The following is a 72089-nucleotide window of genomic DNA, read 5'->3' on the forward strand; positions in this document are numbered from 1 at the left end:
ATCCCACCTCCCTCCCACCACTGCTTACCTCTCACCTCTCCTGCAGCTTTTTCTCCAGCTGCTTGAACACTGTGACCACGAGGTCAGGTGAAGTAACGCGACCCCGATACATTCTTGTCTCCCCACACAGGATCAAAATAGTTTAGAAAGGGCCTTACCGACCTGTACTGGTGGTGTCACACAGGTGATGCCCCTAAAGGCATCAGCCCCGTCGCAGGTGTTCCCCCTGTAGTTACGCCACTGACGGCAGCATGGCTTAGGTTTGCAAAGTTGCATCTGAACAAACCACAAGACTTCTGGAACAATGTCCTTTGGACAGATGAGACTATGGTAGAGATGTTTCGCCATAATGCACAGCGCCACAGTTGGCGAAAATCAAACACAGCATATCAGCACAAACACCTCATACCAACTGCAGTCATTGAGTCGACCATGAAGTCCTCTGTATACCAAAGTATTCTAGTGCCAAATGTGAGGCCATCTGTCAGACAGCTAAAGCTTGTGTGAAACTGGGTCCTGCAACAGGACAATGATCCCAAGCACACCAGGAAATCTACAACAGAATGGCCGGAAAAGAACAGAATTCAGGTGTTGCAATGACCCAGTCTAAATCCAGACCTTAACCAGATTAAAATTCTGTGAGAGGACAATTCTACCCTAATACAAGCTGTTCACTCTTCCTCGCAATTCTTGATGAATAGCAGTTAAACATTTGAATGGCTTGGTTGTCACATTAAGGACTCATGCAGGTCATTCTTCCAATTCCTCCATACACCTACTTGCTGGTTAATGTAGAAACACCAGTATAGCCCTTGAAGTGGCTAGTGATCCAGTTCCCTATCAGGTCAGTTTTAACACACACTGAATATCTTTGATTTACATTTTTATAATAACATGCCAGCATGGTGTACTTTTTTTCCTGCAATTAAAAGCGAAATAAGAAAATAAAAATAATAATAAAAATGTTATGTCATGCAGTTCCCTCCCCAGGTAGCTGCTGGAAACACTCATTTTCTAAGCAGTCCTTTGAATAATGCTCTAGGGTTTTGCATAATTACATAGTAGCATAAACATCCTGTATCAAAGACACAAGGTTGAATTAAAATTCATAAATATTGACAATGCTGAAAAACACAGTCATTTGAAATCTCTCCTGTGCTTTTTTTTTTTTTTTAGAGCGCTACCCAGGCAGTGAATTCATCATAATGAGAATCTTTCTTATTTCCGCTCTGTATTACCTTCTGCTGACTGGATACCTGAAACATAAAACATAAAACATAAGGATGTAGGCTAATGTTATACGCCTGGCTGGAGTTTAGGGCATAGTCTACACCTTTTAAACTCCACAAGGTGAGTATTACCACTCTATAATGTATGATGAAGGGGTTCATTGATAATGAACTAAGTGTTCTGTATTCTAGTAATGAGTGTGTACAAATCATGAACTAACAAGCCTAATATGCACTCTTATTTAAATCACATTTATAATTCTGATCCGTAATTATAGGATTATTGCTCAAATGGCTAATCCAGTCACACCACCACTAGCTTTATAGCAGTAGCCCCCTCTCTGTTAGCTACTGCAGGTGGGCACCCAGTGTTTCCACTGTACTGTCATGGCAGATCTTGACCTTTGGTAGGAGGACAGGATACATGCCTAAGAGGTATGATTTGTTTTTTGTTCGTATGCATGTATGCATGTATGTATGTATGTATGTGTGTTAACTGCCTATTCTCTGAAAGCAGCACTTTAGGTAGCAAATGTCCATCATTTTTTCCAGGTGACCATACCCATAACACCAGTTAATATTGGTTATTTCTGAATGTGTTTTATATAATATGAAGCCCCCTTTCGGCTCATCTAAATTAGTTATCTCATATAAGATAATATATTCTACATTAGACTGTTAAAGTGTGCATTTTTCTGCTCTCGGTTGGCTATGTCTCTGATATAATTGTCTACCTTTTTATTTGATTATGCCTAAAATGCCCTTTTGAACCGCTTTTAACATATTTTGTTTCTAGTAAATGCGCTTTGACTATGAAACAGGAAGCAGGGAGACATGCAAGAGCCATGGACTGAATTTAATCTTGTATTGCAAGGGTTTTTATTTTACCACTGCATACATTTCCATAGAGAATTATATATGCATGGAAGGTGTGTCAGCCTGGTAGAGGTCTTGTTTGCTTTAAGGTGAAGTGGATGTCTATATTGAGCATGTTGTAGTTTTTAATATGCAACATATGATGTGCCAGTGGTTGTCCAACTAGTCTTATATGTCTCTTCCACGCATACCATTTATACCTCTTCTTGCCCATCTATTTCAGATTTTCCTATATGTGACTCCTGAAATGTGAAGAGTAAACTAAAGATGGACATACAGAAAAGAAAGTGATTATGTACACATTTTACATGAACATCAGCTATAAAAATCTAACTATACATCTATGTCAGGCATCATTACGAAAAAGAGCAAACCAGTGAAGCAAAAGCTGGTCTCTCGTGTCTGTTGAATAGCAGAAATAGCTGTGGGCTTGAAAGCTTTTGTTAACCCCATTCCCAACCGCAAATGAATAGGAATATAGCAAAACATTTTATTCCAAACACAGTTAAAATTGCCTCTGAGAATCAATGTGTGGGATAAAATGCTGTTGAGTTTTATGACTACTATTTTAATTTGGAAAAGTAAATCTTTTGGGTGGATTTCTTGGATGGCACATGTCAGACTGAGGATTTTTTTCTGCTAAGGCTATACCAGGATGAAAGTTTGTGGCTAACATAGAAGTGTCCTGGGATTACAACATAGTTTTACTTGTTTAATGAATGTATTTTATAAGCCTATTTTTCCATCCAAAGTCATCAAACTCCCACTCCTTCCACAAAGTCCATCAATGTGAAACAGAAAATGTGGATGACTGGGACTCATTGAGCACCATGTCAATCTGTTGAAGCAGCAAACCCATAAAGTGCTGGTGTTGGTGGAACCAATTACACATTGGTTCACAATGGCTCCAAATGCAACTGGCTGTTTGATTATATTGGTTATTATTTAACTCTTCAAATGACAATAAACAGGTAGATGCAGAGTTTGACACTTACACATAAACTTTTTCCTCTAAATTTAAAAATATTAGGTGGGTGGACACCCGGTGCTTTGAATAGCATGGGTGCATTGGGTGGGGAGCAAAGCATGAGGGGTTAAGTCTGTGCCAGCTGAGTCTAACTACCTTCTCCGTCGACCTCTTTCTCCAATTGGGGGAAAGGCTGTGCATGTAATGTGTGGAGGCTCCGTCCTCATGAGGAAGCTCTGATCAATGGAGCTGATACCAGGGAGAAGCAAATAAAGAAGGGAGGTATATATATAGAGAGAGAGAGAGAGAAAGTGAGTGAGAGAGTGGAAATGTGTGCTTAAGAATGTGAGGGTTTGTGACAGAGCATGATAGAGTGAGAGTGCATGTGTAAGAGCGAGTGATGGTGTATGAATAAGGGCTAGTGAGCAAAAGCACGAGTGAGAGAGCGTGAGTAAGAGAGGGCGAAAGTGAAAATGCAAACGAAAATGATGGCAAAGATGAAGCCTTGTTAGGTATGTTAAACAGACTTTTACACATATAAATTAGGCAGGTGGCTGGCAGTTATACTATGTTTCAATAAACTGTCAATTTAAACATATGTATAATGTTAAAGCTTTTTATGGGGTGGAAAAAAGAGGGATATGGGGGAGAACCATGTCAACATAATGACAAATCCATCTATAAAAACAGATTTACCAGTGAACTAAGCTAAACAGTTTTTGGGGAGGTTATCCATCTATGGTTGTGTGGTTTTTTTCTACAACTTAGAAAAAGATACAAGTAAGGAATAAGTACGGTTCAAATCACTGTTTGGGCTACTACTGTTCTTCAGGATTCACTGATATATTCAGCGCTTTACGAGACCTGAGTAGGGTCATGCAATATTGGCTCCATCCTTTTGTGGCTCCACCCCTGAATCACAACTATGGCTGGTATTTTTTTTAACAAAAAGTGGCAACCCTAGCTGTAGCAAATGTAAGACATTACTTTTTTATTGTCTATGAATAGGTTTGTAGATCTATTAAATGGTCTTCCAGCTATAGTAATAGAGGATCTACAATACTGGAAATTCTGTAGCTGTAGCAGATTTAAAGTTAGCCCAAATGACAGCTTAGGCAGTCTTGGTAACCCAAGAGTCATAAGCAAAACCAAAAGCTACATCTTCTGATCTCTGATGAGGGTCAGGGTTGGGCACAATGAAACAGACTAAGCAGCAGGTCTGTTTCCACATTCACAAAATGTAATTTCGCACTTTCCAAATCAACAGCAAGACCATGCGTCATAGAGAGGGATTAGTGGTGCTATTCGGAAAACACGCTGAACTGTACAGAAACAACATTTCTCCTGGGAGATACATTACAAGAACAGTGCCCATAAATTAACATTGCGTGTCAAATTCCCTAACTCAGAGAGCAACCAGAGCTTTAGGTTTCTGCCTGAATGAAGCAAAATAAAATAATAGCTGGTTTCTAGGTTATTAATACAGCTCGACAAAAATGCCATGGTTTCATCTGACAAAATGTCAGTTTGATCATGCACTAGTGTGTTTGTAATATATATGTTTATGCTTCAAGATGAATAGATTTGACTCATCCCTGGTAATATACTTTGAATGTGTACACAAGATATCATCCTTTCTGTAATACTTTCCACAGCTGCTGGATCATTCTAACAATTGTTACAGGGGCACACCCGGGGAGGATCCTGTATGTGGCGCATCCCCCACCCCGCAACTTTAAAATGTAAAATCACCCACAAAAAAATGAATGTTGGCAAAAATATTTCACAAATTTGTAAACTGTGTGTTAACTGGAGAAAATAAGGAATCTGAAAAAAAAATGATTAACTTATAAATAAGTTTAAATGAATGATATTTACTGAACAGATATGGTACAGCATAACCCCCATCACTATGTGTAACCACCATCACTATATACTGAGCCAGACATTGATAGTGGTACAGAAAAACTCACACCGCTTTACACTGAGCCAGACATTGATGGCAGTGCAGCATAACCCCCATCACTAAGCCAGAGATTGACGTGGTAGGCCTCTGCCCCTGAAGCAGCCGGCCTGTGCCCCCTCCGCCCCCTTAACAGCCTGCCTGTCCCATTTCTGCCCCTAAACACTCATAACATTCACTCACTCATTCCACAACACTTACAGTACTGGGTACTTGTTAGACGAATGCTTCATCCTTGGGGTACTTGCTTTAGACACGCTAACCTATAATACAGCCTACAGTACAGTATACTCACCTCCCAACATCCTACTGAAAAGCAATTGGACATCAAGGCACATTGCCTTCAGCTTATACATTCATACTGAGCACAAGCTATATTTACAACTTCTGCATAGATCTCACAAAAAGCCGTTTGAGCTGCTTGATTTTCTGTGGCCATTGTTCAGTGATTGAACACATTCAGTGCCTCTCTGCAGTCTGATCTTTCTATGCTCATTATCAAGACTGCAGAATGTTCTATCTATTTGAGTCGGATTCTTTAACACTGCTGTATCAAGCAATACCTCTGAGTGCCTTGCACTTTGAGTCTGCTGGTAAATGTTTCCTTTTGATAAAAATGAACCTTTTGAAAGCATTCTTCTTATTCTGTTAGGTCTTCTGTGGACTATGCGGTGTTGGAATTTGGTGTAACAAGTCCTAGAGGTATTATTAAATTGTGTCCACCATTAGTCCAATTGATTAGAATATCCTACAGATTCAATTCAGACTTTTTGGAGGGTATGGTAATACCAATTGATTTCTATTTTAGTTTTGCAAAAGATTAAAGACACAAAGGAATCCATTACTACATGATTAATGTTACTAGAGACATTTTTGACTTCTTGGTAACTTTATCTTGATGGGAACACATGTTCTATAACAAAGTATCTCACACTTGGTATGAATGGAAGAGAACATAGAGACAGGAGATATAGTTTTCCAGGATACCCTATAACACAATATATAACAACTTGAGAAGTATTTCACATGTGTGTTATATCAGTTCCATGTGCTCCTAATTTTATTACGAGTTTAGTGTTCCATTATTTAATATAGATTCATAAAGTTATTAACAAATGATCATGCTCCAATAAGATAAAAATAAAAAAAATAAAAAAGTCTTACCTGAGGTAGAGGCTACAGCTACAGAGCAGTCCTATTCCGTGGTGGCAGGAAACCTCTCCCACTGAAAGGAATGGGAGCGGTGTCTGCAAATGGACAAAGGGGTTCCCCGTTTGCCATGTTTAGCAAGCAAACACTAGAGCTGACGGTAAGTATATCACAAACACATGGAGATATGTTAGGCACAGCTGTGGGAGCAAGGAAGGGGCAAATGCATACAGGATGATTCTGCAGACTCAACCCATACAGTACATTTGTACGGGGACACCATAAATATGTAAGGGGACCTCTCAGCCATCATACTTGTGTTAATGCATATGTCCCTTTAACATACTAGTAGAAAACACTGCCCTCCTACATGACCAGGGTTGAAATCACCTGGGCTTATGATTGATAACCAGGCATGGTCTGCGGGTGTCCCAACCTTTTTTCTGACATGGGTGTTTAGTCCATTAGTCTTACACAGTGCTTTCCCTAATGATAAAATATGATGTCAGTCATAATCTGGCACCCTCAAAGTGTTAGGTAAGAGAGTTTTGCCTAAGATCTTTACCAGTGGTGAGCAATAGTACAGTTTTTATACAATAGCCAAAATTTGTGATCAGACCTCAATTTTACATTACAGGTGTACCTGGACAAAAAGAGCCCAGGCACCCACTACCTTCATAGAAAAGATGTAGAAAAAGGGCACGTAAGAAAAACGGGTATGTCATTTTAATGTATATGCATAAGCTTACACCCTACATATACAAAATGATGATGCCATACTATTGTGAGGGTTTGGCTGGTTGAGGGATTTTTATGTATTGGTTGATATAACATTTACAGCATAGGGAATATAACGTTTTGGTTTTGTTTTTTTACACAGAAACATGCAAGTTGAAGACTAAATAATCATACAGAAATGAACATCTAATATGGATAACAGTTAGCTAAAATATGGTGATAAATAGCCATAGTTCTGAAAAACTATTTTAAGAATGTTATCTTCTTACACAACAAAAACTTGTCTGAATTCATCCTGTAGATCATTCATGCTTTAGATCCATCAGTAAATCATAACACATAACACAGAGATTTACTGACAATATATGGCAGGGTATATTAATGATATATATAATATCAAAGAGATGGATATGAATAACGATTGCTTGTGACTATTAGGTGACAATGAAAACCAAGCATTTTTGATTGATGACTGCATGAATCACAACAAAAATATAGGCAAACTTATAATATATTGTCAGGCTCCATAACACATGAAGAAAATATTGGCATGCAATACATGCAATATATTGTCCTGCTAACATTATTATGGACAGCTGCAGTATTCTAATCAACAGTGACATATTTTATACATCTGGATACATAGATCAATAAACTGTGCAGACACAGGGATAGCTCATCTTTCCAAATGGGTTAAAATATGAATTATGCTGTGTATTTTAGACTGAGGCCAAATGTATAACCTATTTAAATCTGTTTGAAAAATTGTAACAAATGTATTTTGTAGCAATTGTTGTGCATATTTTCTTGTTATTGATCATTTTTTAATAAAACATAAGAAAAAGGTCAATAAAAAGAATATTGTATACCCCTGTGGATTTAGGAGAACTGAATACATCCTGTTATAATTTATTGTACACAGCCTTTTCTAAATGTCATATTGATTTAAGACATCTGATAAAAAAAAGACACAAGTAGTAAGTATATGAGTCTTATATGAGTCTTTATTTAAAAATCCAGTATATCATCTCTCTTTATTTATAGGTACATAGACAGATCATGAAGTTGCCTATGCATGATCCACATGGTCTTTTCCTTAAAACTGACCATGCGTAATATTGTAAGTGACCTACCTCTTCTATCATTAGTGTCAGAATGAAAGAACTCTGTTGCCAAAACACAAGCTTACTATGACTTTTATGATGTGTGGACTTTTTTCACTATACAGCTTTATGATTCCGTTATTCTCACAATGTGTGCCGTTATTATTCCTAACTACACCCTATGATACTGTTATTTATTATTATTTACACAGCACCAACTACTGTATATCACATGGGAGGTACAGTAAACACAGGTATTAGGATTAATGTGGGAGGATGTTCATGCTCTGTGTACATTGTTAAGCATACTTCTATTTAAAATTCTTCAGCACTTATGGTATGGCACTTTGTCACATCTTATCCTTCTGGATACTAATTGTATTCTTTTTTTAACTACAAAATACAAAATAAATGTTATTTTATATGTTAAGAGAAACCCATTGTACTCTAGATACTACTTCCCAATGGAAAAAACACTATCACTGAAGACTACCACTAATGGCATCATTTTGCTATGTCCAGGGTACATTGTTTACATGTTTTAATGGCAGAAAACAAACTGGTGTCCTAGTGTTTTCTAGAAAGAGAAAGTTGAAGAGCAGCCCCTAGTGGTGGAATATTAGGAGGACATATCCCAGTCTTGTAAGACAGATGGTTACATCAATATGATATGAATTCCTTTTATCAAATCTTATTTCCATAGCTGTTACACTGGGTATTTTGTTTTCCCATTTCACATCAAATAGCACAAATAAGAGGAAATTGTGACTGCAGGGCTAAGTATATTATTTGCAGAACAACCAATACGAAACAGCTGCATCAAATATGCTTCTTCTGTTTATGTCAGGAAATGCATTAATGTAAATTATACACACACACACACACATATATATATATATATATATATAATATGTCTATGTATAGTTTTATTGGTAGATTACAATTGTGTTTTAAAGAAGGCTATATCTGGCAATCATAATTCAAAACTGGGGACTATGGAGCAAAGTAATACAATGAGATTATGTATATATTCCAATAATTCATAAACTGACAGTCATGTATGTGTAATATATATATATATATATATATTTGAATTGATACATTATTTTCCACAAAGGGCTCATCTTTCTTTTCAGCCTAATCCCTAGTGTCAAGACTGATTAAATGATTAGTTCGCTGTCCTGTTCAGCACTTATATTTTCCTCCATATTTTATACTGTTGCCATACCCATCTCATATTTTAAATCTGGAATACCAGCAGTGGATATTTTAATAAATGTATATCTATCACTAAAAAATACCATTCAGTGTAATATTTGTGAACATTGGGTGCCTTGTCTGTGGGTGTTAATCTAGAACCATTCCTGTGAGTACTTTAATATGCATTCTTTAAAGCAAAAAAAAATAAATAAACACAACCCCAAGCCAACTGGAGAAGCAGCAGAGAAAGGAGAAACAGTAGGCTATTTAGAGTAAGCTAACTAGACATAGAGACCTGAGTGGAGCAAAAACGCTTTCATTTAATTCTGCACTCACCCTGCTGTCAGAGTGGTTTGGTTTGCTTTCTTCCTCTCCCTCCAGCTGATCTCCTCCCCTTTACTCTGGCAGCTGCTCCTTCACAGACACAGAGTCCTCCTCTGGACACAAACACAGTTTGCATGCTGCAGACACAAGTTTATTTCAAACATACATTGCAAGTAGAGTTAGTTAATACTCCAGCTGCTGAAACTTAATTTCCCATGACTCTCAGCCAGTCTGGTATGTTAAGCATCAAGTGTATCCCATGATTCTCAGCCATCCATTTTGTTGACTGAACAGCACGTCTACTGCCAAAAGTGTCCTATGTTGCTCCAGGCCTTTATACCCATTTGAACTACCCTTAGAATGTTTGCTGTGTGTCACAGAGCTGCACAACATTAACTTTTTTGACTGCAACTCCCATGATGTTGAGAAAGCAGTTTATTACTGCTGGAAACTGTAGATTGGGGAGTGCACTAAGTCTACAGTAGAAACACTAACATTTCTTGACTGTATCTACAATAATATTCAGCCAGCCATATTGCTGTCTGAATTTCATGGGAATTGTAATTGTAGACTGGGGTTGTGGTGGCCTCAACTACACACTAACTTTTTGTTGTTGACTACAGCTCCCCTGATATGCAGTCAGCCATTACTGTCTGAACACTATGGGGTATTTGTGGCTAAAATGTACCGCCCTAGCTACCGTATACTAAATCTCTTATCTTGCGCAGGTCCATGATGGTCTGTTAGCTACTACTACCGTTGTCATTTTTCCTATTAATGGGTAACTAACATTTGCCATAAAACCCCTCTCCTGAAACAACAAATTTATGCAATGGGGTTGAGTTAAGCGGTGGGGAGAGGGAAAGTTAAGGATTACATTTTGCCCCCCCTGAAAAAAATCCTGCAGCCACCCATGCTTGCCTAAGGCACTGTTAGCATTAAAGAAAGTCATGGGAATAGTGCCAGCCGTGCCAGTCATATTATAACCAGCACAATAACCTAACAAAGGACAAAAGAGGGGAGGTGTGGAGGAACTGGGTCCTGGTCCTTTCAATCTTGCAGTTGTGTACTTTTCTGGCATGAAATGTTAATGACATCCCATAGCTTCATGAGTAGATATATACATAAAGGCATTCAACAAAGTATGGAATGGAATCATATTTCTAAGGAAGAGAAACGTAAGGACAAGAGGTCATAGTTTAAGGCTAGCGGATGAGAGGCTTAGCTGGAAGCGAAACAGCTTCCCAGCAGAAGCTGTAGAGGTTAATGCAGTAAGGGAATTAAACATGCATGGGATAGGTGTATGGCTATCCTGACCAAGGGTCAAATGAACAAAATGGACCACAATGGAACATCAGGAACAAAATGGACAGACTAGATGTCAGATTCTGTCTTATGATGTTCTAAAACACTTGTAAGTGTAAGTTGTAAGGATGTGATTGAGTCTGTAGTTCATTTTACATATCTATAACAAAGTAAAATAACATGGACAGAATTCTTCAAAAAATATATATTTACCTTAAATTGCAATAGCTCAATACAGCATGTGCTGAAACATAAAAATACATAGGCAGCAAGTTCATTTTAAATCTGGCAAGGATTAGTTGGCAACCTGAAAGCTAAGCGGCAATTATTCCCTGATCACAAAACTCAAAATAACACATCTGTGCTTGTTTTGTTTTTCCTACAAATCCTCACGAGGACTGTTTGGAGCCCATAGGGAAATGGTAACGACTGTTTGGTATCTCAGGGCAAGGCACCACAAAAATAAAAAGGATTTTCTGTGAACTGCACAGGACAAAGAATGGAAGAGAGCATTCCTCTTTATTAGTGTCGGCTCTTGATTTCATTTCTTATACGTTTTCATATATACATATTTAAGTTTCAGATAACAGCGCTCAACAGTGACAGCAGATGCAGGTGACTGCAGTCACTCAGGTGCAGCGAGGGATACTTCACTGTGTCTGCGCTAAAAAATGTGTTTGCCAGGGATGGAAGAGCCTGGCCCAGGGATCTATGGTTTTGGCCATGGCCACAGTGACATATGTAGGCCCAGACTGGCCATCGGGTACACCGGTCAATTTCTTAGTGGGCCAGTGCCCAAATGTTCTTCCCACTTACCATGACCACTGCCTGTGTGGCCAATCCATTCCTTTGGTGGTAGCCAACTGCTGGGTACACAAGGTTGTACTCTGCAAAAGTATAGATGGCTGATGTATGAGTATAGTGTGTGGCTGCGTGTATCTAGTAGGTGGCTTGTATGAATTGGATTTATTATCTACTAGAAGTAGAGTACAATGGCTGATTTTCAATGTCTGTTCCTGGACACAATGCCACAGGCTAACACAACAGACCAATTCAGTAGCTTGTCCAGGAGCAGTATAGAGGGAAAGCGTTTAAAGCTAGGCTGATCTAGAACTTAGAGTTGGCCCTTTAAAATGGAGCCTGTTAAATTATATGTTCTGATTCTATGCAGTTATTATACCCATCTGCAGCAATGCATTTTCCTCTTAGCCTTTAGTACACTAAATAAATAGAATAATGCAGACTACGGGGGCTGTGCACATCCTCCATAGCGTAACCGAGCTGGTTGAAGAGATCTTCCCTGTAACCGGACCATTGAGCAGCAGCCCATGAGGTCAGTCTGCCCCTCTGGTTTGGCAGCAGGGGGACTACTACCCTCTGGACCTGCCACATTAGGCCTAGGTGGCCTGCTACAGAATACATCCCTGTCTGTCTGTCCTTGTTCTCAGGCAGCAGTCCCCTGATTTATTTGTTGGCTCTAGATTTGTTTTCTTGTTCCTGGATCTGTTCCCTAAACTTGGTGGTATAATACCCAGAGCCTGTCCTTGTAGGATGCGGCCAGGACTACACGCTGACATTGCCGAGTTGAGTTTTTACCCCAGCCTTCTTGTACTTCTCCTGAATGGTATTATATAACTGGATGATGCACCTCAGGCCCTGAAAGCTGGGAAGAGCTACTTGGCCCCTGTAGCTATAAGCAGTTGATCTTGTTAAAGGCAGCTTCTGTCTAGTTGTGACCGTCCATTGAGGCAGAGGGATAAGTACCACACCAGAAAATCCATGCAGGACCTTGTCTGCACCTGAAGAAGCTTTAACCTGGGTTTGCCATGAATCTCATAACCCAGTGCTCTACTATACATCTAGGCATAGTACCCTTCCCTCAGCCCCAGGGAGTATGACAGTGCAGTGGTTAGGACAAGCAGGTATATTATGGAGCAACTTAATAAAAGCAGTCATCAGTGACAGGGTAACTGTGTCACAGTCAAAGCGTTTGCCAAAACAATTCCAAGTAGCTTACCAGCATTTGACCAGCCAGTCCCTCCAGCTCTTGCTCTGCAAGCTTTCATTGTTCACTGCAAGAGAAGATTTAGTCCCCAGACCTGTGCTTACCTCTCAGCTGCCTTAATTTGACTGACAACAGCAACAAATTAACCCATTAATACGTGTTTTAATCTCTTTCTTACATAGATATTTTAACCTCTTTCTCCCTGCAACAGAGTATGCATTGTACTAGTAAACATATATATAAAATGTGATATACAGTTTGATCCTCTGCACATAACATTTCTGACTTTTTAGAGAGGAGTATTTTTCTGATATTAGTAACATCCTAGTAACATTTCAACGAGACGCATTATATTATCTGATGCCAGCAAACTAATGTCCCTTGATGAGTGCAGTTAGTAGCCATACCTCCCAAGTATCCCTTTTGAGGAGTTAAGGTCCTTCTTTGTGAACTAAATCCCTGTGTCCTATCTATGTCTCTTCTATGAGCTTATATGAAGCTCTAAAAGTCACCATAATGTTTACATATAACTGGCATGGATTTTACTAAAGATGTATAAATATATATATATATATTTATATATATTTATACATATATATATAATATTCACCTTACTCAATTAGATATACCCCAAAGTCACTTACAAACTCTTGTTAAAGCTTTGCTGCCTAGCCATACCACACAAAACGTATGGACATGACATCCAAAATTGATCTTTTTCCCAGTCTCCATAAACAATTAACTGTCATTCATAGGAAGGATGTCACGTTTAAACGATGCTCAATTGGTACTAAGGGGCCCAAAGTGTGCCAAGAATATGTCCTCCACACCATTACACCACCACCAGCCTGAAACATTGATACAAGGCAGGATGGATCTATGCTTTCATGTTGTTTACGCCAAAGTCTGACCCTGCCATCTGAATTCTGCATCTGGAATCGAGACTCAGACCAGGCAACTTTCTTCTAATCTTCCATTGTCCATAGCCTCATTTTTCTGTTCTTAGCTGACAGGAGTGGTATCTGATGTGGTCTTCTGCTGCTGTAGCCCATCTGCTTCAAGGTTCGATGTGCGTTCAGAGATGGTATTCTGCATACCTTGGTTGAGTTACTGTTGCCTTTCTTTCATCTTGAACCAGCCTGCCCATTCTCCTCTGACCTCTGACATCAACAAGACATTTTCATCCACACAACTGCCGCTTACTGTATATTTTCTCTTTTTTGGACCATTCTCTGCAAACCCTAAAGATGCTTGTGCAGTAGATCAGCAGTTTCTGAAATACTCAGACCAGCCCGTCTGGCACCAATAATACTCATGCTACATTCAAAGTCACCTAAATCCCCTTTCTCCCCCATTCTAATGCTCGGTTTGAACTTCAGCAAGTTGTCTTGACCACATCTACATGCCTAAATGCATTGAGTTGCTGGCATCTGATTGGCTGATTAGCTATTTGTGTTAACAAGCAATTGAACAGGTGTACCTAATAAAGTGGCCAGTGAGTGTATGTATATACACAGTATATCGATACTGATACTAACACATGCAAGTATACTGTGTGTGTATATATATATATATATATATATAAATTATGTCAACTTTATGTCATCACATGGGCGTGCTTTGTCCTCTCAAATGCATAAAGTGTAACTATGAGGCCCCTGAAACATACTAAATGTATAGGAAGGATTCTGAGGATTCTGCATTTGCTTTAAAAAAAATAAATTGTCAAGTAACACTCAGTGCGGTTTCTATCGAACTTTTGAAATATCAGCATCCTTAAAACTCGCTTTCAGGGATTTGACAGGTAACCTCAGTGTGTGTCTGTAAGTTATATTACATTGTATTGTCCATTTAATGTATCCGTCAATCCCCATTTACATTAGATATCTTTGTAATGTTTCCCTGTCTATTGTTAGAAAGGCCAACCTGTTAGTGTATCTATATATATACTCCAGTTTTCGTTACTGGGTAAGCTATAAGAAAGCTGTGATAACAGCGACGGTGTTACATGTGTGGGAGGAGGTGGTGCTTAGTTCGATGCTCTTGTCCCATTGCATGTGGCGGCAGCTCGTCATGTTTGGTGAGGGCAGAAGTGAAGTGTTATACCAGGACAGATGGAGAAATGCTGTATTTGTGACAATGAGTCAGTGAAATGCTGGCTGCCACATCTATCCTTATCCTTTCATTAACAGCTGTTCCATCAACAAGGACAGCTTAAAAGATTCAAGTGAAAATAGCAATAATGATTTTATATATATAGATATATATATTCATATAATTATATATATATATATATATATATATATAGCTATAGAAAGACATGCATTATTTTTTTTTCAATTGAAAAATTACCAAATCTGCTTGAGCATCAAATCTAGCACTGTATAGAATAATGTAGGTTTGCATTAACAGAAACGAGAATTTATTATTATTATTAATTATTATTTATGCACCATCAGATTCTGCAGTGCTTTACAGTGGATAAACAGGACATAACAAATAGTATATAACAATTTTCACTTTAATAAACAAAAGGTAAGGAGGGCTAAGGTCCTTAGTTTTGCTCCTATAAACTTGCTTTATCTAGAGCCCTGGAGGGTGCTGTTGTTGTCAGCCATGTGATATTTTGGATGACTTTTCCTCGCCAAACACCACACTGAGCTTATTCTTTATGGAAATGCTAATGAAGTCCAGCTTGCACAAGTAACCATTTCCTCCATAGCCTTTAATTAGTCATAGTGTCAAGCTGGGAGTATGATTAGGAGTCAGGGTGTGTGTCTAGTAGACTAGGCCACGATAATAGCGCTAGAATGTATTGAAATAACTAATATACAGCAAAAAAAATGGCAAAATAACTCTGAAAACATATTTTTATTACTTATACCAGTAACAAAATGTGGTGGGAGTTTTACTGAACTGTCCCTTCTCCTAAATCTACCCTTACAACTATTGTCTGAACCCATTCTGAAATGTTTTATCTAATCTAGTTTCCTCTTTTATCCATAATGAATCTAGCCCTGTCGAGTGTATTCACTAAACCAGGAGAGTTGCACATTCCAGGTCTATGTTATTACCATATTTATGAAGGGACAGGAACAGAGAGCTGCTCCTTAAAGAAGGGCCAAGCTGAGATTAATTTAAAGTGGTTGAGAATGCACACAGCTACTAAATCCCTACCTGTTCTTCATAGTTGGAATCTTTTAATTATACTTATGCTCTCCAAATGCATAACTTTACCCTTCTCTGTCTTGTACATTTGCAAATTCATAAAAATATCTTGCTCTGCATTCTGTATATAATGGATGCTCATAAGCAAAAATGAGCCAGTAATTTAAATGATAACTTCCAGATTACATATAAATTAATTCAAGAGAATGGGACAACAGAAAGTTGTGCTCAGTTTTCTTGTTCAATCAGTTTTAAATCCATTATAAAGTAGCGTATTGCGTCATTGTACTTAAGGGCTTGAGCAATAGCATAGATCACAATGACTGAAGCACCATGATCTATATTTGACTTTTTATATTTTCATTGAAAGCAAGTAAAATAGTTTCACATGATATATTACCCACAAACCTACGCTAAGCCAGCTAATGATATTGTTATGTAAAACAAATCCCTCAATAATGTCCCTTAACAATCCTTTAAATAGCTTTCCCACGTTTACTGGTCTACAGTATCAAGCCTCAGATCGTATTCCTGTCTTGAAAAATGGCACCACATCTGCCTTTCTCTTTGGTCCAGCATGACACCATCAGATGAAAATGAACCCTTGAAATGTAAAAATAGCATATGCATTAAGAACTCCGCCAACATTCTGTGCATATGAATATGTTGATTTCTTGGAAATTGTAAGAATGCAGTTTTTTTAAAACTTAATAACATATATCAGAGTGAAGCAACATGATGCCTATCCATTCCCAAATTGTTTCTGGAGCCAACCCGAGACTGGTCTAATAGTACTTGATGTTCATCTGTAACTGATAGGACTGGCCCTAATGGACGCATATGTCTAGAACTGTAGGTTGCAAAGATATATCATTTTCTGCACTGTAGTAGGAAAATCACTTACAAGTTTCATCACAATGCAACTGCATTACAAGATACCAATATACTTAGCCTTATGTATTGTATACAGCTATGAGAAGTATACTTATTAACCTAAGACTGTGTACTTCCTGTTTTCATCAACACATGTTGTTGAGTTACTCCAACAATATCCCCCAGATGATCGTTGCCTTACAATGTTGGGTAACATTTAAAAGGCCATATTGTAAATTTTATGGGAGAAACCCAGAGTTGTCCCAGATTACATCAAACCCTGAATATTATTTGAGAAACTAATTTAACATTATCAAGTGTGTATAAAACTCTGAAAAGGGGTCCTGGTAAAAGTCACAGATTGGTTTTGGGGTTGTGTAATCTTGTTTTCAGATGTTGCTCGGATCCTTTTTTTATACCATGGGACCAGATATCTATACCTCTTGTTTATAGGAGCCACATGATTATTCACCTCCATTCAGTTATCTTTTTCTTTTCGTTAAGTAGCTGAGTAGCCAGTTGTTGACTGGTACTGGTAACCACCGTATGGGTAATGTGACAAGATGGGACTTAATTTCAAGACAAGAAGTTGTTTAAATAATACTAATGGTGCCACATAGATACATACCTGTGCATCCCTGGGGTAAATTTTAAACTAGATATTTCCAACTAATTAACAATTAAATTGATCAAGCTAGAGGTAGTTTTAAACAATTAACTTAGATATACTGCCTTCAGTCTGAGGATATGTCGGGACTGTTTGCAGAAGCTGGCAAATTGTAATTCACAAAGCATTCTCCCTCACAGCACCCACACTTTGTCCCAATACTTAGGACGGTAGCATTGTGGAGGAACTTTTTTTTTTTTTACAATATTAAGTTAAGATGAAGTGGATTCATATGAAATATAAAAAAGTAATTCACTATTTAGTCAATGTTTACTCATGTCACGGCCAAAATTTATTCTTCATATCAAGAACACTAATGTTTCTGTATTAAACAAGAACAAAAAGTCATACGTTCATTCTATCTTAAAAATTAAGCATTGCTGAGGTAAAATTATCCATTCAAAAGATGCAACAACATCTCAGAATCGTCCTGCCCTTATCCAATGTTACAAATAGGTAAATAAAATGGTCACAAAATGCTAAGGAATGGAATGGGCCCAAAACAGATTATAAGAAGCAGCTTTTTTTTATTAGTATATTCATTCTCTTACCTGCTTTATACCTTTAAAGACCAAACAAAACTTTACAAAAAAAATACACAAAGGCCATAAGGTTGCTTGGTTTCAATTGGCTTAACAATATTATAAATTAAAACTACATATGCATTTAGTTGTAAAAGGGTGTTATACCTAAATACTTCTTGGGACTCTCTCAGAGTCAAAGTGGCCTGTAACATGTTCTTATAATATCTCAGGCAAATGTTGCGCTGAATAGAACATGTTTAGGGTGGAATATGATAATGTGCCTTTCTGAATATCATCTTCTGCATACAGTTCTTCCTAAACACTCACATTATGTTATTAAGTGCAATTCTGTTATGTAAATGGTTTAGCAGAACTTTCTAGTAACAGTCACTTATTCACTTTGGATTCCTGTCACGTAAATGTTTCTGGTGAACAAAATTTTTTATCAAAGACATCAATCTTCAGGTCGGAGAACTTCATGATTTGGATATACAAAGACCCCCTAATTAAACATTTGGACAGCAAGATATTGCTCTTCTTGAAACCACTATAAATTCTAATGTGTGAATCAATTTTGTTAATAATTTTGTATAGCTAAATGGATATTTTAGATATCACTATCATTCCCACAAACACCAACACCACCTGGTGCTCTGGATAAAGACCCCACTCAGAGAGAGCACTTGTGCAATAGATGTCATGGGAATTGAGGTTCAACGTAGTACTGTTAGGGAGGTAATGGGGGCCTGCTTATACAAGACTATAGAGATGAATTTACAGTGACTGTAATGTCCACTTATTACTTAAATTACAGGAATATTTCATGATCTTCTTTTATGTTGACTGAGTTGATGTTTCTTCAAAAAAAATGTAATACTGCAGAAAAATAGGAAAAGGAATCTTGTGGAGTCTTTTAGAAGATTGTTCTACAATCAACAAGATGATCTTTAGCACTCAAATGAGCTTTCACAGTGAAATATACTTATTTGTTTAAACAGATTAAGATAAAGCACTGATGCTATTTATTTCATGTGCTGATGGCCAAATCTCTTACCCTCACTAGGGCCCCTGTAAATGAATAAATGTTGATGTGCATGAATGGCAATTCATATCTAGGTGTGTTTAATACTTATTTCATGCTGGCCAGCAACAAATATTTCTTAAATTTGCCATGGTAGGTTCACACATTTACTTGTAAAAGCAGATCGGGTTAGATTGTCTAAATTTTAGAGTCAAGTTATCCAAAGAGTATTCTTGACATAACCACGTAATTTAATGAAGATGTAGAGTAATGGGTGGTTACTACAAATGGTCTCTTAATGGTAAAACCATTGCAAACCTTAGAAAGCAGTGTCTGTCAAGCCACCATAAGATCTATTCCTGCTGAGACATTACATCATTAGCTAAAGATTTTGTTGAAAAAAATGTCTAAAACAAAGTACTTTAAGGACTATTTCAAAAGTAACAAACTTGTAACAATTTTGTTCTGGTCATAAATATACAGAGAGAAATGTTGATAAGACAGTATTTAAGGCACGTAACAGTCTTTGAGAATACAGAAGATTCAGCCAACTTAAATTAATGGTTCTTTCCCTTGTTTAGTCCGCAAAACTGTACAATTACACAAATGTTGTGCTGCAGATACATCTTCCAAGCAATCCACCAGTTTATCTTCACACTAGTACAATGATCTTTTCACCAGGACATACCCCCAAAAATGTTATTTATTCATTGAGCAAAGTCTCTATTAAAATACACTTGGAAATTGACTAAAAATATTTTCTTTATATTAAAGAAATTTTTCAGAGAGTCATCAGAACAGATTTGTAAGTGTTGTTTGCGGAGGGCTTCGAGACTCATGTACATCTAAGCTGCCAGGCACCGATGTTAGTACGGAGGTCACAGTTGGCATGGTAGGGTTTGTTAAGTCTGTTAATGTGGTTGGAGTGCTTGAGGGGCTCATTGAGGCATTAGATATTTCTGAAGCTGGTCCTGAAGGAGTCCCAGCTTGAAGTGTGGAATCTGATGTTTTGTCCACTCCATTGTTTTCTTGACGCAGGAGGTTCCTTCTGAATTTGGCCCTTGCATTCTGAAACCAGACCTAAAATAAAAGTCACATTGTGTTAGATGATGGGCGCATGTCGGGGCTAACAACTATAAAAAATATAAAGAGTGACACAAATCAAAAAATAATGACAAGTATCTAGTTAGGTGGTCTCACATAAAATCTGTTTCACAAATTTGGTTTTGTGGATATAATTTGCTCATTAAAGTGTGTCAGGTAATGACATACAGCTGAGGCACCTCTGAGCACAAAACTTCCACACTCTAAAAAGGCTTTCAAAACGTTTTTTGTTGTGAACAGGTCAAGTATGAGAGAGACTGGGTAGAGCATGGTCAAAAGAGGGTAGAGTGTGGTGACTGTAACTAAACCATCCTTTCACCTCACTATAAAGTGGTCTTTAGAACAGCACCAAGGTGAACATTTCACCTCAGGGTACTTGCTAAAGTACTTAAAGGAGCAACACTTATTGCAGGAACCCTTACTGGCTCAGATCTCTATTCGTCTCTATATAACCCATGCATACATTTGGCAGATCATCTTGCCCACAAAAGCAATCACATGGTTCAGACATGCATAGTCCATCAGCACATAACCAAGGGATTTGCATCTCAAGTTACCAAAGCTAAGCATAGGTCATGGTGTAGGGCAAAGAAAACAACCTAGTTTTGCAGGCACAAAGCTCAAGCTGTGAATTCTTGCATAGGAAGTGATGAAAATATATCTTTGAAGAAATAATTTAAGTCAACAATGCAAAAAAATGAAGGTTAATGAATCAGCTATTATTTGAATCCTAATACACCTAAGATTATAGAATTGTTTATCCACAACATAAAAAATGCTCATATATAATCTAAAGTACCCATATAAAAACCACTTGGCTACCTGTAAGACTCTTTTGGTTAAACCTGTCTTCTGAGCTAGCTGTTTTAAGTCCTTTGCATCCGGGTTGTGGTTAATTGCGAAGTACGACTTCATTGTTCGTAGCTGATGGTGTTTGAAGGAAGTCCTCATGCGTTTGGTTTTCTGGTTGGGTGTGTACTGCTGGTCTCTGTCCATATGGTCTCCATCATTTTCATTGCAGCTAAGTGCTAATCGAGACAGCACAGGAGATGTTATTAATTACAGTACAAGGCGCCTACATAGCATATTCACACGCAATGCATGTTCCATCAATTGCACATTTAGCTTGGAGTTGGCTTACAAAATACAAGGCCATCAAACCAAATAGTATGATCCATTATTAGCAACATAAGTGTTAAACATGCATTTCTATAATAATATTTATATGTCATGGATGAGGATGATTATTTTTTTAATATCTGAAACAAGCATTTAGAAGCAGAATCATATGTGAAGCTGTATTTTTGTAACTATATAGTGAAAAGCTTCAATAAATTGGATGATCAGTTTTGTAATGCCTGAAAAGTATATAATATATATTATAATATAAAGTGTATAATGTTTCAAAAGTACAAAATAAAGCAAACTTTGGCACTCCAACTCTTGTTTTGAGTATCTCCCATGATCAAACCATTCTTACCCAATCAGTCCCTCACCTTGTAACGTATTCTTCCCCTATTATAATAGCACTATAGAATCTGCTGGTGCTCGATTAATAAAATATAATGTAAGAATAAATTCCTCACACAATCCTTCTTAACAGCAACATCGAGGCATTGCATGCCTTAGTGGTATAAAATACCCACCATGCCTTAGTGTACATTACATTTTACTTAATTATTTTAATTCTACAACCCTAGCAAATCAAAAGCTGAAGTTCCAAGATTTCCTTAGCTCTTGGTTAGATTGTATTACATTTACAGGCACCTACCCACCATCTAGACATTTACTGATTTATGTTAATGAAAAAAAACTATATAGGTTATGAATTCCACACAAGAAGAACTAGAGGACATTATGATAAAGATTGTATTCCAAATTATGTAACCCAACAGACCAGACATAAACATAAAAATCCACATTTTGTGCTGTTATGGAAGAACAGTGCATAACATACATGAATATACAGTATCCTTAGGTGATGAAAATATTTTTAGATGATCCCAAGTCTAAAAAATCTCATGTGTGTAAAAATAAAGTGAGTGCTTCCCAACTATAACCATATAACAGCACATTCTATTTAGGTAGACTTAAATTGGATGTCTCTCACTACCCTCTCAATTCCAATCATAGCTTTGAGAAATGTATCATGTCCACAAGCCTTCTATGAAAAAGATTCCCTGTTTTAACTCTTACACCCTCGTAGTCAGAATGCAGATATATTGGGTGGCAGGGGTCTGTGAAGATGTCCGTGGTCGAGGCAGTTTTCCCCATATAGAAAAGACACCCCTGTGAATTATAGAATTGACCTATCTAGTTTGGCTATTTGTTCCTGCTGTCGAAACATCAAACCTTCATCAGCCCTTGGTCTTGTCTTAGATTACGAATACCCTTATGCCTGTTCTATGCATGTTTAAATCCCGTCACTATATCAGCCTCTGTGAGGGAATTTACAGTAAATATGCGTTGGATAGGCCTATGGCTTTTAGCATCTGTGCTAGGATTAGCAAACTGATTTAGAAAGATAATACTGCTTTAAGAGGCTAGAATCCCATCATGTTCATCTTATGAATGGTATAATAACAGATTTTGCTGCTATGGATTAACAACATCTATACCAGATAATTAACTTGTGATTTATTAAAAAATAGCCAGGGGTGTTTTGCCTCTGGATAGACGTATCTTAGCAGTCACTAGTTGTTCATGCCACTGTTTAACATGAATATGTTTCGAGATGCACTTCCGTAGTGCACATATATTTCCAAAGCAACATGCTACTTTAAACTACTTAAAATCACATAATTACAGGATAAATACGCAGTATTATCCACGTATTGCAAAGAGCATAGCTAATTAGGCGAGCACAGATTTAAGTCTTGCAACAAATGCTGGGACAGCAGGGTATTGGCAAACTGAAACTAAACTGAAAATAGGGACTGTTCCTGGAAATTCTCGTTGGTTGGCAATTATGCAAGAATATTCTTCACTACAGATTGGGTATCTTTAGCCACTGTGACAAACACCAGGTTATTTCTAGGCCTACACTGTCACTAACACACACACACACATATATATATATATATATATTTATTTATTTATGTATATATATATATATATCAAAAATATACAAAGCTTACTGTCTCAATATATGATACAATTTTCCCTAAAGGGATACATTTTCCATTTAATTCTTTGTTGTGTTTCTTATGTATGTTTAGCTTAATTTGTTTTCTTTTTTTAATACAAATAATTTGTAATAATACATATGGACAGTCATTACCATTTTCTTTCTAGGCCATCATTGTATCCCTATTTCTGTGAGAACCTCTAAACTGTCTCACGGAACAGCTGCCTCTTCATGTCATTCTCCCATTCACAAGTTCCTAGTGCAAATTATAGGTAATACAATGCATGTAAGACAGACAGAACCAAATTCCATAAGGCCATATACAAGCTACCCTCGTCATCATAGCGCTTTATTAAAAATGTAGATCGATCGATCTATCTATCTATTATATATATATATTGAAATAGTTATTTTTTGCTTTTCTGTTGTATACGTTTAGAACTGACTCTATTAATGTAGTAGCATGTATCAAATACAATATTACATTTTTTAATGTGTATGTGGGGTTACGAAGAGTAATATAATCTTGGTGTCAGCGAACCTGTATTGTATGAAAGGAGAACCCTGTGCCACATTATTTAACTCATTATTATTCAAAACAAGGACCAATGCAATCTCATTTTTTTCTTTTCTTCTTTGATCATTTAGCTTGACAGGGAAAACCATAGTTTTTAAAACCAATGATTTAAAGAAGTGGTCGAGGTTTGCTTTACAGTTTTAATCTATATATCAGCATAGATATCAAAGTATATTGAACCACATTTAATTTTTCCCAAACAAAATCAAGCTTCCTTGAACTGTAAAAGAGCTTGACTTGATTCACTGAGATACATTTTCCAATAGCCTACAATAGAATGAAATGCGATAAATTTTAACTCATGGGTCTGGATCTGGCCTAAACTGTTTCCACTCATTTATTTTTGGTTCGCATGCCAAGACAGTTTGGGAAATGCTCATGAAGGCAGATTATCATGAAAATAGCAAACTAGAAAAATGATGTTTTGCCCTGTTGGACTATGTATTTGTCTACATAATACTCCTTCTTTGTAGCTTGGTCTTGCTTTACAATGCCGATCTCTAGAATCCATGACCAACACCTATCTATGTAGCTTTTTAACCTTTGCCAGTGGCAATATCATCAGGTAAGTCTGCCATATAATTTATTAGTTATAAAAATATATATATATATATAGTGCATCCAAAAGGAACCTCAGGGAAATATCACAATGGCTACCAACCAATAAGACATTTTAGCACCTACTATTCCCATCACCGAACTATTATTATTAAGTGTTGAAGTCCACGTGTTGGTCAAAATTGACAGAGGATAATTGGGAGTGTCTGGGGCTACTATTTACCGCCTCCTTCAACACACCTAAAATAATGACGCTCTAGACACATGCCTAATGGGAAATTCAGTCAGGCATATTACTAATCACAACATTAAAGAAGAAATAAAGAAATGTCCACTATAATTTTGTTTTCGGATAATATCTAAGAAAAACGTTTCATAAATGAAAATGAGATAGTCTCACGAACCCATAGATAACAAAAATGCAGTAATAAATATACACTAAGTGGGTATAAAACTATTATATGATAAACTTCCTCACTCGTGCATACAAATTACTAACACAGGCGACTAAGGCACATTCCTCCTCAAACAATAATCAGAGTAGACCTTAAAGTATAATTTTATAATTTAAGTAATCCTCTCTAAAATCAGTATAACCACACTTGAAATGTTCAAAACGAGTTAATCTCCCTGATAACCAGCTACCATAACTATTCGATAATGGTGTTTCAAGAATTAAAATCAGAGTAATAACCCGAGAGATCTTTCACATCTCTTTACTTTCCCAAGGATCAGACAGCTCATAAGACAACACAGCCCACAAAATACAGTGCATGTGTTACTAACATGTTCTAGCAAGAAAGGGTTAAGAGATGTTTGTGTTAAAATTACAAAAAACGTGCAGCCTTTCCAATTGTAGGTTTTCAGCGAGTCACAGTATTACTTTGTTATTGTAAAATGTGCATCTATTCTTCATTTAGGACACTGGATGTGTACAACCCGTGTACATGGATGTGTAGCGCATCATTACCATTTTCTGGAATCGCATTGTTTTTGAATTATTCAAAGGAAAATGGAGCAATGTCATTATTCCAGAGGTAACACCAGGAAAACTTGAGAATGTTGCACACTTGAGAAGGAGCAGCTTGCTTTTGAAAAAGATCCTGTAGTGTGATGTGTTACCGCTCTTGGCTTCCCTCTCCAGCAACATGGAAAATAATGTACTGATTCTGTAAGATCTGGCCAGAAGCATTTTCAATTAGTTAACTTACCGGAATGGTAAAGTGAAGAAAGCATTTACCTTGTGTAAATGCAAGCATAGATTGAAGGCAAAATCTACTTTGTATAATTTTTTTATATTTTAATAAGATTATAACATTTATAATACAACAGAGATAAAAGGCTTCATCGATGCCTAATATTACTGACTTGTAAAATGGGAATAGGTCTTGGACCTTGAAACAATAACATGAATTGCTTTATGGTGTGCGTGACCATTATGCATATGCAGGCTCAGTCAATATATAAGTATGGACGTTTTAGAACAAATGTTTGATGTGAACAACAAGATTGTTTTCTCAGTGTGGTATCAAGATATACACTTTTCTATATGGAAACAATAGCTGTGGGTAGACAAGGCTGAAAACATGTTAGCACGTTTAGCACATGTGCTCTTTATTGGCTTTCTGTACTCATCATTTTTTGGTATCAATAATAATGGTAGGATGATGCTTTTCATGAAATCGCCATAGAAATTGCTTATGTAAATCTGTTTGTACTAAAACATTATATAATTGTGTACTATACAAGTTCTATGGGCCTACTGAAATTTAACACAACTTGAACACCTTCTTCGTCTCAAAACTCCAAAGCCAACATGACGATCACCCTAGATTATTATTATTATTATTATTATTATTGAAGGAATTGTAGCCTAAATTACAATTAAGTAAAACAGAAATTATTATTGTGCTATGCTGTAGAGCAATAGACTACCGAAGCTCAATCAGAATTATCTATAGTGCTGAACAGGCTCCTGATTCCCTTCTGTATCTATCAGCACAGCTTACAGTGTGCCAAGAATGATATAATATATTGTAAGATCTTTACAGTCTCCAATGTATGGGTTAGTTTTTTTATTATTTAAAATCTGCTCTAAAGAGATATTTTTAGGGATAAATTAAAGCAATGTTTATGGAATTTGTAGGGAGGTGGGAGAGAGGTGATATCTCAGGAGACCTTGAATGTAGTTTGACCCTAGACAATTTTGACAGTAAACGGGTTAATTCTTGCACTCTCATGAAGGAGCATTCACTGTGAGTTCCAACTCTATTATTGGAATGGAGGGAGGGCGATATTACTTACTGCGGAGTAAACAACCATGAGAATTTGAAGGTATGAGTTGGCTGATTGGCTGCCAAAGAGCACAGAAGCTGGCATTGGTCCACTGTGCTTTACATTATTAACCCATTAAGCCTTCTCAGCTGCATTCGATTTGAGGTCCAATCGAATGAATGGGCTGATAGCTCTACGCCGTTTTTAATAACATTAATTTTACTAGTTATTTTTTAAGCGGGAAAGATTTGCTTTATATTTCCCTTTTAATAATTTGATATATTTGACAATTTTCATTGTGGTCTAACATTAATAATTTTGACATTTAAGATTTAAAACAAAAAAACATTTCCTGCTGGGCTGTGCATGATTTTTTTTTTTAATAAAAATAAATGTTCAGAACAGCGAGCCTAAGAAAATTATCTGGAAACCAAAATATATGTGGTTTACAAACTGGTTTCAATTTTCAGCAGTTTCTTTGGTCTCATTCTAAAAAAAAAAAATCAATTGCTTTTGAAAATAAATCTAGTATTAGCCGCAGCCAAAACTAACTGACTTGTCTCCAAAGGACAGCAAAACTTGTTATTGTAATAGTGACACATGAAATCTGTTGATTGCTTGCAAAGTACTCTGGCAAAAGCATGCGCCAATTCATTTCATTTTGCGTTGTACAAAGGGTGTGCACTCCTAAAGTGTTCCACAGATTTAACTAAAAATAATTCCTTTCTTAGCTAAAAATTCTAAAGAATTCTCATATATAAAAATTTGCAGAAACACCTTGTTAATAATAATTGGTCCATCGACCCTATAATGTCAAGTTGGGAGAGTATGCTTTTCAGGATTTTGTTAAAATTCTTTGTTAATAAATCATAAACATATGGCCTAAGGGGTATATTCTGTAACAGTGCCTTGTAATGCAGTCCAACGTTACACATCAGTGCAAAAGCCAGTGAGAGATGTTTTGAGAAGCAGCAATCTGTACCTAGTGATACTTTTCATATAACACGAGAAGGATGCCAATATAATCACATTAAGGATACGGTTTTAAGCAACAATTGCCTCCAGAGATCACTCGTGTTTCTTTTAAAACTCATCTTTAGTTGTATCGCGGTACTGCCTTTTTTTCAAAGAAATTGTGTTTTTTTATAGATGCCAAGGGCTTGCAGACATTGTGAGAAACTATGGAGTTGAAAGCAGCTTATTTTTAGATAATATTTTATACAGCCGGTGGTTTCAGATTTGTTCTACATAAAGAATTATTTTATAATAGGGAAATACAATGAAGTTCATTGTGAAGCCGGCTTTAGTTTGTGCCTTTTGTCTTACTAAGCCTAGCTGGGTAAATCTCTTCTGGAGCAAAGGTGGAATGTACATTCACATGACAAATATAGTCAATTATTTATTTTTATTTTTTTTAGTCTTCAGCTGTGAATTTGTGCAGAAATTTTAATTTAGAAAAATTAATTTAAAAAAAATATATACATTTTCATGAAATTCTTAGTATAACATATTTTCTGATTTACAATTTCATTTTAAGTATTGTCTACACATTTTTTGGTAAGTCTTAGGAATTTGTTCATGTAATAAGGAAGGGGATAACCAGGAAGATACAACCGTATATCTGAATACTTTAGGCTTTATGATCTGACCTATATGTGTTCACTTTTATTACTGCGTTTAAAGAAAAGTTAATGATCACTCTGTATATACATGCAATTGGTTGCTTACTTTTTACAGGGTAATAGGAAGCATTAAATAACATATGTGAAATAAGTCATCAATAAAACTTTAGCTAAAGAAACAGATACATTTTCAAGATGCCAAAGTCTTAGCTGACATGATTTACAATACTAAATTGAATATATATGTAATGTAAGCCTCTCTTGAGTGTGTATGTATCTATATATATATATATATATATATAATACATATAGATCCTACTTTCGTACATTAAGTTCACTAATTATATAAAATGTAAGAATTAATTTTGACTTGTACAAGCAAAATAATACAAGGTGAGTTGAACAGACATAATTCATTTCCAACACACACAGCTTGTAAACTAAGATGTAAAGTAATTCCCATAAGTATAGCTAGAGTTCACAGCATTAACTCTTTCTAAGTTATTAAAACACAGCTATGTAAGTTTCTCTACCCCCATGTCAGACAAATGATATAAATATAGTTTTACTGCGATTTTAAAAGGTTGGTAGACACAAACAGAGATATGGTATAAAGGGCATTAGTGAATATAGAAACAAAATACTTTAAGAAGAAAATGTCTGTCCTTAGTACTAAAAACAAACATTTCACCCGCAGAACAACAACTGACTGGATATGTATATAACTGGCTGCTTAAATAAGCCAATCATCTTTCAAATGTGTCTTTACATTCCCTGATGCAGGATTTTTGTCTATTTGCCACCCTATAATAAAAAGAGTATTTTCCATTGAAAATAGAAGTATCTTGAGAACTGGTCGTGTGAGTTAGATTCATATCTGCTGGGTATCTGTCCAGGGCTGGCATTATGTACTTTGGGGGTTTTATAATGATATAATGCCTTTATTGGCAAAATGAATAGAATTGGATTACAAGCATTACAACACTTAGCTCTCTTTTTCCGGCATCTATTTTAGGTACTGACAAATTTTGCTTTTTTCTGCTGTCCGCATATGCATTTTCATGCAAAGGCAAAAGGATGGGTATAAGTCTAGCAGTGGAATGGCATGATACATATATAGGCACAACTATGCTAAGTCAAACAGCCCAGGCAAGAATTCACCATTTACAGGAGCAAACACTGCCAACCAGTAGAGGCATCTTGTGCCCACCTTTGACCACCTACTGACCCGGCCTATGTCTCAAGAACTGCATTTTTTAAAGTTTTTTTAAACTCAGCATTCAGACATCACCAGTTATATGCCTTCAGCAGCTGGCATTCATCAAAGGGTTTACCTGGCATTATCTATTTGCAAATACAATTAATGCAAACTCTTTTCCACCTTTTATTTTCCCAAAGTAATTGAGTCTAATCTAAATAACTAGAAATGGGTGTGAAATTTGCTAAACAAATTATAAACTTCCCTGCAATCCTTATTATTATTATTTAACACAGACCATAATAATATTCTAATATTTAACCCAAAATGTGTCTATGGCAGTTACACCATCTAGGTGCCCATCTCTAGTCTATAGGGGCCCCCAGCACACTACCTTAAAAACCTTCAAATATTGCTTGGCTGAGACCAATTTAAAGCTTAATTGCTTGTTAATTAGAGAAAGCCAAAAACTCTGGCAGGTTAGTAGGCCTCCAGCAAGCAAGATAGAAAACTGGTTATTTACTATATTTATAAGATATATTTAAGTAGAGACATGAATTAACCCTATAAGTGTAAGAAGGGACAGTTTTTTTTTTTCCTTAAGCAAAATATAGAACAACCTCTGATAGTAAAAGGGTTAATTGGTAATAAGAGTTAAGTGTTGATTAGCAGTCATAGCTCTGAATGGCAGATTGGCACCAATGATACCGCATTATGTTTGCACAGATATAATTAAGTCATTAAGTAGCCCCTGATAAGGACAGCCTTAATAATACATTAGGGAATTTGTGTGCACTTATCTTACAGTAAGAGAGGGGGCACTTCAGGAGGTACACATAGGGGCACCCTCCATGCAAGGACAGGGGAACATGATGGGGGTATTTGATTTTATTAAATAATAACAATAATAATAATAATAATGATAATCACAATAATAATAATAATTATTATTATTATTAATAATAATAATAATTCTTATTATTATTATTATTATTATTATTAAAGCCATATTTCAATGATCGACTGCACGGCAACAGCCAATCACAATAACCAGTAGTTGATAATATCTAGATGAGCTATGGAGGATGTGCATTCTATTGGCTTGGAACCGGTTTATTTGGTAATTAAAAGCCATAAACAAACATCCTGAGGAGTCTGGCGAACACGCAGACTTGTCACGCGAACTCGGTATCGGTTATTTAAATCGGCGATGGCTATTTCCGTGTGGGGTCCCGCCACACGCTTTCTACTTTATATGGGGGAACCAGGGCTCGGTGAGTCTCCCCTCCGGCATATGGCTGCCGCCCGGCCTGCTCTGCCCGAATATTAACCGATCTAGCTCTATGCTGCGGAAATAAAATAAATGCAGCCGCGGGAATGAAAAACAGTAATTTAAATAAAATAAAAACTTTTAAAACTGAGCGTGAGGAATCTATGGATCTATACATATCTTGTTATACACAATATGTACATATAAACACATACATAGATATATTTGCATTGATTAGCACGCATTTGTATTCAGCAAAAAACAGTTATCTTGATCGTTTGAGGAATCTCCCATTTGCTATACCCACACAAGGAATTTGTTACTTGAATGACGCCACACCCTTCTCCATTAACATGACGTCATAGGATGCTTTGAAAACAGGATTCGGTCCAGATTATCCCCTTGGCGAATGCATTTTTTTCTCTTTTACATCAATGCAAATATTTTGAACGCTTTAATATATTTTCTGTTGCAGTTTTGCATTTTCTTGTCTTCTTAAAACGCGTCACATAAATGATTTTACCATGAGTTCACATGGTCCTTAAATTGTCTTATTTAAAACATATCTTCAGATCCGGAGATTGGTAATTCCTCCCCGTAGACTTTTGAATTAAACTTTTAAACCAATGCATGTATAGCCTTACAATGCTCTCTAGGGGGAGATGTAGAGCTGCAACTATAGTCCTCTGTCCTAAAATAAACGCTTTTCACAATTGTCTGTTCGATTTTAATTTTATAAATATATATTATCGTTAAATACATTTATATTTATAATATATATATTTAATATTTATATATTTAATATTTATATATATTATTGTTTCCGGATTATTTGCTGCTTTGAAAAAAATACAGTCTGTCCTCCAACTCCAATAATTTCATTAGGGTCTAAGCAAGCAGCGATTTTTTATTTAGCATTTGTTTTTTTATTTTTAGGAATCAGAGAACCCTTATTGTATATCCAATCTGCTGCTTAAAACATAAACCGAATTAGCATTGAACAAATTTATATTTTTATTTCAATAAAAAAAATGGATATAGCGAATTTAGACCAGGAGATGATGGATTATTTAGGGGAAATGAATACATTTTATTGGCCGGTACAGATAGAGATGTGCATTCGCATAAACTTTTCAGAAGAAAATGGATCAACTTGGACTAAACACTTTTTTTGTTCCAACAAATAAGATTGCTATGTATGCTTTTAGTTTATATCCTTTAAAGATTTTCGTTTGGTCTCCGTCTCCGGGATTTTCCCAATAGTCTCAATATGAAAAAAATACAGAATATCGTATTTCTAGAGTAAACAATCCTCCTGCAATTATGAATCTTCTATGAGAATTATGTTTCGTGACTCGTATATACGGTTACTTTGTAGATAATAAACCAACTGGTTTACAATAAGTAACTTCGTTAATATGTGTCATAATTCCAATCTAAATAATCAAGTTAACAGTGCTTTCTCCATCAAATAGAACTTTATTAAACGATTCTAGTAATTTGAATCTCCCATTTTACTGCACTATTATTCTCACTTAACATTATAATTTATATCTGTAAATTGAGTGAATCATAATCAAATGCGAATTGTAAAATCTTACTAATGTCCAGATTTTAAGGTGGAATTCAAAAGCCCTTTGTATTCCACGTGTATTAGCTTTTTTGATGTTGATGTTTGTTTTCACCCATTCAGCATTATTTTATTATATTAATTAAAATTTTCATTTATGATTATTTTCATAACAATTGCTAATTATATATCGCACCATATCCAGAACGCATATCCAGAACCCACTGCCCTATATCCTATATGAGACTATACTGAAACTTGTTGGATTTTTGTTTTCTGCAGACCATTCCCTTGCGCCTTAGGACCTCATTTCCTATCACATTAAACCCACCATTGTCTTCAAGTGAAAGACTGGAGCCCCCCAGCTCACAATACTCATAGAGAGATAAAACCAGCACAATACAGAGTGCACTCCACACAAAAACTTCACTCAGTGCTCACTATACTACCTTTTACCCTGGGAATTAAGCCCTCATTTTAGGCATTCAACTCCCAGGTCCCAGCCATCAGATTAGAACAAGTGAAAAAGTTTTTTAAAAAACAGAAAGAAATTCTACCATCGTTTCTGAAAAAAATGGGAATACCTAAAAATATTAGTTATTAATTGGGATATATATATATATATATATACACATATATATATGTATATATATATATATATATATATATATATATACACGGTTTCATCGCAGATTACATCATTTTTTTGACCATATTGAGGCTGTGTCTGATACATCTTTACATTTCCATAGACCCGTTAGTGCCCTGATTGTGTAATGGAAGCTTGAATGAATAAATCATCTCTTATTGTGGGGTGTATTTCCTGAATCCACAGAGGGTATATCACAGGTGCTTTTGTGTGTGAAACAAGCTCCCGGGCATTGATTTACTGACCTAAAAAATACCCATCAAATACCAATCCTCCAAGAGAAGGCAGAGACTGTGATCACATAGTCTGCTTAATAATAAAGAAAGGAAAATGGGGTAAATGAGTCAAACAGAAAGGGATCTTTTTGAAGGTTCTGTTCTCTTCTGAGCTATTTTCTGCTTGTCAAGATTCATCCACATCTGAATTGCCCTGGCTAACTCTTTCAGACCTTTTATATTTACTGGGGCACAAAGGGAGCTATTTACCCCATTAAATAATAAACTTAGTATTGGGTTTAATAAGCTGCAACAGCAGTGCGGCTTTCCAATGGTTAATATTAACCCATTTAATAGCAATTACACCCATCATTTCATGGCTGGGCTCTCTTAGAAGGCTAACATGGTTAAATGAGTAATTATTGAACTACAAGACGAAAGGTGCAAATCTAAGGGCAGATAATGAAATCTACATAGATGGACGTAATAGCGGATCTCAAGGAAGAGACATTGTTTAAAGTAAAATTTAAATCAGTTGTTATTCATGGAGAATGTAAGATTTTCTCCAAGTTTTTTGATTTTGTATGTTTTATTAATTCTATTACCCCATGTGCCCTGTATAAGCCTGTTTATAAGATTTTGTTTGCTAATTATTATAAAATACGGCTTTAAAACAAATAAGAACATGGTATAAAAGGCAAAGACAATTTAAAACCATCAGGCAAATATGAGATATATAAAAAACCAGGAAAATCTATTAATTCGAGTGCAAAATGTGTAATATCTCATTCTTAATATGCTTAATATAATATTAAGGAGAGAGAAAAAATGCTAGTAATACATTGTGCAATTCGAACGAATTAAATGATCTCATAATAGAACGTTTATTCATGAATTATTTGCTATATAAACATGAATTTATTCCTTAATTCCAAAATATCATTTCACTTTGCCAATAAAATCGAACAAACACTACCCAGCAAATAACACCTGGGTTTTGTCTTTATGAAGCTGAAGGCTGGATATATACTGGCCTTAATATCTAAATCTAATAACTAATAAAAATGTATTTATGAATGTAATCAGCAGCACAAGTTCTATATCTCCAAAAATATATATCTATCAATGGATTAATAATTAATGAGTATAATTTAATACAAAGGGTGATTCCTGTTATTTGCTTATGTTGGTTTATTTTCTATATAAAAAAGTATTTATAATTATATATATTATCACATATATATCCGTTTCTAGTATTTCATCTCTGATGCAGTCAAGATAATTCATACACTTCTCTAAAACCAAAAAGAAGATAAAGAGTATTTCCCACTTTATGAGGTGAGCCAAAGTAATCCATAAAGTATATACCTATAGTAATTATTAAAACAAATACTGTCAGTAAAGCAGCAAATTAGACCATATTTCTGTAATTTATAAAAAATACTTCAGGAGCAGCATTACTTTAGTTATATGAGCTTTCTGTAATTTGCATTTGATTGCAAAACGCTCCAATCAAATCTGTCACTTTGAACACCTGTTTAACCCCTGTATTGCCAAATATTTCTTAGTATACTGAAGGCTTCCTGTGCCAAACGAGGAGGTTCCATAAAGCACCCTTATGAATGGAATCATATTACAAAATAGTGTCTTACAAGCATGTCTCATTATAGAGAGAAGGAGAGCACCGGAAGAGGAGAGAGAAGAAGGAAAGAGAGAAACAGATAATAGAAAAAAAGAGTTTGCATATAGCTAATAGCCTATATACATATGTAGCCACACAAATACAATATAGTTATTCTTTCTTGTTAAATTATCTCTTAAGAACACTCTTCTTTACTGCCTGCCTGTAAATGGCTGCATTTATACCTGAAAAAGCTAAGATTCTGGCTCATGCAATTACCAGCTTGACAGCATTTAATGCAAATAATTATACCCAGCTAGGCTATTATTAACAGTTGAGATTTAATAAACGGAAGCTGTTTTGTGTAATCAAGAGGAAAACACTGCATTATGAATGCATAAAAATGGTTGCCACTTCTTACCTGCATTATAGGCTGCCAGATCTGCACCAGGCCCTGGACTCTTCCTCTTCCTCGGCCTCCCTTTTTGCACAGTCCCCACGCCATTGTAATAAGGCAACCCTAGGGGGTTAGCCCCAGACCCTAGTCCTGAGCCCTTCCCTGATGCTACTTCCGAGTGATTGAAATGGACTTGATACTCTCCCTGTATCAGAGTCTCAAAGTGGAGTCTGCAGTATACTAAATTGTCCTTCATCCCAAAATGGTCCCCAGTGGTCAGCATCTTGTTGCAAGTGTTACAGGTAAAGCAGTTGAGGTGGTAAACTAAGTCCCTTGCTCTCATCACCATTTCTGAAGCAGAGATTCCTAAGTGACATCTGGCGCATCTCTGGACAGAAAACCTCCTACAAAAGCAGAATAGTTTACAATTAGCCAGCAGCCCCCAAAAAATACTTCTTCACTCACAAACATTTTTTCACTCTCACAGATTTTAGGGGGTAGAATTAGATCCATGTATGATGGTTAGTACACCTAGTTGCTTTATACTAAAACCTCAATAACTTAGAATAATATTTACTTGTTTATGTATTTTTCAAATAGTTTATAAAAAAACAATTATTAAGTACTTATCTGCAACTGGTTACTTTACATGATTACTCCTCATGGAGAAGCAAAATTTTTATAGCTAAGGTATTATAAATTCTCATTTCAACTATTTGCTGCAGTTTGTTCTAAAGGATGAATTAGCATTGTGGTATTTCACTTCTGGTCATGAGATAAAGATGTGCTACTAGTTTATCGAGTAAAAGTTGAAGGCCTTTTGATATTTAGAACGAAAACACACGTAAAGGAAGGGTTTTATCATTATTACAGCTAACCTTCCTTCTGCCGACCTTGATTGAAAACCATTGTAAGTATGGGGCAGTGGCACTCCATGTGATTTGGAAGCACCCCCACCCGCCACAAACAATACACACGATGGGAGTGATTATATATATATATATATATATTATTTTTTTTATATGCGTGTGTGTTTGTGTGTGTTGTCATTTATGCAGCTCTACACAACACTAATAAATGAAAAAAATATCTGCTATCAGTTATATATGGATCCATCGGCAGTGAAGGGGTTACAGGGTAGGAGGGGGTACCTGTAATAGTCCTCTTTGCAGTAGATGCTGCCATCTTTGCTGAAGCAGGTAAGTTCAGACTCCAGGTTTAATTTACATTCACAGCACTTGAGGCAGCGCATGTGCCACTGTTTGTCCACTGCCAGGAGGTAGTACCGGTCGGAAATCTTCCCCCCACAGCCGGCACACAAGGCTGCCCGGTCACTGCTGATTGAGGGCATGGTCTGAGTGGAAACAGGGAGAAGATATTAATATTTAATACAAAAGGCTGAGTAATAAATTGGAATTAGACTGATACAGCAGCATGCAAATCCCTATCACCCACAAACCCCCAAAACACTGTCCATTACGCTAGAGGGTCGGTTGGCATTCGCATAACAAAATTCTATCTATCTATCTATCTATCTATCTATCTATCTATCTGTCTATCGAATGATCATCAGTAAATGCATACCGGTATATTAAGGACTATCCCTGTAATCACTGCGCTTCAGTTTAGCAAAGAAACATTGAATATATCAATCTCTCTGTCTACTTCGGCAATTAAGTTGATATCAAATATAGTAAGGAAGATTGAGGGGCAATGAGCTTCTTGGACACCACAAAGGGGATATTATATTTCTTAACAAAGCAAAAAGGGTGCCTGATGCGTTTTTATGGTTAATTATAACTAAAATATTATCAAATATGATTTTCCGGGTTATAATTTGGAATAAGAAAGGGGATTTGTTTAATATATTTTTTTAAAATGCAATTCATATGTATCTCTTGCTTTGTGTAGTTGGAAGCTCATTATTTAAAGAGCGTTTGAATATATAGGTAACTATATATATATATATATATATATATATATATATAATTATAAATGTACATACACATTTATGCGTATATTTTATATTTATAAAAACACACATATAATATGGGCCTTTTTTTTGCAAGTTAGGGAAAATAAGTCTGTTGCTAATCCAATGTATATCTTGAAAAGCTATGGTATAAATTAATGTCACCTGTTTTTAGCCAAAAATAAAAAATAATAAAAATAAATGAATTAATAAAAAAGAATAAATAACTGAAATTAAAATATAATACAGTACCGAATTTATTAACTACAGCGAGTCGGCAATCATCGATTAATAGGATGTACCCTTGCAGACATGATTACATGAAAATCATATGATATGTATTTTTAGTTTCCGGTTTTAAACAAGATCATCATACACATTTTTAATTTACATTTTAGACACATCAGGAAATCGAATTTTAATATTGCAAACAATGGCAGATATCAATTTATGTGAAGTATAAACGCAACTGATATATACATAATATCGCATAATAAGCATGAATTATTTACACATTTAATTTTACTTAGTTTTTATGTGATATTTAAAAGGTTATCTCTCTTGCTCTCTTACCTTTCCCAGTGTAGTATTTTATATTAATGAGTCATTTTAGCACACGTGGGATAATTACAACTTTCACTAACAAACACAAATGTATCTATCTGTGTAGTATTTAACTTTTTTCATGAAGACACATTAGTTTCTTATTTTTTTCTTGCATGTAAGCGATTTCCCAGTAAATTGTGTATTTTCAGGTATATAGTCAAGAGAAAAAATATGTATTTTCATAAGTTTTGGCGAATTCTCCAGCCACCGAGAGTAGTGAGGGTTATATCGTTTTTTAATTGTTGTAATAAATTTATTAGTTTTGAGAGTATATGACAGGAACATAAAATGAAATTTCATTTCCTGGCCTATACAGCGCAAGACACATGCATTACATTAAAAAATACATAAATTGTATTAATCACTAAACATATCGATAAATTATCCATACAATAACTCGCAGAACTGTATTTCATAAGGTGCCCTAGGTCTTCTACTTATTACAAAACAGATAGAAAGTAAGATATAGATAGATAGATAGATAGATAGATAGATAGATAGATAGATATTTTTTTCTTACACCCTACCCCAGTGCGTGGTGATGTTTGTGTTCTCAGTCCAGTCGAAAAGTGTGTAAATTCGTATAGACTAGTCTATGTGCCTACTTTATCTTATGGGTTTTTTTACCTCCCCTTCTGCCCAAGCCCTACCCGAGGTGCGTACCCCAGAACCCTGCCTACCGTTTCAGTTTCCCCTCTGTCGATTGCGGAGCTGATTGCTGAGGTTTCAGTCTTGGATCTTCTGTCCATCTCATCGATGACCCCATGCATCTCCCCCCCTGATAGGCTGTGGAAAAGCATTTCTGGAGCGTGGAAAGAACACGAGTGGGAATCTTTGCAGATGCTTTGGTAGCTGGAGCCTAATTCCATAAACTGAAGTCCTAAGCCATGCATTGAATGTCAACCCAGCAAGAGGAGAGCTGTGTCCTGGGATTGTCCTTGTCCAACAGATCAAACCACAAGCACGAAAGACAAAAGTCAAAACAAGTCAGGAGGTCCCAGGCTACCCTGCCTCGGGAATATCATGTGATGTCTCCAGGAACTGAGCAGGTCTAGAAGTATGACCTTAAGGACATCTCTCCAGATCTTCAGGTGGTCTCTGAAGCTGCAGATGATGCCAGAATACGGGTATCAGCAGCGCTGCCTTTTTATTGTATATAGAAAAATGTTGGAACAGCGATTCAAAAGATCTGTTAGAAAAGAAGCAATGTAACAACTAGGCCCGGTCCATATTTGACATGCAGAAGGGACAACATGAGCCAGTCATCTGCAATATCCTCAGCAAGGAGGCAAAGTTAGCATTCACTGCCCGAAACGTTGTCTGAAGCCCAGCTCTGAGAAATTACAAAATAATTCAAATGAATATTCTGATTTATTAAGCACGGTTAAAAAAAAAATAATAACCAAGCCAAGACTGGAGGATGTTAGGAGCTTGAGATCTTCCAGGGACCGTTGTTGTGTTAAGTTTTTGCTTCTGCAGGCAGGGCTGTGTGTGAGTAATGGGGGAGGAGGGTCCTCTGCATGGACTTGGTGTAATCCCTTAAAGTGAGAAGCTCTCTCCTTTATTTCTGCTCTGCAGTCCTCCGTGCAGTCACAACTGCACCTTTTCTACAGGGCCTCTGACGTCAGCACCTTGCCCTCTCCTCATTGGCTACAATCTGCTACTGGCTGCTTATTATAGCACGGTGTGTGTCGGGTGGGGGAGACAGCGGTTTGCAAGCAGCGTAGGGTCCCCCTGCCACCCTGTCCCTGCGTGTCAGAGTGGGTACGGGTAGGGCATCATCTGGGATTTGGATCCTAGCTCAAGTTTACATTCATAAATCATCCATTTCGTGTTATCTAAAGCTGGAAGTCACCTGAACACTAAGTATACTATAATATAGCATTGTAATACATTTCACAAGCCCTGCCACATGTATTCTACACTTTATTTAGTTGGATATAAACCCATTCGTTATAACTTTAGGAACAATTAAGGTTACTGAATGCATACATTTCAATAAATATTACTGCTTTGTTATATTTTCAATTATATAGTTTGTAAAAAAATAACTCTGCAAATCTAAAAGTTGAGTTTACGTTTTGTTCATATTATTTAAGACATCGACATAACCAATCCATAAGTCAACTGTTCTATATTTTGTGTAAAAAAAATAAATTTCCAGAACTTCTGCTACCGTTAATAAAAAAATTGAAGTAATTTTAGCAATAGAAAATGGCGATCAAAACCAGTAATGCTGGAAATAAATGGAATGCGAGATATTTAAAAGGGGTGGAAACAAACAATAAAAAAACAGCTGATTTTTTAACCATTTCGACACTGAGGAGGGTTTGCAGGGGCTGCACAATATTTGCACTAGACGAGATGCTCCAAGGGTTAACAGAAATCAATAATTAATCGCTGGTAATTAAAACATCTATAATCTTTATAAGATTTTGGTTGGCAAACAAAACGTGAGTCTATAACACTACAAAGAGGATGCCTCTATTATAGTATATAGATAGATAGATAGATAGATAGATAGATAGATAATCCTACTTGTAGTGTTATAGACTTATGTAGTGTTATAGACTCTATTTGTTTACCTATATATATATACTGGCATTATAAAGTGCTCATAGGATGTTATACTAAAGCAAGTAAAGAAAATACATATTCAACATACAGATCCCTGTAATTTTTGGAACTGCACGTGGACAGCACCAAGAGTGTAATTTCACGGATAACGGTTATATCCACTCTACATGATCCGTAGTGTATTAGTGTATATATATATATATATATATATATATATATATATATATATATATATTATAGTGTATTAGTGTGTATATATTATATTTAGGACAGAATTCTTCCTATTATGGCACACTTTAGAGCAGCTACAGTTCTGTTTTGTGTGTACCATCACCCATGCATTCACTCCCACACACATAGACACATACACCAATACATGCATGTATATATTAAGTGGAGCATTAGGTAAAGCCATTCTGCACGATTTTCATATAAACACTGGGACCTTTCAGTATCTATAAGTAGCCAGGCTAATCTGGCGCCTGTGGGATCTGGGTTGACCAACTCAGCAGAGTTGCCTCCTGTACGAACTGCAAAGAGTATTTGTTCCCTGGGCTTTATGATTTGGTATAAAGGAAATAGCTATTTTAACTCTGTCTTCAACAACGCAGCGTGATACATAACCAGGAATTATCAGTTACAATTCACTTAATATTCACGTGTTGAGTAGTAGTAGTTTCTCATTAACTCATTTACTAGACCTGTCTGTAAGTTAAAATAAATGTGGGTTAGGCGCATCACCTTCAGTTTCTACCCCCTATAAGGGGTTAATCTCTGCACATTATAATATTTCTATTCTTTTTCTCTTGTAAAAAAGACTCCGACTCTCTCTCTCGTCATATATCTGATCTCTATACCTGATCTCATGGATGTATAATTAGATATTCTAGTGATCCTCATTTCTATGTGTTAAATTAGACCCACTGCCTCTCTGATGTATTATAAGGATAAAGTGGAATTAAGCAGGTATTTTAGGCAAGGTAACTATCATATACACATGTGCCTTTCAGACAAGAGGGGGTTTGGGTATCCTAATGATGTGGTTCTACAACCTCTTATTTTCCAAGTAGATGACAGGTGAACAAATTATAGATGCTGTGATTCCCCACCCAAAGTCTCTGTGTAGTAACATAATCAGCTGTAGTGTGCCATCTGCTAGCTACCAGGAGTCCAGAGCAAGCACACAATCACATACCAGCTCCTGTGTCTGACGCTCAACAATAGGGTCCTGCAGAAGGTACAAGGTTCGACTGGGTTTACAAATTAGTGGGTCTCTTGTGGAGGATCCACCGGACAGCGCAAGTCTTGCATGTGTAATGTGTACTATAGGGGAAGAGAAAGGTAAGGAAATAGTTAAATCGGAGGAGAATCAGTGGGAAGTAGTGAGTTTCAGTGAGGGGGGGGGAGTGCTGTGATTGATCTGTCATATGTTTCCCAAGTCTCATGCGGTCATTAAGACTTAATATATAGCAGAGCATACAATAAACTTGGAATTAAAACGTGGTTGTAGCTCTAGGCACCCCGCACATTGTCTGCTGTGGTGTTACGTCTTCATAGATCAGTGACTGACATGGGGTAATTAATCATTTTACTCACATGGAAATAGGGTCTAATCCATTCACCATGTGGACTGGTGTAACAAGCAGGCGATCAACATTAGAAGCCTGAGACTGCGAGGGAGACAATGATGTATGTTAGAGCAGAAGCTCTGGTGTTGGGATGTGGAGCAGGGTGCCAGGGCTTTCTGTTTTCATGCTGGATTGTTTATGCTCTGTGTGTGTCTGTTCCTCACTTTCTGCTAATACATGAGACACTTTGCTTTTTGACAGCAAGTGCAGATCAACAGCCTTTTTTGGGTCTCTGGAGGACACCTGTACATGTTTTAGATTTAGCAGGGAAAATATTTGTTCATTTACATTACACCCAGAACAAGTCAGATCATACATTCAGTGGGCAGTGAGGAATTACTGCATCTCAGAGTGTAGAACACACATAGTGTATACTGGCAGCACGGGTTCGAGCTGTCAGTTTGTATCTCACACATATACAGTGGTGTATTCCATGGCAGGGACGCAGTCATAAGACATGATACACATCGACTGTCACTGCACAGCCTTAGTCACTGTCCACTGCACTGAACACCTTTTTGCTCACCTATCCCACTTCTACCTGTACTTTCCCATAGCCTACCTTATGTGTTATAACCCATCTGCATTCTCTTCACCCAGACCTCTCTAATCCATCTGTATCCCACAAATCTGGACATAAATACAAAAAAACCTAAATTTCAGCTCTTGCAAACAAAAGGTAGTTACAATTGCATTTAAAATTCAGAGTTCTTGATTTTATGATTCAAGGAGAATATGATCGTTTAATCCACAAATAATGCATCCTCTTTCGCGCACGGAGTTAATTTAAGGAGAGATGAAATCGCGTGAATTCTTTTTGTTTTCTACTTAAAAATGAAATTACGTTAATTTTATGAGCATATCTGCTGATGACTGACAGGTTTTGTAATTGAGTTAAAATAAATCCTGTGCCATCTCTCTATGATCGGAGATCGCAGCAAGAACCGCTATATTTGTCCACAGATACACAAGTAGACACAAAGAGTATAAGAATATACTATTATTTTTCAGCCCGCATGAAGGATATGTTCTTCTTATGTCTGTGTCATATGTGCGAATACTCCTTGTTATACTTATTATCCACATATAGCATCAGTAACAAAATTCAAGATTTCAAATTTTCTTTTCAAATATGTAATTTTACAATAAATTAGCTATTTACTTACCAGTCAAACAGATTCCTTTAAATCTTTTTTAAAAATGTTATAAAGCATCAGAAAGAACTTTTGTGTTTCTTAAAACAAATGTTATTTTACATGAGATAAAACAAAACATTCGCATGTAACATTGCTCAGATTAAGACAAAACAAACTGCACCCTCTTTAGGCAACCAAACTCTTCATTTAGAGATACTGTGTTAACCCTTTCAGGGCGTCTACTGATAAGTATCCGGGTGGTACCTTGCTCTTAGTGAAATGTACAAAGATCTCTTTTAATATATGGTACACACAGAGGTCTGAATCTCTCTGGAAATTGATTTAGAGTTCTTTGGGGTTTTATAGCTCTATTTAGGGGGGAGGGGATCCGTCTGCTAGAAATCTGTCTACAGTTGATTTTTTTTTTAGAGGCGAAGTGTTGCTGAAATCTTAAAACATCCGCATTCTTTTTACAACTGTATCCGATTACTCTCCAGGCAAAGTAAGGGCAGGAAAAAATAGCAAACATCTCAGGATAATTTGGGGTTTAATTGCCAAAGCCCCACTTAACACATTTCATTTCTACCAGTGGCACATCCCCCTTCTCCTTTTATTTTGTCTTGTGTTCCTCAAGACTACTGCACGTTTTAAGACATCATCAGACACCCAGAAAGATGCTGGTTTACTACATCCTAAGCACATACAAAAGGGTGGCTCCATGTATGAGTCTGTAACTCACATAGCAGCAAATCACAAATGACAATAGAAATGGTTGCTTAATGCACACACATTACACCTTAACTAGTAGCAATCGCAGCAGGATGAGCTTTTATTTATTATTTTCCACGAACAATATAAAGCAGATTCTGAATGCCATAGCAGTAACATACAGCCTTCGATGCAAAGATCTGGGCAGCCAAATAAGTCATCAACTCGAGTTACATATTCCTTATTCGGCACACAGAATTAGTCAGTGGTAACTTGCTTAAAAAATACATTCAGTTAACAAAAAAAGTAAAAATAATGGGAGGAAGATGCCAGAGACCAAAGCCAAATAAGGAAAAGTGATACATTTTATTTGACCCAAATAATTTAATTTGAAGAAGAGACCTCTGAGGTCCCGAAATGTTGTATGACTCTACAACTTCTTGAATCCTGGTACAATAAAATGCATCTAAATACTTCAGGTTTTCAAAACTTCATCTTCGTTTTGACCAGTATATCCATCCTCTTCGAAAGCCATATACATTATATCCTTTGATATATATATATATATATATATATATATATATATACACACACACCTTTAAATTAGCAAGTCTCTTAATTATTTAATTAGGTTCTATTATCTATTCCCAATACACCACCAGGGTAAACCCCAGGCACAACCCACCCACACATTATAAATATTATTATTATACTAATTGCATATATATTAGTAGTAGTATTAATGTACATATTTATGTACAAATCAGTGCACAGTTAAGTAGAAAAGAAGATGAAAAGGTGCACTATTACCTTCTTTAAAACTGGACTGAAGCACAGTGCTACATTTTGAGCAATGAGCAGAAAAAATATATTCAGAAATATATATTATATCTGTAAATGGGTGAAAGCCCACCTTCAATCTGTAGGGATTAATAAACGACATATTGTGATTGTCACTTTCAGAAACACCACAATAGTTTTGGGGGCTTTACAATAAAAAGCTTATCTTTAACTTTGTCAACAGCTCTTCAGTCAGCCCAGATTAATTAAGTGCTGGGTCAGGCACAATGGTAGAGAGGGCACCTCCAACCAATCAGAGGCATTTCCAATTTGATTTTAACTGGAGAACTTTGAGCCTCTTTCAAAAAAGTACAAATGGTATTCTTCTCCTATGCCATTGAATGAACTTAGTATGGCAACACACGAAGCACTGGCTTTAATGGCAGAATCATGTCCATCCAATAAGTGGCATAGAGAAGAGATGGGGAGGGAAAGGGAGGTAGGAGAGACATATCTTGGTAAGGCCTTTAACTGGCGACCCTTACTATGTTTTGGTAATTTACCTATTTTACATATCCTATATATAAGGGTATGAATAAACTACCCACATCATTCAAAAAGGTATTATACAGATCCCACTTCATTCAGGTTTGCCTTAACTAAGGACTGAGCTCCACTGGGGAATAACAACTGAACGTGGGTCAATAAACATTGACTATTTTAATGTTCAGTGGACTGCTGATAGGGGCAGTTTGACAGCCTGGATATGGTAATTGTTCCAGCCAAATATACATGGCTTGTGCAGGGATACATTCACAGGCACTAAGGTTCACTTGTTCTGCATTCAAATATATATATATATATATATATATATATATATATATATATATATATATATTACACAGGCATTTAAATAAACGACGAATCAAAATAGTCATTTACACGATATCCAAAGAGAGCAATGTATATACATCGAGCACATACAAATCCTTGAAATCGTTTTAATATACACAACTAGATAGATAGATAGATGTAGATTACCCACAAATCCTATTTGCACGTGTTGTAGAGTCATTAATTAAACAGATATGTTTCATTACGCCGAATACATTTGTATTACAATTACAAGTCCTTCTGCATGACGTCGGGTTATGGGTTCTAAAGGCAAAGCATAATCATTTATTATTATTATTATTATTACTATTATCAGATCTGGCGATATACACCTCTATAATCTGCTGAATATGTATATTTTAGTGCCTCACTCTCTGAAATCCCTGTGGCATCTGTTGGCTGGGAAGCGTGTTTTGGGGTTAGCATGTTCCTGCGATGATATTGTAATATGATCTCCGGTGACAGAATGCATGACAGTTGTCCCGTAATACGCAGCTCCAGTCAGTCAAAGGACACAGGCGAGATCTGGATAATTAGCATCCATTGGGCAGTCAGTGAGGCGAGGAGGACACACGGAACAAAACCCACACAGGACACGGGAGACAAAAGGGGACTCAGCTAGCGAGGGATTAACTACTCCAAAGCGATCTAAATGCTTTTGTATCAGATGGACTGGGGCTCCTGAGGTTACCCTCTTCCCCTCCATACACCCAGGAATCCCATTGAGACAAAACTAGGGTTAAATCCCCTTTCTTCCTTTACCTCCTTGGAGGATCTTAAATATACAAAACAACAAAAGGCAAGGAAAAAAGAAAATGAGAAATAAGAAATAAAAATTCAGCAGCATCTCCCTGCTGTTATAACTCTTTGGAAGTTTTACATTTCTTACTAATTAAAATCAACGTCGAAAAGCCCTCAGCCTTTGCTACTAGAAATATATATATATATATATATATATATATATATATATATATATTAGGAGGATATTTCTGCTCATGGTAAGGCGAAGGCAATTACATTAGAACATCAGAACACACATGCTAAGGAATCAGACATATTCGAATTGATGTAATAGGTATAGGTAAACTGGGTGTAATTATCACGATAGGAGAACATTTCAAGAAAGGGCATCCAGAACATGGTCAATGCTGCACCCAGAATCCATGCTTGGAGAATTAATTACAAGTGTGTTCCCCTAAAGTGAGCATTTACCCTCAATTAGATAATTATATCATCTTAAAGGAATGAGTTCTTACCTTGCTGATCCAGACAGTGTGATGAGGACAGACCTGGGAGATGGGGTATACTGTTGGCTGGGTGGGGTATATTCATGTATATGCATATGTACAGTAAGAGAGAGAGAGAGGGAGAGGGAAGAAGAGTCTGTGCGTCAGCTCCAGTGTGTTCTGCAGATCTGAACACATACCTCCAGTTAGCTGTGATATATGGGGTTAGAGAAGTATGGATCGCATACGTATAGTAAAAGGTCCAAGCGGTATGCAGAGCTAGGTAGCAGGTCAAAAGAGCGGCATGATACAGATAGCGATGGAGGCAGTTCAGATCCAACAGCTGTCATGTACCTTTCATGTCAACGCCTGGTTTAACACGAAAAGATCCTGTTTGTAACTGGGTGGTTGTTTAAACCAGTAAGTAAAATGACCCAACACACTTCTTTTTACCGATCTCTCAGTGATAATACATTGCGATGTCCCCGCATTACAGCTCTGTACTCTGCTTAGCTCTACAACCTGTTTGCGTTCGAATTGCACTTTAACCCACTAAGTTCCAATTGATAAAAACAATCTTCTGTGTAGTGTTACAGTTTGCTATTTAACTGTTGCAGTGCATCTTAGTCCTGTTCGTAAAAATATAAATATCTACAAATACTACAAATAAATCAGCGTTCGAAAGATAGAGGGATTGGTCTGGTACGCATAGGGTTAATTGTTTTCTTTAAAAAAAGTTATGCGTATTCCATGCAGATTCCCTAAAGTGTACTAGTCGATAAAATAAAATATATGGCCAAGATCGAAAAGAGTTAACCTTTACACATCCGTGGCTAAAGATATTAAAGTGAATTAACTTTCACTACCCCCAACAGGGAGTAACCCTTGCTGATATGTAATTCATAAGATTGCATCAATACACATCAAGCTTTATAATTGTTAACCCCCTTTCTTGCCGACGTGGGCATTGCTCCTCTGGCAGTGAAAAGGTTAACAATTATTTCATTTTAGGGATTAGCCATTAACGGTTTTGTAATCATTCTACCGTCTGCAATACAAAGTTTCCATAGGGGGATCATCGTACAGCGCTATCATAATCAAAACGAGTCATAAAGCTTTATAACCGTATATTGTGTTCATATACAAATTCACAGGTAATAGTATATGATATATATAATATAAATAACCATTTTACACGATATAAATATATTTTTAAAAGATCATTGTCTTATTTCAATTCTGGAAAAACAAATACATTTGGGAATATTTTAGAGAAAACATGCACTAGAAAAAAAGAAGGAAAAAAAACATGTAAATCCAAATTCCACAGGGGAGAAGCTGAATTTTAATCCTTTCAGCCCCCTACCAATTTAGAAAGAATTAGTTAATACCTTAAAAGTGTGAAGGGTTATTAGCATATACATTTTATTTATTGCACATGTTGGAAAAAGATACAATGCAACAATACAACAAAGTTTTATGAATGTAAGATGGTCATATAATTTTGGGAAATTGAAATATATGATTTGTATCTATAAATCCCATACAGAAACCGAATACAGTCAATAAGTTTGTATACATGTATAGATCTACAGATTGTAAATGTGGGTAAATAACTAAAATAATTGATAGAAAATACATTAAAAAATAGAGAAAAAATAATTTCATTAACATCTACTGTGCCAGGCAAGCAAAATGTTATCTTTCTCCGTCTGCATTTTTTGAGTTAAATTGTATAGGGTTTATAGGTGTTAACCTAGCCCCTCCGTTTCATCTGATATAAAAATAATTAATGTTATTATCTGAAGCATCTAATTGCAGTCATCCAAGTGACAATGGCAGATACAACTATTTACTTTTTAAATATATTACATTTTTTAATGATACTGTCTGTTTTATTTATTGCTAATACAAACCTCTTAACCGTGATTTATTTTTGTTGCAACAACGCATAATCTGTCACTTCTTCATCTTAATTCCAAGGAAATGAAAGCGGTGCCTTCTGTATTACACTTAATTGCACTGGCAATGAAAAGAGCTGAGATGTTAATCAAAATAAATTGAAGATAAACAATAAAATCATTAAATCTTTGCTGCACTAAGTGTAACTAATCAGGTTTGACTTGAAGAACAGAATACAAATAATTAATTGAAGAGGCTCTCATTAACTACAGCCAGCATCAGGGTCCCCCAGCAAGGGCCAGGGACTTTTATATGATCCCAACCAAAATTCATAGAGAGAAGGTTTATGGGGAAAACATTAAGAATCTACTGTTCTTTTTGTTGGTGATCTGAGATATATCAAATAGATTGAACCAGGGTCACTTCCCTTAGTTGGCTTTATTATTATACACTGTGATTGATAGTAAGTTTGTCTCAATAAACAAAACGCTTTTAATTTTTAACATTGTGTATATTGCGGACAGGGACATAAAAAACACAATTACACTATAATACAGAGCTCGGCTTATATCTAGTTAACTGGATAAATGGTTATGCAGTTTCTGGTACATAACCCCAACGCACAATGGGGTTATGTATAAAGATGAATTCTTGTGTAAAGTGGTGCAGTTGTTATAACCAGTGGAATGTTCTTGCTGATTGTTTGAAGTTTAGTAATTTATACTTGAATTGATATTCACATATAACACATATTTGTTGACAGTTACACACAAAATGCTGTAATTCATACAATTTTAACACAAGTTAACAGCAATTACTAAAATAATTTAAACTGTAAATATTTTTTTAGTGGTTCATTGCTTACAGTAATATATATATTATATAGATAGATGATAGATAGATAGATAGATAGATAGAAAAATCAATCCAAACATCACAAGATAAACTATGCAGAAGACAGTTTATGATTTCAATGTTTCTTTCAGTTATTTTCAGGAGAACTTTTATCAAGATTATATATATATATATATATATATATATATATAATCTTGATAAAAGTTCTCCTGAAAATATATATACACACACATGCATACATATATACATACACCAAGGCAAGCAAGGACTTATTCCCAATTGATGAATACACATTTGTATAGGCATGGGACACCATGCATTGATGCAAACATGTCTGTGAGTATATATATTATAAAGAACTGTGCGCACAACTTAAATGAAGTATGCTCTTTCTGGGTATATATATATATATATATATATATATACACATACATACAAAAAAGCTAACATCAATTGCCACCTGAAAGTAATGGGACATTGGAACATTAATTGAAAACACCTATATGTTCTCCATCTTTAGACAAAACTTAATAACCATAAAATGTTCAAAGTACAAGGAGGAAGTTGTGGCTAAGTGCTATTGTTTCCTGGATAATATAATTGATCAAATAATTAAATTGTTAAGGATACATTTTCCCCCCCAGACCATTGCACATCTCTCAGGCATTCAAAATGTTAATGGGGAAAGAATGATTTTGGTTCACTCAGCAGTCTAAATGCGTCATTGTAAATTTAGTCCAGATTCCTTATAAAATAGATATTACTCTAGGTTTAATTACGTTTTTTGTTAGGTGGGTTTGGGAGATTTTGTTGCATATGTAGATGTTAGTTACTACATTGACAACAGTATGTGGCAAGTAAAAATATTTGCAATGACCAGGAAACTGGACCATGGAAAGATGTGAAAGAACCTTAAAAACAAAGAGATGATTTATTCTTTCATATGCCTTCACTGTTGCTTCAGCCCACCACCAGTCACTCTTTCAATTCAACTTTCCTTACTTATTAAACATCCCTTATTTATTTTAATTCTTCAAACTGCTTGATGACTTCACCACCTTTTTAAATAAGTTAGCAGGGGCATTGCTGGTGAAGGCAAAATTACAAAGAGGAAAGGGTTCCCCTTTGGTATTGCATGCACACAGCTACTACGAGAGTGATGTTTCTATATCAGTGCCTGCCAAAGTAGGTGGAACAGCAGCTTTACAAATTGGTGTGACTGAATATTGTACATGCTTTCCCATAATTCTACAAATCCATCTTAACAGCATTGTTTTACCCTGAAACATATCTAGGTCTACACTGACTGGGCCTAGGACTGTTATCTGCCATCCCATTGCAATCTATTTTGATGATAGATGGAACCCTTTCATTGGACAGATATTTAATTTGCTCTTTTGTGGCCATGCTTCTACTGGCCAAATGGCACAGCAGACATTTTCTCCACTGTTTAACAGTGTCCCATTCTCACCTGATCTGCTGCTCCAGTGGCCACATTTATGTCATTTAAGTATCTGGGCAATCTAGTTACCCCTATTCATTCCTGCTTGTGGTCCTCATGTAGCTTCACTACTGGGCATAGTTTAAAATCCCTCTCATTCTGTAGACTGAAGAAAAGAACATTCTTGACAACCTCTCTGAAGGTATAAAAATCTCCACTCCTGAAGAAGTTAAGCATCTACTCCCAAGTAAGGGGGAAATGTAAGTGGTTATTGAAAGTTGAGGGACCAGGCCTAGGGCAGGACAATAATATCATATGCACTGAAGCCACCACTAGGAACAAATACTACCCAAATACTACATGGACATCCCAAAGGAAAACAACATGATAATGCAATCTACCTTTAGCCAACTCTATAAAGACATGTAGCTCATGGGAATTTTGACTGTCTTGCCTTACCTGAAAGCTCTTGTTATTCCTTTATCAAGGTGTTTATACCAGATACTGTCCCCGTTGCAACAGAGAACTTATGGTGTTCTTATGGCGAATCATAAGAATGAAACATCATGCGATATGATTAAATAAATATTACAGAATTAGATAACAGTGACATAGAGAAGAAAGCTACTTTGCATTCATTGTTCAATATAGTCCTTGGGTGACTGGCCTTGACATGATCACTCATGCTAATAGATTCTGTTTCATTGGTGACATTACAAAATTACAATGACTCTGTACTGTTGCTGAAAAATATGAAACAGAATGTTAGAATGCACATACTGTATATGTACAGTATGTCTAATTTAACCACGATGATTGAAGGTACCAGAGGATGTCATATTTCATCCTCCGCTACCTTTAACAATCGTGGTGAATGACTGATTTTTGGTTGCAGTTGGCGTCGTTGAAACGTAAGTGGGATGTCTCTGAAATCTTCAATGGATGTGCTTTTAGGGAATATAGTCTTATGGGGTTGAGTTGAAATATGGGGCCTCTACTGTGCCTCAAATAAGACTTGGATCCAGGAAAGTAATCTGTCAAACTTCCAAGTTTGAAAACTAAAATGTGTATAGTTCCAATTTTTTTCCCGCAATGTCCAAATAACACGGCATAGCCGTATATGTGGGATATTGCTGTACTTAGGGGGTGTTGCTGAATACAAATACAGAGCTGCTGCTGTACCATGGGAAAGAAATCTAATGAAATGCTGAAATGCATTTGTTTTATGAAATGTACTGCAATGTTTGGCACTGATTGGTTAAAGAAGTGACCCTAGCAAAATAATTTGAGTTGTCAACGTACAAAAAATATATACTTTTGTTCAGCAGCAACTCCCTGCATATCACGTTTAAATATTGCCTAGTTGCATCCAAAATAAATGAAAATACCAGGCATAAGAGGTGTATCCACAATGAGGACATATATATATATATATATATATATATACCAAAATATATATTGTTTTGTTTTCATTTGAACTAGCCATGTAGAGAAACTACATTTTCTGGCAAAAAAACAACATAAATGGATGAAAATATGATTGAAAACAAAAGTGCAAAAAACCCTTCAGTCCTTAAGTATACAAATAGAAAAAAACAGCCTTAGTACTTATGGGGTTTAATATGCCTAGATCAGGAATATCAGCAAAAGAGTTAAGACAGGAAACACACCATTGATAGTTTCTCTGTAAATGAAGTACAATTTTAGTATGCAAATCACAAAATGAATATTTCACTAAGAAGTGGAATAAAGCATACCCTTTCTCATTTCATTAATAATATCTTGTTACTAGTGATACCTCTCGGAACATTCATCCTATTTCTATTCACATATATATAGGCTACAAGCATCTGAACTTGAGTTTTTAATTAAGTCCACGTATCTACATGTCCGTAAAAACAATTTGCCTTATTCACGTATTCACCAGAAAGTTTATTTCCCTCCAACAATTTTGTGGGCTCTGTAATTCGCTCTGACACTGTTAAGTGAGAGTAATATTCTCTCACCCTGAATGAAAAACGCTTCTGTTTATTTCCCTGCTAGTCTTGGCAAGTGAAGAAGGATATGTATTTCTTCTCATGGAAACAAATGATGCAACGAGTTGACAACAGGTAACCTTTTTAATATATTCTTTCTTTATTACTTTCCAGGGCCAGGAAACACATCTTTCCTTATTTTTTTACTTCTTAGACACAAAGCACCACTGAAGGCCCTGTCACAGCCTAAAAATTACTGAGGGTGTTTTCTGCCCAAAACCCTGAGACTTTTCTAGCATTTTACACTATGTTTCCTTAACCATAATTCTCCTTTTATTTTTCGAGCACCCACACAAATTGTATATTGGGTTTTTTTTTAAGGACAGACAGGACTTTTTATCTAATATTCTACTGTGAAAATGGAACCCAAAGCAGTTCAGTTGGCCAAAATACCACAAAATATATTAAGGTAAGCATCTTGAATTTGAAAAAAACAACATGCATAGCTTTTTAAGGTTGGTGGTAGATAATTGGGTTCAATTTCTCTAGACACAGTGGCGTCACTAGGGTTGGTGTCGCCCAGTGCGGTAATTCATGGTGTCACCCCCATAGAGCTCCTCCTGTACCACATCATACAGAAGCCTTACATTTTGTTTTATTAGTAACTCGCTCCTCACCCGGCTGACTGCTTCATGTTTTGTTCAGAAATCAGATTCATAACTTCAAAGAGACAGACAGAGAGACCAACTGATCACAGACCTCACCCTGCTGCTGCCTCTTTAGAACGATTTTGGAAGTCCACTCTGGGAGTGGTCACTGCGCAGTTACAAGACTAGACCGCATGTGCAGAGAATACCCGTTCCTTCCAATTAATGCCCCACCCCATGATAATCTTCTCAACAGCAAACATTTTATGAGGGACTGCGGGCAGAAACAAGATTATCCACTTCCTCCATATTGGAAATAATGCAATAGATAATTAATTAAAACAATATTAATATATTAATATAAAAAATATATTAATTATCCTGTCAAAGCCCACTTCATATGGCAAACCAAAATTTGCTTACAATTTAAATAAAATGATTCAAATCTAAAACAAAAGGCTACAATATGTTTACTCTATTGAATATTTCTGTGGCTTACTTGTAAACAGATACTAACATACCCATACATTAACATACCCCCACACAAACACTAAGATGACCAAACACAAGTCCACACTAACATACTCAGACACATACAATCACATACTCAGATACAGGCACACAATCAAATTTCCATAAAACCACATATTCACAATAACATACTCAGACACACACACGTAGACGCACAGTTAAACATGCACATGAATGCCACTCAATTATCCTGCCTTAGTCTCTTCTGCAATGTAGGCGCTCTACAACTGCGGGGTCACACAGTGTTACAAGACCCAACTCAACTGTGCCTACTACCATATGCAACTCGCAGTGCCTTTTTAGTGGCTGTCACGGTAACCCCCCGAGGCAAAGGACACATGGGGTTATGTTTGAGTTTGGGAGACTCCTTACCTGCCTGCCCAGTCCCCTCTTATGTCTCAGTAACCCTGTGCTCATTGGGGACACAGAGTGAACGGTAAACCCCGTCTGGTCTGCCGGAACCAGACTCCCATGAACTAGCCAGCTATGGGGGGCTCTACAAGCCAGGAAACGATCAATGTGCCTGACCGGGACCTAGCCACAGATTCATGGAACTATACGGTAGCTAGGGACCACAGTGATGCCCGCCGACAATTGGAACTGTTTCACTACGGACACTCTTTGTCCCACCACGTTGCTCTTTTGAGGTTACATTAAGCTTGTGATGGGCTTAATTAATTAATTAATTAATTAATTAAGCTCAATGGTGGTTACAGAGAGGCAGCTCATTCAGGAACCCTCATTTTATTACCAATCTATAGGACCATGGTTTACCCAGTCCGCGTGGACTATTCCTGGGGAAGTTTCCGACGTTGTTGCTCAGGCTCCTGATGTTGGATCATGTCGCTTTTTGGACCATAACATCTTCGGGCCCTGAGCTCTCCATTGGTACCCGATGATTAACGCTGCTCCCTCTGGATCACCCCAAAATAGTGACTGTTTTTCGGGTTGGCATTCACAGTGGCGCCCAGGGCTGGTCCTAGACGAAGTGGCACCCCAGGCAATATTCTCTTGCTCTTGCACCCTCCCATTCTTTTACATAGAGGATCATATTTTTAAAGCCTAGCAGGGTCAAGTGCTATACAGGAGTAGAGTGCAGACCTATGCAGAGGCAGCTGAGCCAGGTACACAGGGTGCATTACACCCCACAATCATTGCTCCATCTCCAACTCTGTACAGCTTCTTCACTGCTCAGCGCTGCTTTCTGCATGTCACGCTGCACACCACCTCCATGGCTTATACACTCTAATGCTATTTGCAAACACACACACTAACTTTGTACGCTAACACACATTCGGACACTCAAACAATACACTAACACACTGTTTGGGGATCCTCCATCCAATCTAATTCTGAAAACTGACATCCATACACGCTCACTCCTTACAGTGACACCCAACACAGTCAAACACCATACAATGACACACACACACACATTTTAACCAGGGATAGACCTGGATATAGGAGACATTTTCACAGTTGCTGGACTCAGCAAAGGACATCATCTTTTTTATTTAAAACAATACTACATAGTGCCCCTGAGTTAAACATGTGCTAGAGTGAATCATTCTATTTTCTTTAGGCCCAGTAACAGTATGGATAGATTGTCAAAGTACACACATACAGATATATGCCTGCCCATCCACATACACTTAAACATGCACATTCAACCTTCTGCTTACACACATACTGGCTCGCACTTGCCACATGCTTACATGCCTGTAGACACACTTGCCCTAACATATACAAACATTCCATTTCTAATTACCTCTCCACTTTTTATTTATCTCTCTTATTTTATCTCACTATCTCTCTTACTTTCATGTAATTTCTCTTCTTTCTTCTCTTTCTCAATGTCTCTCTCCTTTCTCTTTATATATAATTCTCATTGCCTCTCTTATTTATCTCTCCACTTTATCATTAGTATCTACCCCCTTTCTCCCCATTGCTTACCTTTCTCCCTCTCCTTTTTCCTACTTTAATGCTGTGGTGGGAGTGAAAGGTCTGTTGTTAACCGGGACACAGAAGCAGAGGTTTGAAGGGACAGACCTCAATCTCCATTAATTTTGGGCCAGTTAGAGAGGCCAGAAAGAGGCTGTCTGGGCGCCCGGTGCTAAGGCTGGCCCTAGTGAGCCTGGGTGTAGAGTACCCCTTATACCAGCCTTTGAGTGTCCCTTTTCGTGTGTCACCCCTCTGATGTGTAAGTGTGGGGGGGTAGCATTGCATAGGGAGACTGTAATCACACTCCTATCAAGCCCGGGTTCCACCATATACTGGCTGCCAGGGCATGATAGGAGTAATGATTGCTTTTAGCAAGTATATAATATATAATTGTTATTGATTTTTTGTCCAATTTTGGTGTGTTAACCACACGTTTATTAAAAGTAATTCTAATTCAATAACAATATTGATATATATATATATATATATATATATGATTGCTGACAGCAATCACACTCCTATCATGCCCAGGCAACCAGTACATGCTAGAACCTGGGCATGATAGGAATGTGATTGCTGTTAAATATATATATATATATATTTATATTAATATTGTTGGTGTTTTTTATAATTTTTTTTATTTTTATGGTGGGGTTTTTTTTTTTATTTCGTTCAAGTGAATGGTGAATTTTCGGTTTCGGTCCAGAATTTTCATTTCGGTGCATCCCTAAAAGCTGCAGTTTGTGTTTATTCTCAATGTCTTTGTCTTACATTAAAATTAGTTGGATGATCTAAAACACTTAAATGTGATAAATAACGAAAATAGAAATCGGGAAGGGCAAATACCGTCGTTGCTGTCGTCTACAGCCAATCACCAGAATTTCCATGCATGGGATTGCTACGACAACCAAGCTCTGTTCTATGTCTTTCTCCTGCACACTGTGATTGTGATCAGGAAACAGAAACAGTTATGGGTTATGTTTAGGATAGGGTTAAAAATAAATAAATAAAACTTGGGTGGTTTCCAAAGCAGGGCAAATTAATCAATATATTTTCCTATTGTTTCCATTTATATAATGTATATACCTGTAAAACTGAGAATAAATGTTTTTTCCCCAAAAGAAGCTCTACTTGTCCTGTAGTGTGAAATAGTCATGGTCATTAAATGATTCAATTCAAATAATGTAATGCTTTTGCATGATCATTACCTGCTCAAATAGTTCTGTTTATCATCTTCTCTTTAAACAAAGCCCCCTAACTACAGGCTTGTGTGCATTTAATTTTGCATTAAACCATAATTCTGAAATAACATTCATGGCAAAATATACATCCATGAAGTGGTGTACCTAAACAGGACACAGAAGGCAATCCTGTGACCAGGCCTTAAGCCCCAACATATGAAGGATGCGCTATACTCCCACAGTACACAAAGCCCAATATCTTTTTTTTCATGTTGGCACTTTTTTGTTGTTTTTTGTTCATGTATAATTTTTTTAATAGATTTTTAATGTTTCTCTTTGTATTTACTGGAAATGCCACAGTGGAGTCCGGCCCCTAAAGACTTTTGGTGGAGAAGGTTGAAGATGCCAGTAGTCCCCTACTTTAGAGGGAAACCAAGAAGATCCAGCTCTCCCTCTAGCTTCGCCTACAGACAGATGGGACTACACATCCCCAAGAAAGACTGAGGACCCCGTTTCCACTGTGGATTTATTTTGGCACATCACTGCAATGGCTGGAAGCACAACTTCCCTGGCTTTGAAAACAAACATACTTTTCGTGTCTATTGGGGTGGACGATGTTCTGTGTATTTCTGGCATAAAACTTTTCTACAGTACCTTGTTGGTAGCATTGTTCTGTCACAGACATCATGGGGCACCTGCCTTAGATTTCATTCATTTTCATTTTGCCATTTGCTCTATTTTTTATAAATGCCTTTTTGCTTTAGTTTTGTAAATAGCCACTTTACCCCCAAAAGGTTTTTCTTTCATAACTAGTTACAAAGCCTCATTCAATGACTATTAAAAACATGGTGGTATTTCTAATACAATAACTCCCAGTTATCTAATGTGCTATAAAAGTGCAAGTATAGTACCAAAAACATGATGATGTTGTAAAACTAACAGAAAATGTGCACATACACAAATCATACCAAAGATGAAAGTACGATATCTACTGGATATTCACAAAAATGCACATAACAGAAATGTAACGGTATTGTGTGGAATTTGAAAAAAAATTGTATATTATTTTTTGTTATTACACTACAAAGCTGTCAAATGTATTAGATTTGTACACATTTGTGGCAATGTGGTTCTTTTATGTAATTGATATATATAGTTCTTATAAAATAAAAATAGATACATTTTGAAAATAAAAACCCTTACATAACAAATGTTGCTGATTTTGGTATGGTGGGTATCTGAATGCCAAAAGTTCCAATGAAAATTATAAAGGGCAAAGTAATTATATGAAAAAAATAATTAATGCAACGTATATCACATTCTGTCATAGTATCCAGAAATACCCTTTTTTTTATATAGATTCTACAAATGGTGATTTCATATATTGTATCATTTAAGAAGCGAACAGGCAGGATAAAACTAATCTTTTGTTACACCCTTTTTTGGTGAAACCTTATTTTTATTTTTTAACAATATAATCCATGTATCGCATAAGAAGTTGATTGGAAGGATTGTTTAGCAGTAACTCAACGGAAAATGTGACAATGGGTATGTTACAAACAATTTAAAAATCTATCAGTCTGTTTTACCAGGGATACCACATCACAGGAAAATAAAACAGCTAAGTCAGTTTATTAAAGTAAATTTTTTGCTACTGGTTTTAACTTTGTAGATGGATGAAGGGTCAATCTAAACCCAGTTCCCTACCAAGCTTGGGCTATTGAGTTGTTGATAGTGTAACTTAAAGAGACCCTATCAAAAGAATGTGTTTGCTCATGCATATATTATTGTAAAGGTTTTATGTTGAAACAAAATAAGGTTTTAATATTTAACTTCAGCTTATATGACTGTATTTGCAGAGGTTTTAAACAGAGGTCAGTGAGCTATGAGGAAGTAATATATCTACTTGAGAACCTACCTCCAAAAAGTGTGGGTTCTAGAAATTGTGCACATTTACAGACTAATCACTATCAAAACTATAACTTTGAGAAAGGAAGTGTGATGGCACATACACGAAGGCAGTGCAGACAGCATAGATGGCTCATGCCTCGTGCAATGGATGTCCAGGAAAAAGAATGAAAACAGGTCGTGGCAGATCGTGCCAGCCAACCTGCACAACATGCAGAGAGGACTTTGACTTTTAGCCATATTAAAATACTCTTTATGGGTGTTATCCCCATGTAAATGTTACTTGCTTACACATGTAAACTTTATATTAAGGGTCCCAGAGGACTCATAAGCCTCCTTTTCTGTAGTGTGGCTGCCGCTTTTTGTTTTGATTAGTTTTTTTTGTTTTGCAAATAATCCACTTTCTCTTTGTTTAAATATTTTGTATTTACTATTTAGCATACAATATGTCATTGATAATTATTTTCTTCTCTGCAACATGTGTGGTAAGGTCCAATTCAATGGCCAAAAATGACCCCGAAGTAACTTCAACATAATTAATTTTACGGTATAGTAATAGTTCACAGTTTTTAAGCTTCTGGATATTTATAATTAAAATATTAGGTTTTACACAAATAAAATCAGTACAACAAATGTCTGGCTCTGGACAAAATGACGCCATGTCTGAAAAGTAAATGCAATAAAAGTGACAGTGCCACACAGGGTTAATTTTAGTACAGAGGAAAACACGACTCAATAAAACAAGGTAAACTCATTAACACTTTTTGGATAAAATATCTAAGAGGATAGTATAACCTGAGACATTAGGAATTGGGTGGCACAAACAATTTTTGTTAAAGCTTCTTTGCAGACGCCGTTAACAATTTTGCAACTAACTGAAAAGTAAAAAAAGTGAAGAGGTATCATTTTTTTTACATTTATAGACAAGCGTACTTAGTTTTATATTGATACAGCTGTAGTGAAATAAAAGCTGTGTATTTACCAACATTCTCAATCTGCTAAGTAAACTTACAACAGCTATTTCTTGATGAGTTGTAGTAAAAAAACAAAACAAAGAAAACCCCCAAAAAACCCAGAATGACAGAATATTAGTTTGAAGAAGTAGGATTTCGTTGGAAAAGGCTGGGGTGGTAATTGTGATTAACAAAAGGCGATGAAGAACTGCCGGACTGACTTAATTGGCTCAGGTCTCTGCTGCCGTGCCCACTTGACCTTAGTAGGTTTTTTCTTTTAGGTGGGGATGGGCAAAAAAGTAGAAAAGACATTAGGGATTGAAAATTTTCTGTAGGGGCTTTGTAGGGGCTGGAGGATGGATTTATGGGGTTCTTTTTTCCCCTATATCTATAAAGCAAAAATGGATCTCCTGGTGGTGTCACAATATCACCAAAATTATTCTCTCTCTATATAACTACAGTTTACGCTCCACTTAGATTTTTTTTTTCTTAGAAACATAGAATATGATGGAAGAAAGTAATTGTTTGGCCCATCTAGTCTGCACATTTTTCCTAACCCAGACCTTAATCAGAACTGAACTCTCTCCAAAATGTCAATATCATTCTGGGGGTCAGAACTGTACTCAAGGTGAGGTCTGAGCAGAGATCTGTACTAAGAAAGAGAAACAAAAGTTAAGGATAGAACCACAAAATTTAGCACAGGGGCACATTATCCACTCAGGTTCAACACATATTTACCTGCACTTATCACCTTTAAAAGTTAATACTGGCAGGATACAGTTATGGTCCAAATACTATTTAATGTCCTTTAATGTTACAAATCCCAGTGGCTATACAAAGAACTACAAGTAAAAATATTTAATAGAATTACATTAAATTCTCTCATGATTACATGATTGTGTTATTGCTCCTGTTTTGATAAGTCCTTTAGTAAAAAGCTAAGTTGAGGTGGGTCAGTTTTCAGTAGACATAGGAAGTCCGTGACTTCTCACATACATTGAAAGGCCATGATAAGGGAGCAGAGACAGAGCCTGGTGACCCAGTATTATTTTGGTACACAGGAGGAAAAGTGCAGGTTGATATCAGCCCACTAGTGCTATCACATTGTCTTTTCAGTAAATACAACCATTAATAACATCTATGATATTTACTATATATATATATATATATATATATATATATATATATATATATATATATATATATGCACCAAATAGAAAAGACTAACTTCATAGCACAGAATATGCCTATTGCCTAATGGATTGGTTAGATGTACAGCAGATGCTCATTTACAAAAAGTGAATACAAATATAAAAGTCAAATTGCCTCCACAAATCACACTCAAAATCACCGGTGTATTTCAAGAAAAAATGATTTTGGGTAAACATGACCAAAACGATTCTATTTGTTTACCAGCAAGCTTATGGTTAAAGATTTATGAAGTGGGGGTTAAAATGCTAAAAGTGGGAAAGAGATGCCCAAAGATTGGCAAATTCCTGCAGGTTAGAGAATTAGTAGGTAGAGAGGAACAAAAGGAGGTTTCCACAGCTCTGGAGAAAGATTAGCAATAGTTGAGGGAGAATAGCAAAAGCATACTTACCGAGTGTCCCAGTTTAGAAGGGAAAGTCCATTCTTGGAATCCAAGGATGCAGGAAGGGACAGAGCTGGGCTTGAATTATGCATATTATTATTTACTACCTTTTATTTATATACACCAGCAGTGCTATACAATGGGGTATACAGAAAATAATTTATATATATATATATATACACACACACACACAGAGCCGGCCTTAGGTGTTCTGGCGCCCTGTACGGACTACTCCTCTGGCGCCCCCCCTTCCCAAAAAAAGAAAGGAATAAAAACTTGTAACAAAACTTGTAACAAAACCCCAATCACTATATATTACGCCAAACATTGATGTGGTCTAGGCCTACCACTTCATTGTCTGGCTTAGTAGTAGGGATGCACCGAAACGAATTCTGGACTGAAACCGAAAGTGCAGCATTTACCTGGCCAAAACCGAATATGACCCCCCCCACACCATAAAAAAATCTAACACTTTTATTTAAAGTAAGTAACACACCAAAATAGGACAAAACAATTAAATAATATTATATATATATATATAATATTATTTAATTGTTTTGTCCTATTTTGTCCTATATATATATATGATTAACAGCAATCACATTCCTATCATGCCCAGGCATACCCAGATTCCAGGATTTACTCGCAGACTTGGCATGATAGGAGTATGATTGCCCTATCTACCCCTTCTCACTCTCTTCTGCCCTATCTACCCCTTCTCACTCCCTTCTCCCTATCTACCCCCTTTCCCCTGTCTCACTCCCTTCTCCCTATCTACCCCCTCCTAACTATCTACCCTTTCCCTCTTTGAAGTTCACTTAGCTTTCAGGAGTCCTGCGGTGGGGGTGCAAGGCCTCTGCCTCCCAGCTCTGTATGGAACAGTATAGAATGATGGGAGTTATGATGTACTTTTAGAGCATAATTAGATCATGAAAAAGACATTGGAAATGGTACAGCATAACACCCATCACTCTCACACACTTACCAATCCACACATATACTAATCCACACATATACCAATCCACACGCATACCAATCCACACATATACACTAATCCACACATATACACTAATCCACACACATATATACCAATCCACACATATATACCAATCCACACACATACCGATCCACACATACTAATCCACACATATATACCAATCCACACATACACCAATCCACACACATACCAATCCACACGTATACCAATCTAGACGTATACCAATCCACACATATACCAATCCACACGTATACCAATCCACACATATATACCAATCCACACATATATACCAATCCACACTTACCAATCCACACATACCAATCCACACATATACACTAATCCATACATATATACCAATCCACACATATACACTAATCCACACATATATACCAATCCACACACATATATACCAATCCACACACATATATACCAATCCACATGGGCGTAGGAACCCCTAAAAATCTGGGGGGGACAGCATTTTCCCCCATCAGATCCCCACTTTCTCACACTATCTACCCCCTCTCACACTTTCTTACTATCTACACCCCTCCCTACCCTCCCTTCTCACTAGCTACCCTCTCCCTAACCTCCCTTCTCACTAGCTACCCTCTCCCTATCGCCCCCTTCTCACTAGCTACCCTCTCCCTACCACCCCCTTCACACTAGCTACCCTCTCCCTACCCCCCTTCTCACTAGCTACCCTCTCCCTACCCCCCCTTCTCACTAGCTACCCTCTCCCTACCCCCTTCTCACTGTCTACCCCAGGGGTGTCCAAGGTTTTTCTGCAGTGGGCCACTTCATCAGAATTGTATACGTGCGCGGGCCACACTCATTTTTCACTGTGAGAAAATATGGCCTTTAATAAAATATGCAGATTAAAATAAAGTAAATAACACAAAACCTTTACTTTTCCTCTCACTGATTTCTGGGCCTAGAAAGTTTTGTGACTACAAATTCAGGACTCAGGATAATTAAAAATGAAATAGTTCTATTTATTCTAGGGATGCACCAAAATGAAAATTCTGGACCAAAACATTCACGGTTCACTTAGCCAAAACCGAAAATGACCCCCCACCTTTAAAAATAATAATAAAAACTCACATTTTTAAAAAAAGTAGGTAACACACAATTGGACAAAAAAAAATAGCAATATGACTTGGCATGATAGGAGTGTGATTGCTAACAGCAATCACACTCCTATCATACCCAGGCAGCCAGTACATTCTGGTACAGGGTGGCTGTAAGTGATGTGCAGACCCCATACTGCTGGCAGCATCAATACACAAGGGGGGCAGCTAGCTATGTTTCAGCATGTACTGGCTGACTTGGCATGATAGGAGTGTGATTGCTAACAGCAATCACAGTCCCATCATGCCTAGGTTCCAGCACTTACACATCTAACCAGTAAATGCTGTAACCTAGGCATGATGGGACTGTGATTGCTGTTAGCAATCACACTCCTATCATGCCAAGTCAGCCAGTACATGCTGGTACAGGGTGGCTGTAAGTGATGTGCAGATACCCTTACTGCTGGCAGCATCAATACACAAGGGGGGCAGCTAGCTAGGTTTCAGCATGTACTGGCTGACTTGGCATGATAGGAGTGTGATTGCTAACAGCAATCACAGTCCCATCATGCCTAGGTTCCAGCACTTACACATCCAACCAGTAAATGCTGTAACCTAGGCATGATGGGACTGTGATTGCTGTTAGCAATCACACTCCTATCATGCCAAGTCAGCCAGTACATGCTGGTACAGGGTGGCTGTAAGTGATGTGCAGATCCCATACTGCTGGCAGCATCAATACACAAGGGGGGCAGCTAGCTATGTTTCAGCATGTACTGGCTGACTTGGCATGATAGGAGTGTGATTGCTAACAGCAATCACAGTCCCATCTTGCCTAGGTTCCAGCACCTTCACATCCAACCAGTAAATGCTGTAACCTAGGCATGATGGGACTGTGATTGCTGTTAGCAATCACACTCCTATCATGCCAAGTCAGCCAGTACATGCTGGTAAAGGGTGGCTGTAAGTGATGTGCAGACCCCATACTGCTGGCAGCATCAATACACAAGGGGGGCAGCTAGCTAGGTTTCAGCATGTACTGGCTGACTTGGCATGATAGGAGTGTGATTGCTAACAGCAATCACAGTCCCATCATGCCTAGGTTCCAGCACTTACACATCCAACCAGTAAATGCTGTAACCTAGGCATGATGGGACTGTGATTGCTGTTAGCAATCACACTCCTATCATGCCAAGTCAGCCAGTACATGCTGGTACACGGTGGCTGTAAGTGATGTGCAGACCCCATACTGCTGGCAGCATCAATACACAAGGGGGGCAGCTAGCTATGTTTCAGCATGTACTGGCTGACTTGGCATGATAGGAGTGTGATTGCTAACATCAATCACAGTCCAATCATGCCTAGGTTCCAGCACTTACACATCCATTCTATCACACACACACACTCATTAATTCACAGATTCATTCCCTCAATCAGGCATACTTATTCAAACACCCTCCCCACCCCCTTACCTGCACTGCAGCTCCTCGATGCCGCTCACAGTCTTCAGCAGAGGGCGCGGCCTCCCTCTGCGTTCTCTGGTACTGCACAGAGGATGTGATGTAAAGTCACGTGAACTCTGCTGGGTTCCGGTTCCTCTGTGCAGTACAGAAGACCCTCCCACAGGTAAGTAGCAGGGCTCGAGGTGCGGACCGCGTAAGATCGGTTGCCCTGGCCCTGGGGGGGATTTCTTAATTATCGGTCCCCCCCGCATGAGTTACTGGGGGGGATCTATCCCCCCCGTCCCCCCCGGTTCCTACGCCCATGCCAATCCACACATATATACCAATCCACATTTACCAATCCACACATATACACTAATCCACACATATATACCGATCCACACATATATACCAATTCACACTTACCAATCCACACACATACCAATCCACACACATACCAATCCACACATATACCAATCCACACATACACTAATCCACACATATACCAATCCACACATATACCAATCCACTCTCACTCTCACTGAATGCTTTCCTACCTTTCCTCTTTTCTCCTTACAGCTCCTTTTCCTTCTCTTCGCTCCTCTTCTTCAGTTCTTCTGTCTTCTTCCAGGTCAGAGGGCATGGACAGCGGTGGGCGCGGCTTCAGTGTTGTGCGCCGGGGTTTGTTGTCAGATCCCGGCGCACAACACTGAAGCCGCGCCCACCACTGTCCGCACAGCAGCTGTTGCCGCGCGGATCACAAGGGAGCGGTATCGGAGGTCTTTAACAGACCTCCGGCTCCCTTGAGTGATTTTAAGCCGGGTTCAAGGGAGATCCTTAAACCGGATTAAAATCACTCAAGGGAGCCGGAGGTCTGTTAAAGACCTCCGATACCGCTCCCTTGCGAGCCTGCTCCTCCAGCGGCGGACATTACTGTCCGTCTCTGGAGGGGTGCCAGATGCCCCCCGGATGAGCGGCACCCGGTGCGGACCGCCCCCCCCCCCCGCTAGGTATGCTGCTGGCGGCGTCGGACCCCGCGGCGGCGGCAGCGGACCCTGCGGCGGCGCCCCCTGGAGTGTGGCGCCCTGTGCAGTTGCACAGGTCACACACCCCAAAGGCCAGCCCTGCACACACACATACATACAGAAGGTGGGGAGGGCTTTGGTTGATGTTTAATGCACAGCTAATAGCTTAAACTGATATTCAAAAATATTATTTTTATTGTTATCTTTTATGTATATAGCATATAACAATTTATGCAGCGCTTCTTACAATACATAAATTCAAGGGGTATGGCAGGACTAGAACTGACAGACTAAGACAAACATTAGGTGGAGAGAGCCCTGCTCGCAAGCTTACAATCAGTGGTGGAACTACCGGGGTCGCGACTGCGACCGGGCCCTGGAGTTCTGCCACTCAAGGGGGCCCAAGCAGGGCCGGACTGGCCCACCGGGATAACGGGAAATTTCCCGGTAGGCCCGCAGATTCGGCCGGCGGAGCGGGATTGGAAGCCGCCTCCGGCGCCAGGGGCGGGCTGGGCAGGGGGACAATTGCCCCCCAGGCTGCCCGAAATCTAATCTAAGTGGCCGCTGGGTGCTGATGCAGCCGGCCGGCGCTACTATAATACTTGTTTTTTTTATTTAATATGGCAAGCTGGTCCGGCTTGCCATATTAAATTTTAAAAATGTATTAAAGCAGCGCCGGCCGGCGGCATCAGCACCCAGCAGGATCCCCCCCCTCGCACGGACCTTTCACCCCTCACGCTGCTCCCATCACTATGCGGCCATCAGATAATGTAATACATCAGATAATGTAATCTAAACGGCCGATGCGTGCTGATGCCGCCGGCCGGTTCTGCTTTAATACCTTTTTTTTTTACTTTATATGGCAAGCCGTTCCAGCTTGCCATATTACATTTTAAAAAAAGTGTTAAAGTAGCTCCGGCCGGCGGCATCAGCACGCATCGGCCGTTTAGATTACATTCCCAGCAATCTGATGGCCGCATAGTGATGGGAGCAGCGTGAAGGGTGAAAGCTCCGCCCCCTCGCACTCAGACTGCTGGAGCACCGGATGTCGCGTCAGTGACATCCTGTCAGCGTAGAGGAGAACAGTGTGCAGCTACCAGAGGACGGAAGTGAAGAGAAGTAGAAGGTCAGTAAACTAATGTATATTTTGTACAAACTGTATAATATTTTTTTGTATTTGTTAAAAACAAAAAAATCGACATGTGTGTGTATGTAAGTGTGTCCCCTATATGCCACTCTGCCTCCAGAAATGCCTTATACCCCCCTATATGCCACTCTGTCCCATGATATGCCTTTTAACCCCCTATATGCCAGAGTGGCATTTCTGGATGCAGAGTGACATATAGGGGGTCAAAAGGCATATCATGGGGCAGAGTGGCATATAGGAGGGTATAAAGCATATCGGGGAGGCAGAGTGGCATATAGGGGGGCATAAGGCTTTTCTGGAGGCAGAGTGCCCCATGATATGCCTTTTAACCCCCTTTATGCCACTCTGTCTCCAGAAATGCCTTTTAACCCCTATATACCACTCTGCCTCTATAAATGCCTTTTAACCCCTATATACCACTCTGTCTCTATAAATGCCTTTTAACCCCCTATATGCCACTCTGCCTCCAGAAATGCCTTATACCCCCTTATATGCCACTCTGTTCCATTATATGCCTTTTAACCAGAGTGGCGTATCGGGGTATAAGGCATTTCTGGAGGCCGAGAGGCATATAGGGGGTTAAAAGGCATATCAGGGGGCAGAGTGGCAAGCCTGGGGCAGATGTGCATAACTGGGGGGGGGTCAGGTTGGCGAATAAAAGGAAATAAAAACAAAAAAAAAATGTAGATAGAAGGGGGTAGGGACAGGGTAGCTAACCTGAGAAGGGGGGGAGAGGGGGTAGATGGTGTGAGAGGAGGGTAGATTGGGTTGGGGGGCCCTTAACAGATTCTCGCACCGGGGCCGTGGGGCTTCTAGTTACGCCCCTGCTTACTATTATCACCATATATATGTATATGCTATTGTGATGCCTAACTAGCTTAGCCTGTACTTCCCCAATCTCAATTTTCAGGCAGTGTCCTGCGAAGATGCCCCACTGTCCCATTTTTTTATGGCAGTAGGGCTCATGGGCTGTGAAGATCCTTTGATCTCTCCTAACTGTAAAACTGTGTTATGTATAAAATTCATTACCATTTATATTTCTCTCTATATAATAAATACATAAATAGCTTTTTTATTGTTTAATCTAAATTTAAGTAATAGAAACACATTTCTATGATTAAAATGTTGTATATGAGTGTAAGAGTTGTGAAGGAGATATGACAGTTCCCTGTAAATTCATTCTTTCTGTGCCGGAGATATGCCGAAATTTTCAGTGAGATTATGTTTTAAAGCAGGTAAGAAAATCAGTTGGCAGTCACATTTTTGTCTGTGCCCTTGGTATAGTCGTCTGTCATGACTACCCATTTAAATGCAAATGTGATTTTTCTTTGAAGGGCATTGTTTTCCCATAAATACAGAGGAACATAATAATACCAAACCGAGTATGACCCAGAGAATGATGCAGTCTTTATCTTACATATATCCATATTCATGGCATATAGGGAAACCAATGCTTTTTTTATTCGTTCTCAGCAGGGGATAGGTCAAAAGGAGGTTAAAAAATCCCAAACATATCAGCCACCTGTCCTACTCCTGTGACACAGACCCCATGTGCCAAAGAAGGATGTCACGGAGGTAAGAAAAATCAGCCAAACGCACCTAACAACCACATTTACTTAACTCTTTCACCCCAGGGCATTATTTACAATCTGTCAGCTAGTGAGAATATTGTATCCTACCCCCCCCTGGTTGTTCATATAACAATGAAAATATCTTTGCCAAAAAAGGAGTATCCAGAAATTTAAAAGGTCACATTCTTTAAATAGACCATTGTCCTCTACAGTTTTGTTAAACTTCTGTGTTGTCTCGAAGAAGTAGATTAAACTATTTAATTGTACCGTTAACAATAGGGAGCTGAGGTCAATTTTGCTGAGTTAATTTCAATTGTTTTCCTTTTTTAAAGGATGTTCTTTGGGTGAAAGGGAAAGTGTCGGCCCCCTGTATAGAGGGACTACAAGCACTACATAGTCGTGCAAGATCACTATGCCACCAATCTGTGAATTAAGTAATTTTGTTGTCCATATCGAGACATTACATCATATCCCTGCATCCTCAGCCAATACGTCCATGTAGTAAAATCAACATTGACCCATGCAGCCATGGAAAAGGGGGAAGATAGGAGCATGACCATCCAAAAATGTAATAGTACAGACAGGGAAGTATTTTGCCTCTTGAATGGAACAGGAGGATGCCACAAATTGCCTTACCATGTATATATGTACAACTTCGGAAAACTGGATATATGTCCTACTTTACCCATATTAATAATAATGGTAAATAAATAAAACCTTGAGCAAATGATAAATAATAATACTGATAATATTTTTTATTAGTATTTGTCTCCACAATGATACTATAGTTAACCCTTTTCCTATACCTACAAGCATCTGACAAATGCCACATTTGGGGTATTTTTGGACATCACTCACAAGTCCAATACATTTGGTATACAAGAAAATACGTTCTATAACACCAACACAAACAGCATATTATTTCAGAACACTAGAGTTTGCAGCTGGGGTATATTTAACCTTACACATAAAACTTTCCCAGGTAAGGCAAATGAAAAAAGAGTTACATTCCTTAAGGAAGTATCACAAATATTTTAAGCCTGACATTTCTAATTTTCAGTTTAAGCAGCAGATCGGTACGATCAGAGGCTAATATTCATTGTAATTATTACCCAAGTTTGTTTTCGTTCTGCTTCTATAAAAATATCATCCTACACGTATTGGAGCCATTTGTTTATGAAATGAAATTGTGATGACAATATGTGGTCCAATCTATTCCTATCTAGATATACAGATGGATAGGGCCTCTCCTGTGAGCGGCGAGTTGTCCTTATATCTGCAGTACGCAGATGCAGGTGTTATATCTTTACCAGACCATGAAGAATAAAACTGTTCTGGTTTAAACTACAAAATATGTGATCCACTTGCAACCAAATGTTTCTGCATTCGGCAGGCAAGGAGTTTCTAACAGAGTACAAACTTCTCCTGGTGAACTACAGCCTAAAGGGTGGTCCTTACTTGCACACCACTACTACTAATCTACTAATGCAGCACACAATTATCCACAAGTAAATGGACTGTTTTGTTTACACACAAAAATGCCCACACAGTTTAACTCTGCCCTTGTGACCTGTAGTAACAAAAAAGGAAACTCTCAAAGGAAATAGTAATCTGCACAAAACAAATAGTATCTTGGGATCTCCTTCTGTTGCAAGTGGCGAACAATATTGCCTTGTCTGTCTCCTGTAGGCAGACACGGTTCTACAATAAAAGCAGATTAAGAAGCTTCATAGGGTCCCTATTTGTTTGAAGACTCCCTCAGAGGATATGGGAGGAGTGAAATAAAATTATATGTAAACCTATGTGCCAATAGTGTAATAGAGATGTTAATTAAAACATTACATTTCTTAGTTCATTTACATGTAATTATTTTCATACCCCCCCAATACTTCAAATTGGGACACCTTCACACCTTCTTTGAGGGAATGGATATAGGCAGATGGGGTAAAGCTATAGGCAGCTGGACTAAGAGCGCCTACCCTACCTGTCATGAGGTAGGGAAGCCAAAAGCTTGGATACCATGTCATATATAAAGATTGTCTAGACAATCTATGAGAAAACAATGTATAGGATTCCCTAGGTAGAGGGGTCTATTCACTCATTTATTTATCTATGCATTGTACATGGTCAACCATGCTCTTACTGTAAGAGTGTCACGTCGCTGGAACCCATTGCATACAGACAGGTCATCTGACTAGAGTACCTTCTTCTATATCTTTGGGGAGCCTCCCACATGCCTTTGGGCAAACAGCAAATGTGTTAGCTTATTTCTTTAAGCAATGCCTTTTTTCTGGCTACTCGATGTAAAGCGGCAGATACTCCAATCTCCGCTTTGGAGCTTTGCAGCCTCTTTAGAGTTATCTTTGGTCTCTTTGTGGCCCTCTCTTGGCAGGTTTGATGCGATGCCTTATTCTTTCCATTTCTTAATAATGGATTTAATGGTGCTCGTGGGATGTTCAAAGTTTGGGAATATTTTTTAAACCCAACCCTGATCTGTATTTCTCCTTTGTCCCCTGACCTGTTTGGAGAGCTCCTTGGTCTTCATGGTGCAGCTTGCTTGGTGGTGCCCCTTGCTTAGAGGTATTGCAGACTCTGGGAGCTTTCAGAACAGGTGTATATATATTGAGATCATGTGACAGATTTGCACACCGGTGGACTCTATTTAACTACCGTGTTTCCCCAAAAATAAGACACTGTCTTATATTTATTTTTTATATTATTATATTTTATTTTTCAATTTTTCAATGAGAGAGACCCACATTGTTAATGACCCATGTATATTGAACCCAGCCACCCACCCCCCACCTTTGTGTATTGATTTATGTGGTGCCCCAACCACCCTGTTGTGTACTTATACCCCCTAGCCACCCCATTTTGTATTTAAATGTTGTCCCAATGCAGCCCCCCCCTTTGAATATGGATCCCCTTCCGCCTATTACCCCAACTATTTTTTTAATACTTACATTTTTGCTGCCATCCTTCACTGCTACTGTCCTCCAACGTGCTCTTCTAGCTGTCACGAGGAACTGTTCCGTGTGACTCCGCCCCCTTGAGCGGCCCATCACATTGACAATGTGACGTGCCGCTCAAGGG

The 72089-nt window shown here is 37.5% G+C and overlaps 1 protein-coding gene across 3 annotated transcripts; it reads right to left on the minus strand.

Annotated features, from left to right (window-relative positions):
* Positions 1 to 19904: 19904 nt before the first annotated feature.
* LOC149287605 (LIM/homeobox protein Lhx2) lies at positions 19905 to 38741 on the minus strand. Of its 3 annotated transcripts, none has more exons than XM_089492629.1 (5): positions 38553 to 38741; positions 36446 to 36648; positions 35319 to 35698; positions 21039 to 21244; positions 19905 to 20192 (listed from the first exon to the last, which is right to left on the minus strand). In XM_089492629.1, the coding sequence occupies exons 1-5, from the start codon at positions 38739 to 38741 to the stop codon at positions 19905 to 19907; spliced, it is 1266 nt and encodes a 421-aa protein (XP_089348755.1). The 3 variants fall into 3 exon arrangements, with proteins under 3 accessions (XP_089348755.1, XP_089348757.1, XP_089348756.1); XM_089492631.1 differs by having other exon boundaries at positions 21039 to 21237; positions 35312 to 35698; positions 38553 to 38672; XM_089492630.1 differs by having other exon boundaries at positions 38544 to 38672.
* Positions 38742 to 72089: the final 33348 nt, after the last annotated feature.

Source organism: Sceloporus occidentalis, unplaced genomic scaffold, assembly GCF_023333645.1.
Source record: "Sceloporus occidentalis isolate IW3139 unplaced genomic scaffold, rSceOcc1.0.p SCAF_58, whole genome shotgun sequence".
NCBI lineage: Eukaryota > Metazoa > Chordata > Lepidosauria > Squamata > Phrynosomatidae > Sceloporus > Sceloporus occidentalis.

Bases quoted from the DNA above. Each gene is read 5' to 3' on its own strand.
- LOC149287605 (XM_089492629.1), bottom strand. From the start codon at position 38,741: ATGGAATTAGGCTCCAGCTACCAAAGCATCTGCAAAGATTCCCACTCG. The intron at 35,699-36,445 runs GTACCCCCTCCT...CTGCTTTTGTAG, and splicing joins TGCAAAGAGGACTATTACAG to GAGGTTTTCTGTCCAGAGAT. The intron at 21,245-35,318 runs GTAAGAAGTGGC...TGTCTCGATTAG, and splicing joins TCTGGCAGCCTATAATGCAG to CACTTAGCTGCAATGAAAAT.